Genomic DNA, 72089 nt, shown 5'->3' on the forward strand with positions numbered 1-72089 from the left:
TGATCTTAAAGGAAATAGTTTCAATTTTTCACCATTGAGAACGATGTTGGCTGTGGGTTTGTCATATATGGCCTTTATTATGTTGAGGTAAGTTCCCTCTATGCCTACTTTCTGGAGGGTTTTTTATCATAAATGGGTGCTGAATTTTGTCAAAAGCTTTTTCTGCATCTATTGAGATGATCATATGGTTTTTCTCCTTCAATTTGTTAATATGGTGTATCACACTGATTGATTTGCGTATATTGAAGAATCCTTGCATTCCTGAGATAAACCCCACTTGATCATGGTGTATGATCCTTTTAATGTGTTGTTGGATTCTGTTTGCTAGTATTTTGTTGAGGATTGTTGCATCTATGTTCATCAGTGATATTGGTCTGTAGTTTTCTATCTTTGTGATATCTTTGTCTGGTTTTGGTATCAGGGTGATGTTGGCCTCGTAGAATGAGTTTGGGAGTGTTCCTCCCTCTGCTATATTTTGAAAGAGTTTGAGAAGGATAGGTGTTCCCTCTTCTCTAAATGTTTGATAGAATTAGTCTGTGAAGCCATCTGGTCCTGGGCTTTTGTTTGTTGGAAGATATTTAATCACAGTTTCAATTTCAGTGCTTGTGATTGGTCTGTTTATAGTTTCTATTTCTTCCTGGTTCAGTCTTAGAAGGTTGTACTTTTCTAAGAATTTGTCCATTTCTTCTAGATTGTCCATTTTATTGGCATATAGTTACTTGTAGTAGTCTCTCATGATCCTTTGTATTTCTGCAGTGTTGGTTTTTACTTCTCCTTTTTCATTTCTAATTCTGTTGATTTGAGTCTTCTCCCTTTTTTTCCTATAGAGTCTGGCTAATGGTTTATCAATGTTGTTTAACTTCTCAGAGAACCAGCTTTTAGTTTTATTGATCTCTGCTATTGTTTCCTTCATTTCTTTTTCATTTATTTCTGATCTGATCTTTATGATTTCTTTCCTTCTGCTAACTTTTGGGGGTTTTTTTCTGTTTTTTTATTATTCTTTCTCTAATTGCTTTAGGTGTAAAGTTAAGTTGTTTACTTGAGATTTTTCTGGTTTCTTAAGGTAGGATTGAATTGCAATAAACTTCCCTCTTAGAACTGCTTTTTTTGCATTCCAAAGGTTTAGGGTCATCGTGTTTTCATTGTCATTTGTTTCAAGGTATTTTTTGATTTCCTCTTTGATTTCTTCAGTGATCTCTTGGTTGTATAGTAGCATATTGTTTAACCATGTGTTTGTATTTTTTGCAGTTTTTTCCCCTGTAATTGATATCTAGTCTCATGGTGTTGTGGTTGGAAAAGGTGCTTGATACAATTTCAGTTATCTTAAATTTACCAAGGTTTGATTTGTGACCCAAGATGTGATCTATCCTGGAGAATGTTCTGTGTGCACTTGAGAAGAAAGTGTATTCTGTTGTTTTTGCATGGAATGTCCTATAAATATCAATTAAGTCCATCTGGTCTAATGAGTCATTTAAAGCTTGTGTTTCTTTATTTATTTTCTGTTTGGATGATCTGTCCGTTGCTGTAAGTGGGGAGTTAAAGTCACCTACTATTATTCTTTTTTTTTCTGAATTTTTGAATTTTATTTTATTTATTTTTTATTCAGCAGGTTCTTATTAGTTTTCCATTTTATACATCTTACTGTATATATGTCAATCCAAATCTCCCAATTCATCACATCACCACACACTCCCGCCACTTTCCCAATGGTGTTAAAAAAAATGTAAATTGTGAAATAAAATAATTTAAGAATTCAGAGGCAACCATTAATGAGAAAACTATTCATAATGTTTATAATAAATGACATATTTATTTTAATTTTTAAAAATTTTATTTATTATTTATATGGCAAGTTCTTATTAGTTATCTATTTTATACATATTAGTGTATATATGTCAGTCCCAATCCTCCAATTCATACCCTATGCCCCACCTCACCACTTTCCCACCTTGGTCTCTATACGTTTGTTCTCTACATCGGTGTCTCTATTTCTGTCTTGCGAACCGGTTCATCTGTACCATTTTTCTAGATTCTACATATATGCATTAATATACTATATTTGTTTTTCCCTTTCTGACTTACTTCACTCTGTATGACAGTCTCTAAGTCCATCCACAGCTCTACAAATGACCCAATTTCGTTCCTTTTCATGGCTGAATAATATCCGTTGTATATATGTACCACATCCTCTTTATCCATTCCCCTGATACCAAAACCAGACAAAGATGTTACAAAAAAGAAAACTAAAGGCCAACATCACTGATGAACATGGATGCAAAAATCCTCAACAAAATACTAACAAATAGAATCCAACAGACATTAAAAGGATCATACACCATGATCAAGTAGGGTTTATGCCAGGAATGCAAGGATTCTACAATATACGCAAATCAATCAATGTGATAAACCATATTAACAAACTGAAGGAGAAAAACCATATGATTATCTCAATAGATGCAGAAAAACCTTTCAACAAAATTCAACACCCGTTTATGATAAAAACCCTCCAGAAAGTAGGCATAGAGGGAACTTACCTCAACATAATAAAGGCCATATATGACAAACCCACAGCCAACATCATTCTCAATGGTGAAAAACTGAAACCATTTCCCCTAAGATCAGGAACAAGACAAGGGTGCACACTCTCACCACCATTATTCAACATAGTTTTGGAAGTTTTAGCCACAGCAATCAGAGAAGAAAAAGAAATAAAAGGAATCCAAATTGGAAAAGAAGAAGTAAAGCTGTCACTGTTTGCACATGACATGACACTATACATAGAGAATCCTAACGACGCTAGCAGAAAACTACTAGAGATCATCAATGAATTTGGTAAAGTAGCAGGATACAAAATGAATTCACAGAAATCTCTTGCATTCTTATACACTAATGATGAAAAATCTGAAAAAGAAATTAAGGAAACACTCCCATTTACCATTGCAACAAAAAGAATAAAATACCTGGGAATAAACCTACCTGAGGAGACAAAAGACCTGTAGGCAGAAAACTACAAGACGCTGATGAAAGAAATTAAAGATGATGCAAACAGATGGAGAGATATACCATGTGCTTGGATTGGAAGAATCAACATTGTGAAAATGACTATACAACCCAAAGCAATGTACAGATTCAATGCAATCCCTATCAAACTACCAATGGCATTTTTCACAGAACTAGAATAAAAAATTTCATAATTTGTATGGAAACAAAAAAGACCCTGAATAGCCAAAGCAATCTTAAGAAAGAATAACGGAGCTGGAGGAATCGGGCTCCCTGACTTCAGACTATACTACAAAGCTACAGTAATCAAGACAGTTTGGTACTGGCACCAAAACAGAAATATAAATCAATGGAACAGGATAGAGAGCCCAGAGATAAACCCACGCACATATGGTCACCTTATTTTTAATAAAGGAGGCAAGAATATACAATGGAGAAAAGACAGCCTCTTCAATAAGTGGTGCTGGGAAAACTGGACAGCTACATGTAAAAGAATGAAATTAGAACACTCCCTAACACCATACACAAAAATAAATTCAAAATGGATTAAAGACCTAAATGTAAGGCCAGACAGTATGAAACTCTTAGAGGAAAACATAGGTAGCACACTCTATGACATAAATCACACAAGATCTTTTTTGACTCACCTCCTAGAGAAATAGAAGTAAAAACAAAAATAAACAAATGGGACCTAATGATACTTAAAAGCTTTTGCACAGCAAAGGAAAACATAAACAAGATGAAAAGGCAACCCTCAGAATGGGAGAAAAAATTTGCAAATGAAGCAACTGACAAAGGATTAATCTCCAGAATTTACAAGCAGCTCATGCAGCTCAATATAAAAAAAACAAAAACCCAATCCAAAAATGGGCAGAAGACCTACATACACATTTCTCCAAAGAAGATATACAGATTGCCAACAAACACATGAAAGGATGCTCAACATCACTAATCATTAGAGAAATGCAAATCAAAACTACAATGAGGTATCACCTCACACTGGTGAAAATGGCCATCATCAAAAAATCTACAAACAATAAATGCTGGAGAGGGTGTGGAGAAAAGGGAACCCTCTTGCACTGTTGGTGGGAATGTAAATTGATACAGCCACTATAGAGAACAGTATGGAGGTTCCTTAAGAAACTAAAAATAGAACTACCATATGACCCGGCAATCCCACTACTGGGCATATACCCTGAGAAAACCATAATTCAAAAAGAGTCAATTACCACAATGTTCATTGCAGCTCTATTTACAATAGCCAGGACATGGAAGCAACCTAAGTGTCCATCGACAGATGAATGGATAAAGAAGATGTGGCACATATATACAATGGAATATTACTCAGCCATAAAAAGAAACAAAATTGAATTATTTGTAGTCAGTTTGATGGACCTAGAGTCTGTCATACAGAGTGAATTAAGTCAGAAAGAGAAAAACAAATACCGTATGCTAACACATATATATGGAATCCAAAAAACAAACAAAAAAATGCTCATTAAGAACCTAGGGGCAAGACGGGAGTAAAGACACAGACCTACTAGAGAATGAACTTGAGGATACGGGGAGGGGAAGGGTAAGATGGGACAAAGTGAGAGAGTGGCATGGACATATATACACTACCAAATGTAAAATAGATAGCTATTGGGAAGCAGCCGCATAGCACAGGGAGATCAGCTCGGTGCTTTGTGACCACCTAGAGGGGTGGAATAGGGAGGGTGGGAGGGAGGGAGATGCAAGAGGGAAGAGATATGGGGATATATGTATATGTATAAAGGATTCACTTTGTTGTAAAGCAGAAACTAACACACCATTGTAAAGCAGTTATATTCCAATAAAGATGTTAAAAAAAAAAAAAAGAATCTAGGGGCAGGAAAGGAATAAAGACGCAGACATAGAGAATGGACTCGAGGACATGGGGAGAGGGGAGGGTAAGCTGGGACAAATTGAGAGAGCTGCATGGACATATATACCCTACCAAATTTAAAATACATAGCTAGTGGGAAGCAGCCGCAATGCACAGGGAGATCAGCTTGGTGCTTTGTGACCATCTAGACGGGTGAGATAGGGAGGGTGGGAGGGAGACGCAAGAGGGAGGAGATATGGGGATATATGTATACATAAAGCTGATTCACTTTGTTATACAGCAGAAACTATCACACCATTGTAAAGCAATAATACTCCAATAAAGTTGTTTAAAAAAAAAAGACTGTTACAAGAGACAAAGAAGGACACTACATAATGATCAAGGTATCAGTCCAAGAAGAAGATATAACAATTGTAAATATATATGCACCCAACATAGGAGCAAGTCAATATATAAGGCAAATGCCACAGTAATCAGAGAAGAAAAAGAAATAAAAGGAATTCACATTGGAAAGAAAGATTTAAAACTGTCAGTGTTTGCAGATGACATGAAACTATACATAGAACATCCTAAAGATGCTACCAGAAAACTACTAGAGGTCATCAATGAATTCAGTAAATTTGCAGGATACCAAATTAATACAGAGAAATCTCTTGCATTCGTATACACTAACAATGAAATATCAGAAAGAGAAATGAAGGAAACAATCCCATTTACCATTGCATCAAAAAGAATAAAATACCTAGGAATAAACCTACTTAAGGAGGCAAAATACCTGTACTCTGAAAACTGTAAGACGCTGATGAAAGAAATTGAAGATGACATAAACAGATGGAAAGATATATGAATGTTCTTGTATTGGAAGAATCAATATTGTCAAAATGACTATACTACCCAAGGCAATCTACAGACTCAGTGCAATCCCTATCAAATTACCAATAGCATTTTTCACAGAACTAGAACAAAAAAATCTTAAAATGTGTATGGATACACGAAAGACCACCAAAAGCCAAAGCAATCTTGAGAAAGAAAAATGGAGCTGGAAGAATCAGGCTCCCTGACTTCAGACTACACTACAGATGTACAATAATCAAAACAGTATGGTATTGGCACAAAAACAGAAATAGAGATCAAGGGAACAGGATAGAAAGCCCAGAAGTTAACCTACGCACCTATAGTCAATTAATCTATGACAAAGGAAGCAAGAATATACAATGAAGAAAAGATAGTCTCTTCAATAAGTGATGCTTGGAAAACTGGACAGCTCCATGTAAAAAAATGAAATTAGAACATTCTCTAACACCTTACAAAAATAAACTCAAAATGGATTAAAGACCTAAATGTAAGATCAGATACAATAAAACTCCTAGAAGAAAACATAGAACACTCTTTGACATAAATCATAGCAATATTTTTTGGATCCACCTCCTAGAGTAATGAAAATAAAAACAAACAGAAACAAATGGGATCTAATTAAACTGAAAAGCTTTTGCACAGCAAAGGAAACCATAAAAAAAAAACTGAAAAGACAACTCACAGAATGGAAGAAAATATTTGCAAATGAAGCGACCAACAAGAGATTAATCTCCAAAATATACAAACAGCTCATGTGGCTCAATATCAAAAAAGCAAACAACCCAATCAAAAAGTGAGCAAAAGATCTAAATAGACATTTCTCCAACGAAGACATACAGATGGCCAAAAACACATGAAAAGATGTACAACATCACTAATTATTAGAGAAATGCAAACTACAATGAGATTTACAATAGCCAGGACATGGAAGCAACATAAATGTCCATCAGCAGAGGGATGGATAAAGAAGATGTAGTACATATATACGGTGGAGTATTACTCAGCTGTAAGAAAGAATGAAATAATGCCATTTGCAGCAACATGGATGTACCTGGAGATTATCATACTAAGTAAGTCAGAAAGAGAAAGACAAATATAATATGATATCTCTTATATGCAGAATCTTTTAAAAAATGATACAAATGAACTTATTTACAAAACAGAAACAGTTTCACAGACTTAGAAAACAAACTTATGGTTACCAAAGGGGAAAGGTGGGGGGAGGGATAAATTGGGAATTTGGGATTGACATTTACACACTGCTATATTTAAAATAGACAACCAACAAGGACCTACTGTATACCACAGGGAACTTTGCCTAGTATTCTGTAATAACCTAAATGGGAAAAGAATTTGAAAAGGGATAGATACATGTATATGTATAACTGAATCACTTTACTGTACACCTGAAACTAACACAACATTGTTAATCCACTATACTCCAATATAAAGTAAAAATTAAATATATATGTAGAAAAATAATAAAGTCAGATTAATTGCCAAAAAAAAATTAATTAGTCATAAAAAGGAATGAAAGAATGGCATATGTTACAACATAGATGAAACCTGAAAACATTATGTTAAGTGAAAAAAAAACAGAAAGAAGCCAGATATAAAGGCCCACATATTTTATAACGTGATTTCTATGAAATACATAAATTAGGCAAATCCGTAGAGACAGATGTAGATTAGTGGTTGCTAAGAGTTAGGGGTAAAGTGGGGAATGGAGTGTGACTCCTCGTGGGTACAGGTTTCTTTTGTGGTGACGAAAATGTTCTGTAATGAGAGCGTAGTCATGGATGCACAACTGTGAACAAATAAAATCCATGTAAGTGTATATTTTAAAGAGAATTATGTGTTATATGAATTATACCACAATAAGGCTTCAAAAGAATTTTCAATGGAAGATTTAGTGTTAACAAAGGTGACATTTTTCCTATATTGTTCTTCAATTCTTCCATAGCACATTGTGCATTTGCCATATATATGTTTTATAATATCAGATTGTAGTTATTTACATACCTCTCCCTTACTCACCACAGTCTTACACTTAAAGACCTTGTCTAACACAATGCTGTATTCCTAGAACAGAAAAGGTCCTCACAAATATTATCTGAATGAATCTATAAGCCTGTAAAAAATAAACTTCTCTATGCACTTACCACTGACTTAGCCCTCTGCCCTCCATCACTACCCACCCTGCCCCCATTTTGAGTAATTTATTTTCAATGTGAAATCATGGTTTGATTTGACTTTAAGCAGAATAATGTCATTTACCAAAAGAAAAATATTGCATAATATTTCACTTGCTTTAAATTAACTCAGGACTATTTTCATTAACTCTTTTAATCAAAATTCAGTACTAAACAAGCAAAGCACTTACTTTCAGTACTTTTCACAGAAAAACAAAAAACGTTTCACTTTCGAGTCTGACAAATGACATGTTCTGAAAGGGACTGCAAACCATGTAGCAGGTTTATTTTATTTTATTTACAGATGTGTAGCTCAAAGTCCAATGTCACTTTGGGACACTGCTGACAAAAAGAATTTTCAGAAAGTAGACCTTTAAACAGTTTTGTCAATTGCTGGAAGCATCTCAGGAAAATATTTCTCTGTGACTTTAAAGAAGACAGTTACCGACCTGATCCCCAAACAAGTTGGAGAAATAGCTTCCATGGCCTTGCTGTGAAGGTGAGACAGGGCCCATTGAGCTTACACTGAGATCAGGATCAATACACACTTAGTGTGTGACGTAGTGAGAGGAAACTTCTCCCTTTGAACTTCTCTAAACAGTCATTTTGCCTCCCCTTGGGGATCACTGCTCAGCTCAATGGCCTTTCAGGACCTCCTGGATCAAGTTGGAGGCCTGGGGAGATTCCAGATCCTTCAGATGGTTTTCCTTTGTATCTCCAGCCTCATAGTGTACCCTCATATTCTATTGGAGAACTTCACTGCAGCTGTTCCTGGTCATCGCTGCTGGGTTCACATCCTTGACAATGACACTGACTCTGCTAACGGCACTGGGACCCTCAGCCAAGACACCCTCCTGAGAATCTCCATCCCACTGGACTCAAACCTGAGGCCAGAGAAGTGTCGTCGCTTCCTCCTCCCCCAGTGGCAGCTCCTTCACCTGAATGGGACCTTCCCCAACATGAGTGATCTGGACACAGAACCCTGTGTGGATGGCTGGGTGTATGACCAAAGCTCCTTCTCCTCCACTGTGGTGACTGAGGTAAGATGCCCCATTTACATCTTATGAGTGCATGGTCTGGGTGTTTAAGGGTAACAGAGTAATGAACAAACTTCTAGACTTTTTAGTCACTATTAGGTGCTCATTCTTCATTCTTTCAGCAAATATTAACTACTTCTTTACTGAATGCCAGACACCTATATATTTAATGAGTCTAATGAACTCAAAAATAGATGTGACCTTGCTATTATATGGCTTTTATTTTTAAAAGACCAAAGGTTAAGCAAGTAATTTATGCGATGTGTTTAAAAGGTCAGTAATGCTCACCCTGGTTTGAAAATTAGAAATATCAGGGATATTGATCAAAATCTCCAAGCACTGTACCCCAGAGCAACCATATGAGAAGATCTGTAATGAAATTCTGGCATCAGTAAATTTTTAAAGCTCCTCAAATGATTGCACTCTGTGGCCAAGTTTAAGGATCACTTATTATGGAATTAAAAAAGGCATCAATATAACCAACAGGTTTAGAGGAGGCTTCCTAAAGGAAGTTATGTTTAAGCTGATACCTGAATGATAAAAGTCAACTAAAGTAAAAAAGGAAGCTGGAGAGGAAAAAGGGGCTGAAATAAAGAAACGTGTAAATCATTTAAACTGTTTCAATCAGGTTTCCACTGAGGGGTTATAAGTTGTGGAGCTCTCCTTTGTTGGTTTCCTTCTCTTCCAGTGGGACCTGGTATGTGAATCTCAGTCACTAAAATCAATGGCCAAATTCTTATTCATGGCTGGAATGCTGGTGGGAAGCATCATATATGGCCATTTATCAGACAGGTGAGTGTCTCTGGATCACAGTTCTCTTTACTCAGGTATTTTCATGAACTCATGAATCATTCTTCCATTAAGAAACACTTATGGCAAATTACACTGCCCTGGGGCTTCCTTGCTCCCCAGGGATCTAGAAACACAAACAAATGGAGAATTACAGTCCATGTGGTGAGGGCTATTTTATCAGCTGTGAGCACTGTGTATGGGATACAGAAACAACATCTCCATCAGACATGGGAGCATTTTAGGATGAGGTTTAGAACAGAGGTGCCACAACATGTGGTTTATAAAGATGAGAAAGAGGTACCTATGGGAACAGAGAGGAAGATGTTTCACATCATGAGATTCAACCTGTTCAATGATACAATATGGAAAACAGTGTTGCATGCCTTAGCCAGGGGGCCGTGTTCAGTCTCTCTTAGCTGAATGCTTGTGGATTTTCAGAGCAAGGTCATCATGTCCCTGTTTCTCGAGTGTGATGGGTAGACATTCCTAAGAAACCTGTGTTATACATAGCAAAGTGTCTTGGTGGTGTATTCCAATGACCTTGATTTTTATTTTTGCTGAAACATTACTTTAAAGGTAAATTTTTCAACCATGTAAGGTAATTAATCTAATGACAATTTCTGTCACCATTTGTGGTATTAGAAATTGGAATACCCTGTGCCTGACCATACCACTTCTGAATTAGACAGCCAACCGTTGCCACCACTCAAGCCTGTCTCCTCTAAAGGGTATGGGGAATTAAGGTGCCCCTTACTACTACTAGCATAATGCCATCTGTTATCTCAGGTGAAAACTGTGAATTCTGAATTTATGACCTTATAAAAGGTACCTTATAAAAGTGTTCAGAGTCAGAATGTTCATTTCTAACAGTTCTGTAACACAGAACTACTTATCTTGCAGAAATAAAAATAAAACAATATATCTATGCTGATTGATTTTTGAAAAAGGTTCCAAGACCATTCCATGGGTAAAATACGGCCCATTTAACAAATGGTGCTGTGACAATTAGATATCCACATGCAAAAGAATGTGAAAAAACCTAAAACCATAATAAATATTAACACAAAATGGATTAGCAACTTAAATATAAGCTCTAAAACTATAAAACTCAAGAAAAAACAGGTGTAAATCTACATGACTGGGTTTGGCAAGGTACTCTTAGATATAACACCAAAAGCCTGAGTAACAAAAGAAAATATATATAGATAGGACTTCATCAAAATTAAAAACTTTTGCACATCAAAGGACATTATCAAGAAAGTGAAAAGATAACCTATCTGATGGGAGAAAATATTTGTAAACCATATATAAAGAATAAAGATAGGCAAATAGACCAAGGGAATAGGGTTTAATATCTAGACTATACAAAGAACTCCTACAACTCAACAACAAAAAGACAAAAAACTCAATTTTTAAATGGGCAAAGGACTTGAATATACATTTCTTTTATGAAGTTATACAAATAGTGCATAAGTACATAAAAAGATGCTCAACATGATGTCATTTAAAAATGCAAGTCAAAAACCACAATAAAATGCCACTTCACACCTACTAGGATGGCTATAATTAAAAAAAAAAAAAAGGAAAATAACATGTATTCACAAGGATATAGAGAAAATAGAATCTTGTACATTACTGATGGGGAGGTAAAATGGTGCCACCACTATGACAAATACTTTGGGAGTTCTTCAAAAAGCTAAATTTAGGGAAACCACATAACCCAGCATTCCATTGCTAGGTATAAAACAGAAAGAATTGAAAACAGGAACTCAAACAGATAGCTTATACAACAATGTCATTGCAGCATTATTCACAATAGCCAAAAAATGAAAACAACCCAAGTATCCATCACCAGATGAATGGATAAAATGTGATATGTACATACAATGGAAATTGTTCAGCCATAAAGGAAATAAAGTTCTGAATCATACTAAAACCATGAAAACATGTAAAGTAAAATAAGACAGAAAAAACAGGACAAATATTTATGATTCCGCTTATATAAAATATGTGGAATAGGAAAATTCATAGAGAATAATGTAGAATATAGATACCAGAAGATGGGGAGAAAGAGGAATGGAGAGTTATTGCTTAATGGGTACAAAGTTTCTGTTGAGGATTTTGAAAAATTTTGGCAGTAGCTAGTGACGATGGTTGCACAACATTGTAAATGTAATTAATACCAGTGAGTGATCTATACAATCAAAAGTGGCTAAAATAGCAAATCATATTTTATATATTATACTGCAATTAAAAAGAAACTTAGTCAAGAGCATGAGAAGACAAACCACAGACTTGGAAAAAATACTTGCAAAAGACACCTGAGAAAGAATTGTTATCCAAAATATACAAAGAACGCTTAACAAAAGGAAAATGAACATTCCAATTTAAAAATGGTCAGAAAACTTGAAAGACACCCCACCAAAGAAGTTATACAGATGGTAAATAAGCATATGAAAAGATGCTCCACAATATATGTCATTAGGGAAATGCAAACTAAAACAATGATATACTACTGCACACCTATTAGAATGGGAAAAAAACAAAACACTGACAACACCAAATGCTGACAAAGATGAGGAGAAACAGGAACTCTCTCTCATTCATTGCTGATGGGAATGCAAAATGTTACAGCCACTTTTGAAGACATTTTGTCAGTTTCTTACAAAATTAAGCACACTCTTGGCAAATAATCTAACAATCATGTTCCTTGGAACTTTCTCAAAGGAGTTGAAAAGTTATGTCCACACAAAAACCTACCTGTGGATGTTCATAGCAACTTTATTCATAATTGCCAAAACTTGGAAGCAACCAACATGTCCTTTAGTAGATGAACGCATAAATAAATTGTGATACATCAAACCATAGAATCTTATTCAATGCTAAAAGTAAATGAGCTATCAAGCCATGAAAAGACATGGAGGAACCTTAGATATGTATCACAAAGTGAAAAAAGCTAATCTGAAAAGGCTACATATTGTGTGATTCCAACTACATAACATTCTGGAAAAGTCAAAACTATGGAAACAGTAAAAGGATAAGTAGTTGGTAAGGGGGGAAATAAATGAATAGGCAGAGTACAGAGGTATTTTAGGGCAGTGAAACTACCCTTTATGATACTGTAATGGTGGGCACATGTCATTATACATTTGTCAAAACCCTTAAAATGTACAACACCAAGAGTGTATCCTAATGTAAACTATGAACATTGGGGGATAATGATGTATAATTGTAGGTTCATCAATCGTATCAAATGGATCTTTGATATTTAAAATCCTTGTTGGTTAGTTCCAAAATTTGTCTCATCTCAGAAGATTTGAAAGATTTCCATTCTCTTGGGAATGAGTTCCATTTTCTTGGTTCTTTCATATCAAGATATTTTGAATTATATCTTGAATATTATAAATATTAAGTTGTGAAGATTCTATTTTCCATTATTATTCATCAGTAATACTGATTCCTTCATTTTAGCAAGTAATTTTCATGCCTGAAATTAAACTAAAAACTATTTCTTATGCAGCAGCTCTGACCTCAGTTTAGATCTTTGTCCTTAGTTGAACTTATTCTGCAGGTGTATGTTTCAGGGGCCATCTGGGGGATGTATGGTAGACACAATTTTGGGATCCCCTCTTTACCACTTTCCCTTGCTGGAACCCCCACTTTTTTCATTGTTCCCAGTTTCCCACCATCTGTGCCCTGATTCTCCAGACTGCAGGATGGCAGGTTTTTTTCATGCACCTCTTCCACTTTACTGTGAGGACTGCACCTTATTCCAGGCTAACAGCCATGGAAACAGGATCTTCTTTATATTGCTCTCCATCTGCTCTTATCTGAGAGAGTATACACTCCCCATTACAGTCTATCTGCTTTTGTTCACTCTCACCTATGTTCCAGTAGTTTCTTTTTGTGTATGTACCTGCATTATATTTCTTTTCTGAGGGAATGGAGGGCAAATAATAGGGTTTAAGGCCTTTATTCCTGGAACCAGAAATGTATGCATCAGAGGCTTTTAAGAGGAGTATTATAATACAATATTTTAAACCTCATTCTTGAATCTCCATTGATAATTAACTGAGAGAGCCAGAATCATGTTAGGGAAGACATTTTAAAAGTCTGTCAAAATAGGTCTTAGGAAAGATGGTGGGAATTTGAATTAGGAAGATGACCACAGAAATGGTAACAAATAGCTGGATTTGGGTCATAATTTGAGGATAATGCAGTAGAACTTCCTGATGCTTTCAGATTTTTAAGAAGGAGGTTATGGTGTGGCAGAGGGTCGAGGAAGATATCTATGTGTCCAGGCTGAGGAAATGGATGAATGCTGATACAATTTAGTGAGATAAAGGAGAATAGGGAATGAGGCACATACAGAGGAGAAAGTCAAGACTGCTGTTTTGGGGGAGGTGGCCAAGATGATTGGAGTAGGAAGACCCTGAGCTCACTTCCTCCCTTGGGCACACAAAAATTACAACTATTTACATAGCAACTATTGATAAGAAAGACCAGAATCTAGCAGGAAAAAAATCTTTTACAACTAAAGATATAAAGAAGGAACCAACCACAACAAGACAGGTAGGAAGGGCAGAGATGCAGTATAGTCAATACCCATACCCCCAGGTGGGTGACCCACAAACAGGGAGGATAATTACAATTGCTGAGGTTCTCCCCAAGAAGCAAGGGGCTCAAGCTTTACATTGATCTCCCCAGCCTTGGGGTCCTGCATCAGGAAGATAAGTCCCCAGAAGGTTTGGCTCTGAAGGCCAGCAGAGCTTAATTTCAGGGGAGCCAGAGGGCTGTGGGAAATAGAGACTCCACTATTAAAGGCTCACACAAAATCTCACATGCTCTGCGATGCAGCACAGAAAGAGAAATTTAAAAGGAGCGTGGGTCAGACCCACTTGCTGATCTTGGGGAGCCTCCCAGAGATGCAGGTAGTAACTGGAACTCATCCTGGGGACATAGACACTGGCATCAGACATTTGGGGAGCTCATTCTACAATGTGGACACTGATGCTGGCTAATGCCATTTTGGAATCCTCCCTCTCCAAGGACCTGGCCCTGCTCACCAGCTTGTCAACACCAGTACTGAGATGCCTCAGGCCAAGCAACTAGCCATGTAGGGACACAGCCCCACCCACCAGCAAGAGAGCAGCCTTAAGATCCCCTGAGGCCACAGCCACCCCAGCACACATCCCTTTCCACCAGAGGACCCAGGACCCAGCCACACACACCAGTGTGCCATCACTAGCCACAGGATGCCCAGGGCCCTGCAACCAGAGAATCTGGAACCCAGCTTCACCCACCAGATGGCCAGCACTAGCCCTGGGCCAGCCACACACATAACAGTGGACAGGCATCAACTCCAGGACCCACTGGGCCCCAGCCCTGCCCACCAGCAGGCAAACTCCAGCCCCAGGTCCATGGCAGCTCCACTGCTCACCATGTCAGGACCAAGCCCATTCACCAGCAGGCTAACACCAGCTCCAAGGCACCTTGGACCCCTCAGCCAGCTGCCCCAGGATCCAGCCCCACTCACCAACAGGCCAGAAACAGCTTTAGAATAACCCAGACCTCACAGCCAGGTATGTCAGGAACTGACCCAAACAACCAGCAGGTCAACACTAGATCTGGAACACTGGCCACAAAAGCAGCCACCCCAGAACACACCCACCAGTGGGCCAGCACTAGCCCTGGGACAATGCAGCACTCTACATCAGCCTCCTTATAACTGAGCCCAGCCAACCAGCAGCCAGCAGCCTCTGCACAAGGCAGGGCCTGGCAACCAACTGGACTAGGGACCAGCAACTTCTATGAGACTGCCCACAGTAAGCATCCACAAAAACAGAAGGACCCATGCAGCCCACATAGGGGGCACCTCTAGAGCATATAGCTCTGGTGACCAAAGGGAATTGCACTGGTGGCATGCATAGGACAACTCCTACAAAAGGCCACTTCTTCAGGTCAGGAAACATAACCAACCTACCAAATACATAGAAATAAAAACAGCAAATTATAAATAGAGCTAACACATATATATGGAATCTAAAAAAAAAAAAAAAGTTCTGAAGAACCTAGGGACAGGACAGGAATAAAGATGCAGACAAAGAGAATGGACTTGAGGACATGGGGAGGGAGAAGGGTAAGCTGGGATGAAGTGAGAGTGGTATGGACATATATACACTACCAAATGTGAAATAGATAGTGGGAAGCAGCTGCATAGCACAGGGAGGTCAGCTTGGTGCTTTGTGTCTAACTAGAGGGGTGGGATAGGGAGGTTGGGAGGGAGACACAAGAGGGAGAAGATATGGGGATATATGTATATGTATAGCTGATTCACTTTGTTATACAGCAGAAACTAACACACAATTGTAAAGCAATTATACTCCAATAAAGATGTTAAAAAAAAAACAAAAAAAAACCCCCAGCAAATTAGGCAAAATGAGGAAACAGAGGAAAGACATTCCAAATGAAGGAACAAGATAGACCCCAGAAGAACTAAGTCAAGTGGAGATAGCCAATCTACCCAATAAAGAATTCAAAGTAATGATCATAATGATGATCAAAGAAATCGAGAGAAGATTGGATGAACAGAATGAAAAGTTAGAAGCTTTTAACAAAGAGTTCGAAAATATAAAGAAGAACCAAACAAAGATGAAGAATCCAATAACTGAAATGAAAAATACACTAGAAGGAATCAGCAGAGTAAGTGATAAAGAGGAAAAGATCAGCAAACTGGAAGACAGGGTAGTGGAAATCACTAAAGCTGAACAAAAGAAAAAGCAAAAGAAAAAACAATAAAAAGAAATAAGTACGGTTTAAGAGACCTCTGGGACAACATCGAATGGGCTAACATTCACATTATAGGGATCTCAAAAGGAGAAGAGAGAGAAAGGGGCAGAGAACATATGTGAAGACATAATACTGAAACCTTTCCTAACCTGGGAAAGAAAACAGACAGCCTGGTCCAGGAAGTACAAAGAGTACAAAACAGAATTAATCCAAGAGGACCACACCAAGACACGTTGTAATTAAAATGGCAAAAATTAAAGATAAAGAGAGAATATTAAAAGCAGCAAAGGAAAAGCAACAAGTTATGTACAAAGGAACTCCCATAAGTCTACCAGTTATCTTTTCAGCAGAAACTCAGCAGGCCAGAGGGAGTGGCACAAAATATTTAAGCTGATGAAAGGAAAAAACTTTTGACCAAGAATACTCTATCCAGCTAGGCTTTCATTCAGATTTAATGGAGAAACCAAAAGTTTCACAGACAAGCAAAAGCTAAAAGAGTTCAGCACCACCAAACCAGATTTACAAGAAATGTTAAAGGGAAGTCTTTAAGTGAAAAAGAAAAGACCACAATAAGAAAAAAGAAAATTGTAATAAAAAGGGAAGATGGTGGAGTAGAAGGACATGCACTCACTCCCTCTTGAGAGCACCGGAATCACAACTAACTGCTGAACAATCATCGGCAGGAAGACACTGGAACTCACCAAAAAAATACCCTACATCCAAGACAAAGGAGAAGCCGCAATGAGATGGTAGGAGGGGTGCAGTCACAATAAAATCAAATCCCATAACCTTGGGGTGGGTGACTCACAAACTAGAGAACAATTATACCACAGAAGTCCACCCACTGGAGTGAAGGTTCTGAGCCCCACGTAAGGCTTCCCAACCTGGGGGTTTGGCAATGGGAGGAGGAATTCCCAGAGAATCAGACTTTGAAGGCTAGCAGGATTTGATTGCAGGACTTTGACAGAACTGGGGGAAACAGAGACTCCACTCTTGGAGGGCACACACAAAGTAGTGTGCACATGAGGACCCAGGGGGAAGGAGCAGTGACCCCATAGGAGACTGAACCAGAGCTACCTGCTAGTGCTGGAGGGTCTCCTGCAGAGGCCAGGGGTGGCTGTGGCTCACCATGGGAACAAGGACACTGGCAGCAGAAATTCTGGGAAGTACTCCTTGGCATGAGCCTTCCTGGACTCTGCCATTAACCACACCAAAAAGCCTGTAGCCTCCAGTGCTGGGTTGCCTCAGGCCAAACAACCAACAGGGAGGGAACTCAAGCCCACCCATCAGCAGACAAGCAGATTAAAGTTTTACTGAGCTCTGCCCACCAGAGCAACACCCAGCTCTACCCACCACCAGTTCCTCCCATCAGGAAGTTTCCACAAGCATCTTAGATGGCCTCATCCACCAGAGGGCGGACAGCAGAAACAAGAAAAACTACAATCCTGCAGCCTGTGGAATGAAAACCACAATCACAGAAAGATAGACAAAATGAAAAGGTAGAGGGTTATGTACCAGATGAAGGAACAAGTTAAAACCCCAGAAAAACAACTAAATGAAGTGGAGATAGGCAACCTTCCAGAAAAAGAATTCAGAATAATGATAGTGAAGATGATCTAGGACCTCGGGAAAAGAATGGACGCAAGGATCAAGAAGATGCAAGAAATGTTTAACAAAGACCTAGAAGAATTAAAAAACAAACAGAGATGAACAATACAATAACTGAAATGAAAAATACACTAGAAGGAATCAATAGCAGAATAACTGAGGCAGAAGAACGGATAAGTGACCTGGAAGACAGAATGGTGGAAATCACTGCCATGGAACAGAATAAAGAAAAAAGAATGAAAAGAAATAAGATAGCCTAAGAGACCTCTGGGACAACACTAAACGCACCAACATTCTCATCATAGGGGTCCCAGAAGGAGAAGAGAGAGAGAAAGGACATGAGAAAATATTTGAAGAGATTATAGTCGAAAAATTCCCTAACATGGGAAAGGAAATAGCCACCCAAGTCCAGGAAGCACAGAGAGTCCCATGCAGGATAAACCCAAGGAGAAACATGCCAAGACACATGGTAATCAAATTGACAAAAATTAAAGACAAAGAAAAATTATTAAAAGCAACAAGGGAAAAATGGCAAATAACATACAAGGGAACTCCCATAAGGTTAACAGCTGATTTCTCAGCAGAAACTCTACAAGCCAGAAGGGAGTGGCACGATATATTTAAAGTGATGAAAGGGAAGAACCTACAATCAAGATTATTCTACCCAGCAAGGATCTCATTCAGATTTGAGGGAGAAATCAAAAGCTTTACAGACAAGCAAAAGCTAAGAGAATTTGGCAACACCCAACCAGCTCTAAAACAAATGCTAAAGGAACTTCTCTAAGTGGGAAACACAAGAGAAGAAAAGGACCTACAAAAACAAACCCAAAACAATTAAGAAAATGGTAATAGGAACATACATATCCATAATTACCTTAAATGTGAATGGATTTAATGCTCCAACCAAAAGACATAGGCTCTCTGAATGGATACAAAAGCAAGACCCATATATATGCTGTCTACAAGAGAACCACTTCAGACCTAGGGACACATACAGACTGAAAGTGAAGGGATGGAAAAAGATATTCCATGCAAATGGAAATCAAAAGAAAGCTGGAGAAGCAATACTCATATCAAATAAAATAGACTTTAAAATAAAGAATGTTACAAGAGACAAGGAAGGACATTACATAATGATTAAGGTATCAATCCAAGAAGAAGATATAACAATTATAAATATATAGGCACCCAACATACGAGCACCTCAATACATAAGGCAAATGCTAACAGCTATAAAAGAGGAAAATTACACGAATGGACAAATCATCCATACAGAAAATTAATAAGGAAACACAAGCTTTAAATGACACAGTAGACCAGATAGATTTCATTGATATTTATAGGACATTCCATCTGAAAAGAGCAGATTACACTTTCTTCTCAACTGCACACAGAACGTTCTCCAGGATAGATCACATCTTGCGTCACAAATCAATCCTTGGTAAATTTAAGAAAACTGAAATCATATCAAGCATCTTTGCCGACCACAATGCTATGAGATAAGAAATAAATTACGGGGAAAAAAAACTTAAAAAACACAAACACATGGAGACTAAACAATACGTTACTAAGTAACCAAGAGATCACTGAAGAAATCAGAGGAAATCAAAAACTACCTAAAGACAAATGACAATGAAAACATGACGATCCAAAACCTATGGGATACAGCAAAAGCAGTTTTAAGAGGGAAGTTTATAGGTATACAAGCCTACCTCAAGAAACAAGAAAAATCTCAAATAAACAATCTAACCTTACACCTAAAGGATCTAGAGAAAGAAGAACAAACAAAACCCAAAGTTAGTAGAAGGAAAGAAATCATAAAGATCAGAGCAGAAATAAATAAAATAGAAGCAAAGAAAACAATAACAAAAATCTTCTTCTTTGAGAAGATAAACAAAACTGATAAAGCTTTAGCCAGACTCATCTAGAAAAAGAACTCAAATCAATAAAATTAGAAATGAAAAAGGAGAAGTTACAACAGACACCACAGAAATATAAAACATCATAAGAGACTCCTACAAGCAACTCTATGCCAATAAAATGGACAACCTGGAAGAAATGGACAAATTCTTAGAAAGGTATGACCTTCCAAGATTGCACCAGGAAGAAATAGAAAATAAATACAAACAGACCAATCACAAGTAATGAAATCGAAACTGTGATTAAAAATCTTCCAACAAACAGAAGTCCAGGACCAGATGGCTTCACAGGTGAATTCTATCAAACATTTAAAGAAGAGTTAAACCCATCCTCTTCAAACTCTATCAAAAAATTGCAGAGGAAGGAACACTCCCAAACTCATTCTATGGGGCCAACACCACCCTCATAAAAAACCAGGAAAAGATACTATAAAAAAAGAAAATTACAGACCAATATCACTAACGAATATAGATGCAAAAATCCTCAACAAAACACTAGCAAACAGAATCCAACAACACATGAAAAGAATCATACACCATGATCAAGTGGGATTTAACCCAGGGATACAAGGACTCTTCAATATACACAAATCAATCAATGTGAAACACCGTATTAGCAAATTGATGAATAAAAACCATATGCTCATCTCAATAGATGCAGAAAAAGCTTTTGACAACATTCAACACCGGTTTATGATAAAAACTCTCCAGAAAGTGGGCATAGAGGGAACCTACCTCAACATAATAAAGGCCATATACGACAAACCCACAGCAAACATCATTCTTGATGGTGAAAAACTGAAAGCATTTCCTCTAAGATTAGGAACCAGACAAGGATGTCCACTCTGCCACTATTATCCAACATAGTTTTGGAAGTCCTAGCCACAGCAATCCAAGAAAAAGAAACAAAAGGAATACAAATTGGAAAAGAAGAAGTAAAACTGTCAGTGTTTGCAGATGACATGATACTATACATAGAGAATCTTAAAGATGCCACCAGAAAACTACTAGAGCTAATCAATGAATTTGGTAAAGTTGCAGAATACAAAATTAATGCACAGAAATCTCTTGCATTCCTATACACTATCAATGAAAGATCAGAAAGAGAAATTAAGGAAATAATTCCATTCACCATTGCAACAAAAAGAATAAAATACCTAGGAATAAACCTGCCTAAGGAGTTGAAAGACTTGTATGCAGAAAACTATAAGACACTGATGAAAGAAATTAAAGATGACACAAGCAGATGGAGAGATATACCATGTTCTTGGATTGGAAGAATCAATATTGTGAAAATGACTATACTACCCAAAGCAATCTACAGATTCAATGCAATCCCTATCAAATCACCAGTGGCATTTTTTACAGAACTAGAGCAAAAAAATCTTAAAATTTGTATGGAAACACAAAAGACCCTGAATAGCCAAAGCAATCTTGAGGGAAAAACACAGAGCTGGAGGAATCAGATGCCCTGACTTCAGACTATACTTCAAAGCTACAGTAATCAAGACAATATGGTACTGGCACAAAAACAGAAATACAGATCAATGGAACAAGATGGAAAGCCCAGAGATAAATCCATGCAGCTATGGTCAACTAATCTATGACAAAGGAGGCAAGGATATACAATGGAGAATAGACAGTCTCTTAAATAAGTGGTGCTGGGAAAACTGGACAGCTACATGTAAAAGTATGAAATTAGAACACTCCTTAACACCATACACAAAAATAAACTCAAAATGGATTAAAGACCTAAATGTGAGGCTAGACACTATAAAACTCTTAGAGGAAACCATAGGAAGAACACTCTTTGACATAAATCACAGCAAGATCTTTTTTGACCCACCTCCTAGAGTAATGGAAATAAAAACAAAAATAAACAAATAAGACCTAATGAAACTTAAAAGCTTTTGCACAGCAAAGCAAACTTTAAACAAGACAAAAAGGCAACCCTCAGAATGGGAGAAAATATTTGCAAATGAATCAATGGACAAAGGATTAATCTCCAAAATATATAAACAGCTCGTGAAGCTCAACATTAAAAAAACAAACAACCTAATCCAAAAATGGGCAGAAGACCTAAATAGAAATTTCTCCAAAGAAGACATACAGATGGCCAAGAGGCACATGAAAAGCTGCTCAGCATCACTAATTATTAGAGAAATGCAAATCAAAACTACAATGAGGTATCACCTCACACTGGTTGGAATGGGCATCATCAGAAAATGTACAGACAACAAATGCTGGAGAGAGTATGGAGAAAAGGGAACCCTCTTGCACTGTTGGCAGGAATGTAAATTGATACAGCCACTATGGAGGTTCCTTAAAAAACTAAAAATGGAACTACCATATGACCCAGCAATCCCACTACTGGGCATATACCCAGAGGAAACCATAATTCAAAAAGACACATGTATCTCAATGTTCATTGCAGCACTATTTACAATAGCCAGGTCATGGAAGCAACCAAAGTGTCCATTGACAGGCAAACAGATAAAGAAGATGTGGTACATATATACAATGGAATATTACTCAGACATAAAAAGGAACAGAATTGGGTCATTTGTAGAGACCTCGATGGACCTAGAGACTGTCATACAGAGTGAAGTAATTCAGAAAGAGAAAAACAAATATCATATATTAACGCATATATGTGGAATCTAGAGCAATGGTACAGATGAACTGGGTTGCAAGGCAGAAATAGAGACACAGCTGTAGAGAACAAATGTATGGACGCCAAGGGGGAAAAGTTGGGGGGAGGGGTTTGGATGAATTGGGAGATTGGGATTGACATATATACACTAATATGTATAAAATAGATAACTAATAAGAACCTGCTGTATAAAAAAATATAAAATAAAATTCAAAAAAAAAGAAACAAGAAAATTGTGAAAGGAAAAATCTCATTGGTTAAGACATATATACAGTAAAGGTAGTAAATGAACCAGGTATAAAGCTAAAGGTTAAAAGAAAATTAGTTAAATCATCTCTATGTGCAATAAGTATTTAAAGGATTCCAAAAAGATGTAAAATATGACGTCAAAAACAATAATTGTTGGGGGAGCGGAGTAATAATGCAGGGTTGTTAAAATGCATTTAACTTAAGAGATCAGCAGCTTAAAATAATCACACATATAGAGAGACTGATATATATGTACCTCATGGTAACCAGAAGCCAAAAACCTATAATAGATGCACTCCCCACATCCCCCAAAAAAGAGAAATGAATTCAAAGATAACAATAAAGATAGTAAGATCTATCACAAGTAAAATCAAATCACAAGGGAAGAGAACAAAAGAGAAGAAAGGAACAAAAAAGAACTATAAAAACAATTAACAAAATGACAATTAGTACATACCTAACAATAATTATTAAAAATGTAAATAGACTAGATGGTCCAATTGAAAGACATAGTGTTGCTGAATGGATACACACACCTAAACAGACCCTTATATATGCTGCCTACAAGAGACTTACTTCATATCTAGAGACACATACAGGCTGAAAATGAGGGAATGGAGAAACTTATTCCATACAAATGGAAATCAAAAGAAAGCCAGAGTAGCAATACTTATATTAGACAAAAGAGACTTTAAAACAAAGACTGTAACAAGAGGCAAAGAAGACCATTGCATAATGATCAAGGGCTCAATTCAGGAAGAAGATATAAAAATTATATATATATATATACACACAAATATATATGTATATATGTGTGTGTGTGTATACATATATAAAACATAGGAGCACCTAAACACATAAAGGAAATATTTACAGACATAAAGGGAGAAATCAACATGGCACAATAATACTAGGGGACTTCAACCCCTCAATTACACCAATGGAGACATCTTCCAGACAGAAAATCAATAAGGGCTTTAAATGACACATTAAATCAGATGGAGTTAATAGATATACATAGAATATCCCATCAAAAAGCAGCAGAATACACATTCTTTTCAAGTACTTATGGAACATTCCCCAGGATAAGTCATATGATAGGGCACAAAACAAGTCTCAGTAAATTTAAGAAAATTGAAATCATATCAAGCATCTTTTCTAACAACAGTGCTATGAGACTAGAAATCCAATACAAGAAAAAAACTGCAAAAACCACAAGAATGTGGAGGTTAAACAAATGCTACTAAATAACCAATGGTTCACTGAATAAATCAAAGAAGAAATTAAAAAATACCTAGAGACAAATGAAAAGGAAAACACAACAATCTGAAATCTATGGGATACAACAAAAGCAGTACTAAGAGGGAGTTTTAAACAAGCTTACCTCAGAAAACAAGAAAAATCTCAAATAAACAACCTAAACTTACACCTAAAGGAACGAGATAAAGAAGGACAAACAAAACCCAAAGTTAGTAGAAAGAAAAAAAATCATAAATATCAGAGCAGAAATCAATAATACATTAAAAGTATCACAAACCATGATCAAGTGGGACTTATCCCAGGGATGCAAGAATGGTTCAATATCTGTAAAATCAATCAATGTGATACACCACATTAACAAACTGAAGAATAAAAATCATATGATCATCTCAATAGATGCAGAAAAACCTTGACAAATTGATCATCCATTTATGATAAAAAAAAAACAACTCTCAACAAAGAGGGAACATACCTCAACACAATAAAGGCCATATGTGACAAGCCCATAGCTAAGTAGCATCATGCTCAATGGTGAAAAATCGAAAGCATTTCTAGTAATATCAGGATGAAGACAAGGATGCCCACTCTCACCAATTTTATTCACTTTTATTTACATAGATTTGGAAGTCCTAGTCACAACAACCAGATGAAAAAAGAAATAAAAGTAATCCAAATTGGAAAGGAAGAAGTAAAACTGTCACTGTTTGTAAATGACAAGATACTATTCACAGAAAATCTTAAAGATGCTACCAAAAAACTACTAGGACTCATCAATGAACTTGGCAAAAGTTGCAGAATATAAAATTAATACAGTAAGTTGCAAACTTTCAAAGATGTGAATGTGCCCAGAGAAAGGACGAAGAGAGAGAAGAGGAAGAAAAAGTAACTGAAGAACCAGAGAGATTCATGACGCAGGAAATGGCAAGGGGATTTTCTTTCTTTGAGGAGGCACTGTTAGTTTTTGAGACACAGGACCAAAATGTAGAACGGTACATGAAGTTTACAGCAGCCATTCAGAATGCAATCCAGTGCTACTGTGTCATCTATGATGAGAAAAAAAAAAAAAATCTCCTACCAAGACATCAATGGATTGTTTTTTCAAGAGGGTAGATAGAATTGAATCTATCAAGGAACCAGAAGCTGTGCCATCACCCATGAGTGCAATTGCAGCTTGCGCTCAGTCTCCTATTGCTGACGATCTTTCAGCTCTACCATCTCCCACCTCTCCTCCCTCCTCCAGTCAGTAACTCTTCTTGCCTGCTCACTTGATGCCAGCTCCTGTATGCCAGCTGTTTTACTGTACTACTGTACTTTTCAAGGTACTGTACTATAAGATTAAAAATGTTTTCTTTATTTTTGTGTTTTTTTTAATGTATTATTTGTTTGAAAAGTATTATAAACCTATTACAATACAGTACTGTACTGTACAGCTGATTGTGTTAGTTGGGTACCTAGGCTAACTTTGTTGGACTTACGAACAAATAGGACTTACGAATGTGCTCTCAGAATGGAACTCGTTCATATGTAGGGAACTTACCGTATACAGAAATCTGTTGCATTTCTATACACTAACCAAGAAACTATCAGAAAGAAAAATTAAGAAAACAATCCCATTTACAATTGCAACAAAAAGAATAAAATTCCTAGGGATAAGTCCAACTGAGGGAGTAAAAGACCTGTACTTGGAAAATTATAAGGCACTGATTAAAGAAACTGAAGACAACAAAACAAATGGAAAGATCAACCATCCTCAAGGATTGGAAGAATAAATATTGTTAAAATGACCATACTGCCCAAGGCAATCTCCAAATTCAATGCACTCCCTATCAAAATACCAATGGTATTTCTCATAGAACTAGTACAAATAATTCTAAAATTTGTATGGAAACATGAAAGACCCCAAACAGCCAAAACAATCCTGAGAAAAAAGAACTAAGCTGGAGTATCATGCTCTCTGGTTTCAAACTATACTACAAAGCTACAGTAATCAAAACAGTATGATACTGGCTCAAAAACAGACACATAGATCAATAGAACACAATAGAAAACCCAGAAATAAACCCACATTTATATGGGCAATTAGTCTCATCAAAAGAGGCAAGAATATACAATGGAAAAAGACAGTCTCTTCAATAAATGGTGTTGAGAAAACTGGACAGTTACACGCAAAAGAATCAGACTAGACCACTCTCTCACACCAAGCACAAAAATAAATTTAAAATGAATTAAAGACTTATATGTAAGGCCTGAAACCATAAAACTTCTAGAAGAAAACATAAGCAGCACACTCTTTGACATGGGTCTTAGTAATTTTGGGGGGGGGGTGTACGTCTCCTCAGGCAAGGGAAACAAAAGTAAAAATAAACAAATGGGACTACATCAAACTAAAAAGATTTTACACAGGGAAGGAATCTATCAACAAAATGAAAGGTTATTACTTAATGGGAGAAGATACATACAATAAGGGGATAATATCCAAAATATACTGGAATTCATAGAACTCAACATCAAAAAAGCAAACAACCTAATTAAAAAGCGGGCAGAGGATCTGAATAAACATTTTTCCAAGGAAGACATACAGATGGCCAACAGACACATGAAAAGATGCTCAGCATCAGTAACCATCAGAGAAATGCAAATCAAAACCACAATGAGAAACCACCTCACATCTGTCAGAATGGCTACTATCAAAAAGACAATAAATTAGTGAGGATGTGTAGACAAGGGAACGCTTAGGTACTGTTAGTGGGAATGTAAATTGGTGCAGCCACTATGGAAAACAGTATGGAGATTCCTCAAAACTTAAAAATAGAACTACCATATGACCCACAAATTCCACTCCTAGGTATTTATCTGAAGAAAACAAAAGCAATAATTCAAAAAAATATATGCATCCCTAAGTTCATTGCAGCATTATTTACAATAGCCAAGATATAGAAGCAACCTAAGTGCCCATCAATAGATTAATGGATAAAGAAGATATGTTTTATATACATATATATGAAACATATAAAACATGTGAAAGAATGAAATCTTGCCATTTTCAACAACATGGATGGACCTAGTGGGTATTATGCTAAGTGAAATAATTCAGACAGAGAAAGACAAATACTGATTTCACTTATATGTGGAATCTAAAAAAGAAAACAGTGAACAAACATAACAAAACAGAAACAGTTATAGATACAGAGAACAAACAAACAGGTAGTTACCAGAGGGGACAGGTGTGTGGGGAAAGAAATAGGTGAGGGAGATTAAGAGGTATAAACTTCCAGATGCAAAATAAATGAGTCAAGAGTATGAAATGTACAGTGTGGGGAATATAGTCAATAACAATGTAATATCTTTGTATGGTGACAGACTAGACTTATCGTGGTGATCATTTTGAAATGTATAGAAATATGGAATTACTATGTTGTGTAACAGGAACTAACACTGTGTTGTAGGTCAATTATACTCCAAAAACAAACTCATAGAAAAAGAGATCAGTTTTGTGGTTACCAGAGTCGGACATGAGGGGAGGGGGAACTGGATGAAGGCAGTCAAAAGGTAGAAACTTCCAGTTATAAGATAATAAGTACTAGTGATGTAATGTATAACACGATAAATATAATTAACACTGCTGTGTGTTACATATGAAAGCTGTTAGGACAGTAGATCCTAAGAGTTCTCATCACAAGGAAATTTTTTTTCTATTTCTTTAATTTTGTATCTATATGAGATGACGAATGTTCACTAAACACTGTGATAACCATTTCATGATGTATGTAAGGCAAATCATTATGCTATACACCTTAAACTTGTCCAGTGCTGTATGTCAATTATATCTCAATAAAACTGGGGGGAAAAAAAACAGAAAACATTTTAAAATAAAATAAAAATTAAAAAAATCCCCTAAATTTCAAAGTGTGTCTTCTTTTTGTTCATTTCTACAACAGGTTGTTACTATTACTATATCTAACCTGTTTCCATTTCTCAGGTTTGGGAGGAGGTTAATGCTCAGATGGTGTTTGCTCCAGCTCGCCATTACTGACACCTGTGCAGCCTTTGCTCCCACCTTCCTCATTTACTGCTCCCTACGCTTCTTGGCTGGGTTTTCTACCATGAGCATCCTGACAAATATTTCTGTGCTTAGTAAGTCAAAACTTTGGGTCTTTGACATTTTCCAAGCCTTAACTTTGACTTTGAAGTTCTAACTTTGTTTGAAGTCAAAATCCTGTTTGTGTTTTCTTTCAGTTGTAGAATGGACAGTGCCCCGATTCCAAGTCATGGGAATGACCATGTCAATCTGTGCTGCTTGCATGGGACAGATCGCCCTAGGAGGACTAGCTTTTGCCATTCGAGACTGGCACACCCTTCAGCTGGTGTTTTCTGTACCATTATTTGTCTTCTTTCTTTCCTCAAGGTATAAGCTTTCTTACTTCCTTTGTCTTAGAGGATCCTGGATGCAAGGTACCTGAAGTTAGGATGCAAGAATTCTGGTTGGTCTTAGTCAACACTTGAGCACATGCTCTACTAATCTGTGCCCTATGTACACTTAAAGAAGCAGAATGGGTAGGGTTGCCAGATAATATCAAGGGCATTCAGTTAAACTTGAATTTTAGATAAAACAACAAACTTTTCGTATAGTATGCCAAATATTGTATGGAGCATAGTTACACTAAAAATTATTCATCGCTTATATGAAATTTCTATTTACCTAAGAATTCTGTATTTTTATTTACTAACCAGATAAAATAGTGTCTCATTAAAGTAAAATTTCAAATAAACAGCAAATACTTTTTAGTGTATGTCCAAAATATTGCACGGGACATAGTCATACTCAAGAATTACCCATATTCACTGTTTATCTGAATTCAAATTTAACTAAACACAGAGAGTTTTTTGTTGTTTGTTTGTGTTTTTTTTTAGTTTTTATTTATTTATTTATTTATTTTTGGCTGCCTTGGGTCTTCGTTGCTGCGCGCGGGCTCTCTCCAGTTGTGGCAAGTGGGGCTACCCCTCGCTGTGGTGCGCGGGCCTCTCATTGGGGTGGCCCCTGTTGTTGCAGAGCATGGGCTCCAGGGCGCACGGGCTTCAGTAGTTGTGGCACGCAGGCTCAGTAGCTGTGGCTCGTGAGCTCTAGAGCGCAGGCTCAGTAGCTGTGGCGCACGGGCTTAGTTGCTCCGCAGCATGTGGGATCCTCCCGGACCAGGGCTCGAACCCGTGTCCCCTGCATTGGCAGGCGGATTCCCAACCACTGCGCCACCAGGGAAGCCCAAACACAGTGTTTTATTTGCTAAAACTGATAATATCCCCCTAAATAATGGGGGGAGGGCACTATGACTCCAACTCTATATTCCCAGCAGTGAAGGTGTACTGCATGGAGAGGTCATCTTCACTGCTTCCTAGTTATGGTACAAAAGAACATAAGTTTATATTTCCTGGTATAACGAAACAAGAGATAGGTATTAGATGGGAGGGGAGAGGCATTTCAGGAAAAAGCCTATGTGAAAAAAAATGGGCAAATGAAAGTTGACGGCACCTCTGTCCTCTTCTTTGATCAGGTGGCTGGCAGAGTCTGCTCGGTGGCTGATTATCACCAACAAACCCGAGGAGGGCTTAAAGGAACTTAGAAAAGCTGCTCACAAGAATGGAAGGAAGAATGCTGGAGACGCCCTAACCATGGAGGTGAACAGGAGAGGGAGTTGGTTATGGAATATAGGAAAGACATGACCTGACATATACACTAGTCGGTGTCCATAAAGTGAATAAAGGGTGGGAACACTGGTGTGGTTTGGGGTCTTCTTACCTCATTGTCCTGGTCTTCAATAGCTGTCAACATTAGGATGCTGATGCCGAAAGGACTGGTTGCAGATATTTTACTCAACAGAGGCAGATAACACATGTATGTGGAATCTAGAAAAATGGTACAGTATTTATGATTGTAAAGGTTGTTATTGTTCTCACTTTGTGTTAGAGAAAGTAACAAAAACTAATTCATTTTTTTCCAATTAACATTTCAATGGTTTTTTTTTTTTTTCAGGATAGTAAGGCAAGTTGAAGGGCAGCTTAGTGACCATGCAGAATAGAGCATAAGGAGGCTTATTTGTCAAGTCAATCGTATATGCTTCCATTCATGGTATATTTACTGAAAGGGCATTCTGTTCTATGTAGGAAATATGGTAATGACCACAATAGTCCAAATCTCTGTTTTGTGGAGTTTACATTCTACTTATTACAAGTTCCAAGAGCATGACTGAGTGGAAATGCTTCAAAGAGGTCTTTCTCTTTTTTAATTTTCCACCCCAGGTATGGAAGGCAGACGCTGCTCTATGTCATAAAGTAGACCATTCATCATGTCATGAACATATAAATTATGTATTGAAAAAATGTAGTAGGCATGGTGCTTGGTCATGCATAGCAGTATGAGTCAGAATTCCATTTTTCACAGAGCTTTAATATTAATAAGAGAAATTTTAACATATGTTTTAAAGTAACTTTTATTGTGGTCAAAATGCATAGAATGAAATCTAAAAATTTTAACTGTACAATACAGTATTGTTAACTATAAGTACAATGAGCTCTAGGACTTTTTCATCTTGCATGACTAAAACTCTATACCCATTAAACAACAATTTCTCACTTCCCTTGTCCCCAGTCCCTGGTGACCACCATTCTACTTATTGTTCTATTATTTTAATATTTTAGATACCACATATAAGTGGAACCATGCAGTATTTGTCCTTCTATGAGAACTATTTATCCTTTTGTGACTGACTTACTTCACTTAGCAAAATTTTCAAGATTCATCTATGATATAGCATATGGCAGGATTGCCTCATCTTTATGGTTGAATAATATCCTATGGTATGAATATGCTACATTTTCTTTATCCATTCATCCATTGATGTGCATTTAGGTTGTTTCCATATGTGAATAGTGTGGCAATGAATATGAGTATGCAAATATCTCTTCAAGATCCTGTGTACAATTCTTTTGGCTATATAACCATAATTGATATTGCCAGATCATATGGTATTTCTGTTGTTAACTTTTTTGTTTGCAACGATAAGAGAATTCTAATAGAGACAAGGAGAAATCATCTGCCCTCATTTAACAGGAAAAAGAGAGTGCTAGGAGCTAGACAGCCAAAGAGAAGCAATAAAACATTTCTGCAAATAAGTTCAATTGCACGTGTGATAGATTTTTTAAAAAACACTTTATTGAGGTATGATTAACATACAAAGAGCTGTACATATTTAATGTACATAACTTGATGTGTTTGCAGATGAGTATACATCTAAATATCATCACCACAGTTTATGCAATAAACATATCCACTACCTCCTAAAACTTTCTCTGCCCTTTATTCATTATTTTTTGTGATAACACTCAACATAAGATCTACCCTCACAGCAAATTTTAAGTATACGGTACAGTATTATAACCCTAGACACTAGACTGTAAAGTAGATCCCTAGGATTGACTTATCTTGCACAACTGAAACTTTGTACTCTATGACAAATATTTCCCCAATTCTCACATCCCCCAGCACCTGGCAAACACCATTCTACTCTCTGCTTCTTCGAGTTTGACTCTTTTAGATTCCTCGTATAAGTGGTATCATGTAGTATTTGTTCTTTTGCACATGGATTATTTTACTTAGCATATGACCTCTAGGTTCATTATGCTGTGGAAAAGGGTGGAATTTCCTTCTTTTTATTGCTGAGTAATATGCCATTTTACATATATATGTGTATACACACACACACATATATATATTTTCTATTCATCCATGGATGGACATTTAGGTTGTTTCCATATCTTAGCTATTGTGAATAATGATCCAGTGAACATGTGAGTGCAGATATCTCTTCAAGATCTTGATTTCAATTCCTTTGGATATATACCCAGAAGAGGGATTACAGGATAATATACTAGTTCTATTTTTAATTTTTTGAGGAAACTCCATACTGTCTTCATAGTGGCTACACCATTTCACATTCCTAGCAGCAGTGTACAAGGGTACCCTTTTCTCCACATCTTTACCAACACTAAATACTTTTTTTTATAATTGCCATCCTAACTGGTGTGAAGTGATAACTCATAATTTTGATTTGCCTTTCGCTAACAACTAGTGGTGTTAAGCACTTTTTCATGTACCTCTTGGCCACTTGTATGTTGTCTTTGCAGAAATGTGTATTCAGTTCGTATGCCAATTTTTTTTTTAATTAATTTATTTATTTATTTATTTTTGGCTGTGTTGGGTCTTCGTTTCTGTGCGAGGGCTTTTCTCTAGTTGTGGCAAGCGGGGGCCACTCCTCATCGCGGTGCGCAGGCCTCTCACTATTGCGGCCTCTCTTGTTGCGGAGCACAGGCTCCAGACGCGCAGGCTCAGTAGTTGTGGCTCACGGGCCTAGTTGCTCCGCGGCATGTGAGATCTTCCCAGACCAGGGCTCGAACCCGTGTCCCCTGCATTAGCAGGCAGATTCTCAACCACTGCGCCACCAGGGAAGCCCCCGTATGCCAATTTTTTAATTAAGTTATTTGGCTTTTTTACTATTGAGTTGTACGAGTTTCCTATGTATTTTGGATATTAACCCTCTATAAGACATGTGACTTGCAAATATTTTCTCCCATTCTGTAGATGCTTTTTCATTTTGTCAGTTATTTCCTAGCTGTGTAGAAGCTTTTCAGTTTGATGTATTTAGTACGATTTGTCTATTTCTGCCCATGGCCTGTGCTTGTGGTGTCACATCCAAAAAATTATTGCTAAGACCAATATCAACAAACTTTTCTCCTATGTTTTCTTTAGGAATTTTACAGTTTAGATCTTACATTTTAGTCTTTAATCCATTTGTGTTGATTTTGTGTATAGTGTAAGTTTCCAGTTTCATTCCTTTGCATGTGGATATCCAGTTTTCCCAACACCATTTATTGACAATATCCTGTCCCCATTGTGAATTCTTGTCACAACTGTCAGAAATCAATTGTCTGTATATGCATAAGTTTATTGCTGGGCTCTCTATTCTGTTCCATTGGTCTATATGTCTGTTTTTGTGCCAGTATCACACCCTTGGTTACTGTGGCTTCATAATATATTTTGAAATCAGAATATGTGATGCTTCCAGCTTTGTTTCTGTTCAAAAATGCTTTGACTCTGTGCTTTGTGACCACCTAGAGGTGTGGGATAGGGAGGGCGGGAGGGAGGGAGATGCAAGAGGGAAGAGATATGGGAATATATGTATATGTATAACTGATTCACTTTGTTATAAAGCAGAAACTAACAAAAAAAAATGCTTTGACTGTGGGGATCTTCTGTGTTTCCATATGAATTTTAGGATTGTTTTTTCTATTTCTGTAAAGAATGCCATTGGGATTTTGACAGGGATTTATTGAATCTGCATATTGCTTTGTGTTGTATGGACATCTTAACAGTATTAATTTACTTGTTTAATCCATGAACATGATGTCTCTCAATTTTCTAGTATCTGCCTTAATTTCTTTCTTCAGGGATTATAGTTTTCAGTATACAAGTCTTTCACCTCCTTGGTTAAGTTTATCCCTAAATACTTTATTATTTTGATGCTATTGCAAACAGGATTGTTTTCTTAATTTTATCTTTAGACAGTTTATGGCTGGTGTATAGAAATATAACTGATTTTATATGTTAATTTTGTATCCTGCAACTTTACTGAATTCATTTATTAGTTCTAACAATTTTTTGGATATGTATTAGAGTTTTCTACAAATTAGATCATGTTGCCTTCAAACAGATAATTTTACTTCTTCCTTTCTGATTTGAATGCCTTTTATTATTATTTTTTCTTACCTAATTGCTCTGGCCAGGACTTCCAGTCCTACATTGAAGTGTGATCCTTGTCTTGTTCCAGATCTTAAGGGAAAAACTTTCAGTTTTTCACCATAGAGTATGATGTTAGCTGTGGGCTTTGCATACATGGCCTTTAATGTAAGTTCCTTCAATACTTAATTTGTTGAGAATTTTTACCATGGAAGTGCATTAAATTTTGTCAAATGTGTTTTTTGCATTTATTGAGGTAATCACACGATCTTTAGCCTTCATTCTGTTAATTTGGTGTATCACATTGATTTGCTTATATTGAACCATCCTTGCATCCCAGGAATAAAGCCCACTGGGTAATGGTGCATGATCCTTTTAATATGCTGTTGAATTTGGTTTGCTACTATCTTGATGATTTTTTCAACTATGTTCTTCAAGAATATTGGCCTGCATTTTTCTTTTCTTTTCTTATGGTATCTTTGTCTCACTTTTGTATCAGGATCATATTGGTCTGACAAAATGAGTTTAGAACTGTCCCTGTCTTCTATTTTTTGGAAGAGTTTGAGAGGATTGGTATTAATTAATTAATATCTAATTAATTAATCTTTAAATGTTTGGTAGAATTCACCTGTAAAGCCCTATGGTGTTAGGCTTTTATTTCTGGAATTTTAAAACTTACTGCCACATACTCTTTATTAGTTATTGGCCTATTGAGGCTTTCTGTTTCTTCTTGATTCAATCTTTGTGGGTTATATGTCATATCTTTGTGTTGCAGTGATCCTTTTATCATTATAAATTACCTTCTTTGTCTCTTGTGACAGTTTTTGATTAAAGTCTATTTTATCTATACAAGTTGACTATCCCTGTTCTGTTTTGGTTTTCATTTGCATGGAATGTCTTTTTTTATCCATTCACTTTATGTCTATTGTGTTTTTAAATCTAAAGTGACTGTCTTACAGATAGCATAAAATTGGATCTTTTTTTTTTTAATTCATTCAGCCACCCTATATCTTTTGATGGATGAGTTTAATCCATTTACATTTAAAGTAATTATTGATAGGTAAGTACTTACAATTGATAAATTGTTTTCTCTCTGTTTTATAGTTCTTTTTTCCTCTCTTCTATTGCTATCTTCCCTTGTGATTTGATTTTTTGTAGTGATATACAATACTTTGATTCTTTTCTGTTTTTATTTTATATATCTACTGTAGGTTTTCTCTTTGTTGTTTCCATGAGACTTGCATAAAACTTCTTATAGTTATAACAGTCTATTTTAAGCTGATAACAACTTAAATTCTATTATGAGCAAAAACTATACTTTTACTTTCCCTAAACACATGTTTGATGTTATTAATGCGAGAATTCACTTCTCTCAAATCATATATCTATTAATAATTTTTGTGGTTCTAGTTATTCTTAACAGTTTTGTCTTTTAACTTTTATACTAGTGTTAAAGAAATTTACATGCCACCATTACGGTATTAGATTATTCTGTATTTGTCTTATATTTACTTTAACCATAGAGATTTTTACTTTCACATGCTTTCGTGTTGCTGTTTAGTATCCTTTTCATTTCAACTTCCTTTAGCCCTTCCTGTAAGGCACGTCTATTGGTGACAAATTCCCTCAGTTTTTCTCTGGGAAAGTCTTTAACTTCCTCATTTTTAAAGGACATTTTTGCTGGGTACTCCATTCTTGGTTGGCAGGTTTTTCTCTCAGTACTTTGAATATATTATTCCATTCTTTCCTTTCCTACAAAATTTCTGCTGAGAAATCCACTGATGGTCTTATGGGAGTTTTGTTGAGTGTGGTGAGTCACTTTTCTCTTGCTGCTTTCAAAATTTTCTCTTTATATTTCACTTTTGAGTATTTAGTTATAATATGTTTCCATGTAGACCTCTTTAGGGTCTACCTATTTGGAGTCCTTTGAGCTTTGTGAATCTGAATATCCACCACTCTCCCCAGATAAGGGAAATTTTCATCCATTATTTCTTTAAATGAGATTTCTGGTCCTTTCTCTCTCTCTTCTCCTTATGGGATTCCTATAATGTGTATATTGATTTTTTTATATTGTTCCATAAGTTCCTTAGGCTGTCTTCACTCTTTTTCATTCTGTTTTCTTTCTGTTCCTCTGACTATATAATTTCAAATGGCCTGTCTTTGAGTTCATAGGTCCTTTATTTTGTTTGATCAAATATGCTGTTGAAGCTCTTAATTGAATTTTTTTAGTTCATTTATTATATGCTTCAGCTCCAGAATTTCTGTTTGGTTTTTTTTTTTTATGGTTTCTGTCTCTTTGTTGAACTCCTTATATTCTTTATGTGTTGTTTTCCTAATTTCATTTTGTTGTCTTTCTGGGTTCTCTTGCAGCTCACTAGCTTCTTTATGATTATTGTTAAATCTTTGTTGGCAGTTTGTAGATCTACACTTCTTAAGAATTGGTTACTAGTGCTTTATTTTGTTCTTTTGGTGATGTCATGTTTTCCTGATTCTTTGTGATCCTTGCAGCCTTGTATTGGTGTTTGTGCATATGAAGAAGCAGTTACTTCTTCCAGTCTTTACAGTCTGGCTTTGGCAGGGAAGCTCTTCACCAGTCACTGGAAATTCTGGGCAGGCCAGTTGGCAGAGACTACAGGTGGGTCAGTTAGCAGGGTTCATTAGTGGTCCTACTGCCTCAGTCCACATATGGCTGTGCCTTCAGCCAGGGTCTGCAGGTGGGAGGGTCCACTGCTAGCGTCCATGGAGAGGCAGAACTTGTTCTGGGGTCTGTGGCCAGGCCTGGTGCCATTGTCTGTGGACAGGCTAGATGCCAGGGTCCACAGGTGCTGTTGTTGGTAGGCAAGTCTCATTTCAGGGTCCCTGGATGGGCCTGCTGCTGGTCATGGGCCAAGGGCAGGTCTGGTGATGGGATCCACAGGCAGGCATGTTGCTGGGGTCCTGAGAAAGGTGGCGTGGTGCCTGGGGTTATTACACAGAGGCAGTGGCACTGAGAGGCCCTGAGATGATAAAGAACCATTGGCATAGTCCTTTTTTTAAAGAAATTTTGAAATTTAGGTGGAGCTCTATGGCACTCTGAGACTGTGTCAATATATACCTGACTTATAGGAAATTATTTTGGGCCAACTAACATCTTGGAAGTATCTTTAGTTCCAAGCCCGCACCTAGTATTTTGTCTACCAGGTTGGCCCAATCCAAAGAATTAAAGCTTAAATCTTACAGGAAAGTTATTTGCCAGGTAAATAATAAAATAAGTGTTACGAGCTGGAAGAAAGAAAGGAACAATGCATTATCAGGGTAAATGGCAACTGACAATCACCTCAGTGCCAAGAAGAAAGACAACATTGTACAAGAGGAACAAATGAAATTTGGTTTAGGAACTGGATTCTATGCATGAATGAGTACCCAAAATTGCCTTAATTTCATTTTTTAAATTTTGTGAAGATTATTCAGAAATTTGTGGTCTTAGTCATGTTTAACCTCCATCTGACAGATTGCCAAACACATTCACTCCAGACAATCCTTCTAACTTAAAGCTGTTCCCCTTTATATCAATAACAATCCATTGATTAATCCAGTTTTGGATGTCTTGGAGTCCAGTAAATGATAAACATTTCCTCTGCCTAAATCACACCCAACTGAGTGATAGTTAATGTGCTCAGAAAGATGACAATAAAAAATTATGTTTTTCACTACAGTGAAAACTGAAATAGAGGAAATGTCTAAAGTTCCAGCAACAATAAGTTTGCTAACACTTCAACCCACAACTGAACTTATTCACAAGTGCCAGGTTTTTCCACAGATGCAGAGCCTGCATTGCTAAATATAAGGTGTGACCCAGGCAGCAAATCTGAATGAATTTTCATTCTAAAGGCATTCTGGGTCACTGAAGCATATCCATTGCATTCTCCTAATTTACCAGTCAAATACCTCAGTCCTTCAGGGGCAGTGAGGGTAGGTATAAAGTGGTCTGTAGTATTACTCTTTCGAAGTCTTTCTTCTTGGAAACATGAAGATTATGAAGAAAGTGTCCCTACCCCAAGCCACCAGTGTTTCTCAGGCAACTTCTTTTTGGTCAGTTCTTATTTCAATCATCCTTTGGCAGATTCATTTTTCCATCTTTTCCTTCTTTATCTTTTAATAAATTGTCCTCCTCCCCTGCTCATTTCATTCTACTGGTTCTGGTATTTCAATGCAGTTGTGGTCTTATCTACTTTCCTTCCTGCTCTAAACTCTGTACATTCCAAATTCTGATACTCTCCTCTCACCTCTGCTCTGTCCAATTTCCTCCTCCCATTCCTGTGTGACATGTACAGTCTTTTTCAGTCGTCTTTTCTATTGTCCTAATTGTTTCAGACCCAGTAGAAACACAAGAACTCATGCTCCACACTAGCCCAGCCTGAATTACACTTCAGGCTGTATAAGAAATACACTTTCTTAAAGGATCCCAAGGTGCACTGTCCAATCAAGCCATAAAAAAGTATTAAATTGAAACTCGATTCTCACAAACTCAATGATGGCACACTTATGTGATGGTAAGTGACATGGCAACTATGAGAGAGCAACACAAATTTCTCCCCTGAATCCTCCACAGGTTTCTCTTACATCCATAAAACTTCAGAGTTTTCCCAACTATTCTACATTAAGAGACGTTTCTTTCTAAATATCATAAATTGTAATTTTGAAGAAATAAATGTCCATTTTCTCCATTTCTGATCTCATTGACAAACATCTTCTCAAAACTCTCCAAATCAATGTTTTATACCTATATTGGTTCTTGAATTTCAGATCTTTCAGCTTCTAAATGCATTCCACCTTCAGCCAGTTTCTTCCACCCTCCCTGTCTTCCCTCTTTCTTTTTGTCTTCCTCTTTCCCTTCCAAATTTATTTCAGGACTACTTGATGACAGATCCTGTGACAGTCGCGGAGGGGAAAAGTCTACTGTTTCTATCTTCAGAAAGATCACACTCAACAAATAAAATGGGCTTGATAAAGTCTCTTTGAATTAAAGCAAGGGTGGAATGTGAATGTCAAGGAGGGACATATAATCTGAACTGCAGGTATGTGGGCAATGAATGCATCTTGGAAGTAGTTATATCTGAAATGGGTCTTACAGGTTAAGGTAGAACTATCCAGGTTTAAACCAGGCAGAGAGATGATTAAATTTGCAGTTGAGAGCAGTCCAAATGACTTGCAGAGGGGTCAAGCCAGTGGTGTGTTGGTAAATGTTTAACACTTAACATTACAAGAGGAAAAAAAAGCCATAGATCTCAGATTTGTGGTAATTATCAATTTCCGTGGTGTGACTATTACCACCACAGTGAGTTTCATGCCACCAACAAGATGGCAACTGCTTTACAAACTATCTAAAAATTTAACAAAGGGCTTTTGTGAATTTTTACACAGTGATTCCAGAACGCTACTGGGCAAGGGTTCAGACGAGGGCTGTTTCATGCTTTTTACCCCAGGATAGTGTTATGAGTGGTACAAAGCATTTTTTTTTTATATATAAATTTATTTTATTTATTTTTGGCTGTGTTGTGTCTTCGTTGCTGCGCGCAGGCTTTCTCTAGTTGCGATGAACAGGGGGGCTACTCTTCATTGCGGTGTGCAGGCTTCTCATTGCGGGGGCTTCTCATTGCGGGGTTGTAGAGCACAGGCTCTAGGCGCGCAGGCTTCAGTAGCTGTGGCTCACGGGCTCTAGAGCACAGGCTCAGTAGTTGTGGCACACGGGCTTAGCTACTCCGAGGCATGTGGGATCTTCCCAGACCAGGGCTCGAACACGTGTCCCCTGCATTGGCAGGCGGATTCTTAACCTCTGCGCCACCAGGGAAGCCCGGTACAAAGCATTTTTTAAGCAAGAAAATGAAGTGAAGATCAGAGAGAAAAGTGCCTTTTAAAAAGTGAAGATACAGCAGGCTCCCATTTGAATATGGGCCTCTTTTCCCCTGAATAAGGATTTTACCAGGTAGGAGGAGCTCCTTGAGTTCCTGTAAGTGATCTGGCATCGCCCCCCAAATACATCTGCTAACACTATTCACATCTCTGCTTGCTCACCAAAAATGAACGGCCAGTGTAAAATAACCACACCATATCCCAAACTTTAACTTTGATATTGAATGTAATTTAAGGCTAGTCTTGCAGGCATTGCATCCCTCATCTGGCCCAAGTTTAAAGTATTATTTGAGCACATTCTGACATTATCATCCATGACAATGGCCTGTGGTCATGGGATTCTGGTGTTAGATGCAATCCTGACTCCTCTCTTCTAAAAGTGTAAGTCCAATATTTCTCTATTTAGGCTTGTTCTTTAAATGAAAGGACATTCTTGCATGTGTAGGTCCTCAGTTAGGGTGGCCTTTCACTTCTCTGAATTCCTCATGGAATTATTCCAATGGACTTCATGGTACGTTTTCATTTGTAGAGGTGGGATAAGAATTAAGACTATATTGTTTGAATAACTAATAAGTAAGTATCTGAGGTATGCTGGATATAATTCCTTATGCATATTTTTAGCCTCATGTATGGACCAGGAAATCCTTGTGAGGGAAATGCTATTATTTTTCTCCACCTACTGTCCTCCTACTCTGATTCTTCTACTTATTCTTCTTTTTAATGACAAGTAAATTGAGTTTTAGAAATATTTAATTACCTTCCTCAAGGTATATACTTAGCACATCGCAGGGCTATTAAGTAACTCCAGATTATAACCAACTCTGGGTTTAAATCATTCTATACCAAGATCTCTCCTAATTTCATCCTCAGTTTTAATTCTAGGCATCTCATTCATGGAGGCATAACATGCCAGGATTTCCCCCAAAGTGACTGAGAAAAGAACCAAAATAAAGATTCTCAGGAAATGTTCTTTTTCCTGAGATAAACAGTTTCTCTGCAAAGGACAGCCAGCTGATAACCAAGCTTAGTTCTCAGGTCTTTCATGCCCATCTGGCACAAATGGAGCTTTGGAACATAATCCAAGCAACTCTGCATTTGATTCCCTTTCTAATCTGAGTATCTAAGGTACACTCCCTTTCTGATGCCCTGTAGCCCTCTCGAATCTTATGTTTGAATATTTTTGTTGCTACATCATTTCCTTCAGTCCCCTTTAACTCTGTAATTCTCTATTCATACCACTTTTACTCCTGTCATTACATCCTCAGTGGCTATATTTTCCAGTAGACAGAAAGGGACATCATCTATCTTGTCATCTGTTGAGGGCCTCACAGTGCCTCCCGTTGTGTGACAACTGAACAGTCTGTCGTTGTTGTTGTTGAAGGTTGTGAGATCCATCCTGCAGGAAGAGCTGGAGGCTGCACAGACCAAACCTTCTGTGTTTGACTTGTTCCGCACACCCAGCCTGCGTAAGAGCATCTGTCTCCTGTCCTTTGTGAGGTGGGCTTCTCAGAGTGCATGAGGGACATTAAAGTAGTGGAGACATGAATCTATCCCATATCAAAGGATACAACATGTTGTGGGAACAGATTTGAGATAAAATACAGAGGAAGCCATAATGATAATTGCTGTGTTTAGAGTAGTCAAAGGGTTATGAAAATACTGACCCAGAGCTATTTATACAACGGAGAGTTTTGTTTATCATATCACCCTACCAATCTCATCACTGGAAACTGAGACTGAGAACTTCAGTCATGGTACAGACATTGGCTTTAACTTTCTTCATTTGTTTTTTTCCATTTTAATGGAGGTAAAATTACAAGCAGTAAAGTGCACAAAAATATACAGCTCAATGAATATTTCCATATATAAATATGCAACCATCATCCAGATAAAGATATAGAAAAAAACTCTAAAACACTAGAAGCCTCCATCATGCATCCTCCACAAAAAACACTCCAAACCCTCCCCCAAAACTTAACAATAATTAGGAGCTCCAATTTTAGAATTTTAAAATCATCACCTTGCGATGAATTATTCCATAAAATATACCATGTTTTTATACTTTAAAACCAACCACTGGCTGCCTGGTTAATATTTATTATCATCATTTGTAAGACAAAGGCTCTAAACCTTATGATGTGTCTTTCATTTTTGTTCACCACAGATTTGCAAACTTCATGTCCTTTTTTGGCCTGATTCTCCACCTCCAGTACATGGGGAGCAATGTTTTCCTGTTCCAGGTTCTTTTTGGTGCAGTCAACCTCCCAGCCAATTATGTTGCATTTTTGGCACTGAATCACCTGGGCCGTAAAGTAAGCCAGACGCTCTTCATGTTTCTCCTTGGAGTTTCCATTCTGGCCATCACATTTGCGCCTCAAGGTGAGAAAAGAGCACAGGTTGAAATAAGAAAATGTCTTACCTCAGAGATTTGAAAACAGAATCTGAAGCCAGAAGGAAGTGAAGACTAGGATTCTAAGGATTTTCCAAAACCAATCTGAGGATTTAGGATAGATTCTGTCATTAAGTGGCTGAGAAATAGTCAAAGGTCAGGAAAAGTCAGTTCAGACATATGGTTGTCTTCACCATAACTGAGATGTATTTGGTAATTGGTGCCATTTATTCCTGACAGTTTCTCTGGGAGAGCAATTGATCACTTTCTCTTTGGCCAATCACACTTGTAACTGTAAATGGCAGTATTATGTCATTATGTATAATTGTATCTCATGTGAGGACACAACTGTCACTTTCTCTGTCTGGTCTCTTTCTTATTACTACAGTTTCAGTGAAAATTTACTCCCTGATTCTATGTATCCACTCTTGTGTCTGGAATTAGGTCGCCATAACTGTAACCCTGGTCCCAGGGTGTCATCTTGACTCTAAGGTATTTTTAATCCTTTGTCTTCAAGCATAGAAGGTACAGAGAGTAGCAAAAAGGCATTAAGCTGTTAACAGCCTCTCTTAAAATCAATTTTACTAAATTAAATGACCATATGTAATGAATAGGGGAACCCAGGTGGTCACCATGTTTCAGCTAACTCCCAGTGCAGTGATGCACTTTACAGGATCCCATCTTGAATATCAGCATCAACGCAAATTTGCTGCCTTACAACAGAGCCCACTCCCATGTTGTAACGCTTTCATGATTTTTTTAATGGAATAGAAAACTGACTTTCTGAAACTTCCTTTCAGAGGTTTCCAAAGTCTAACTATATTTTCCCTAAAACAGATCCTTATTCTTGAATCTTCAAATATTATTCTAGATCAAGCAATTCTCCAGCTTATCCATTAATATGAGCCCCATTCTTTTATTACTCTCTACTGCATTACTAGCCCCATGTCAATATTGTGTAAACACCCAGGTTTTGAACTCCTGGAGGATATTGATGAGTCTTACATCCATCAGTAATTGCTCATATGATAGTCCTATGTTATACATGAAAGGCAGAGGAGACACTGGACAGAGTAAATGAAAGCAAACTCTTGCTGGGCTTTTGTTCCCCTCTCCATCTTTGGCAAATTTCTGAAATCTCTGATATGTAGGAAGAGTTGATGCAATAACTCAGGTTTTTAATTTCTTATTTAAGCTGTAATATACAGATGTCACATTTCTCAGCTATTAGGCTGTGCACATTCTCTGCCCCTGTGTGCTTTCTCTACCAAGTATTTAACACATGCAAATGTCTCCAACTGTCTTTTTCTTTTTTTAAAATATTTATTTATTTACTTAATTATTTATTTGGCTGCACCGGGTCTTCGTTGCAACACGCGGGACCTTCATTGCCGTGTGCGGGATCCTCAGTTGCGGCACGTGGGATCTAGTTCCCTGACCAGGGATTGAACCCAGGCCCCCTGCATTGGGATCGTGGAGTCTTAGCCACTGGACCACCAGGGATGTCCCCCAACTGTGTCTTTTTCACTTATAGTTTGGTGGATGGTGATTTCTTCAGCTCAGATTTCCTGAGTCTCACTTTTCTTCTTCTCCAGAAATACAGACCTTGCGTGTGGCTTTGTCAACTTTGGGAATAGCAGTTTCTTCTATGGCTCTCATGTGTTCTTTTGTCCATGGAAATGAACTAGTCCCCACCATTATCAGGTACACAATCTCATGGAAGCTCTATCAGGGTCAAAACAGACCTTTCCCAGCTAATCAAGACTTATAGTGGGAAGAAAACTAATCTGATTCATTATCAAAAGCATTGATTATAATAGTATTAATAATAACAAAAATTATAGCCAAAATTTTTGTTAAAATCTCACTTTTGTCAGGCATGAGTTAAGCCCTTTAATGTATCATCTCCCATAATCTGCTGAACCATTAAAGGGTAGGTGCTGTTGGTAACAGTATTTTTTAAATAATGAAAACATGTCTTAATGCACTTGTGCACTTGAAAAATTTGTGAGCAAATAAGAGCATATTTTAAATGTAAGAGTACGTCATCAGCCTTCATGTATCTAAATATTGCTGAGGTGTCTCCCATAATCAAAGCAAAATAATAAATCACAAGTTACTTGTATGGATTTATACCAGATTATTTTTGTATTGTTGTTTGCATTCCAAGGGTAACAGCCTCAGGATTCATGGGAATTGCTTCTAATATTGGGGCAGCCCTGGCTCCCCTCTTGATGATCCTAACAGTATATTCTCCCCACCTACCCTGGATCATCTATGGAGTCTGCTCCATCCTCGCTGGCCTTGTTGTTCCACTCCTTCCTGAAACCAGGAATAAGCCTCTGCCTGACTCCATCCAGGATGTGGAAAAGGAGTGAGTAAACCGCTGGCTCTCCCTTAGGGTTGCTGTGTGATATAGGTTCGTGCTGAGGAGGGCAAGGCACCATGCGGGGTCATTGTCCCCAGGAGAAGGCTTACGCCTAGACTACTCCAGGTGGTCAGTGCCTTTGGTTTAGCTACAGCCTCATCCCTCCTCACAGTGACCTCAGACTCCCCCAAGCCTCCCTAGATCACACAGACCAACACCAGTAGGCACCAGTAGGTTTAGTGATGAAGAAGCCAAAATTAATGCCCTAGTGTGACATACATACCCTTGAAAGTGTTTCACAAACATGCACAGATCCAGACACCAGATTCTCATCCCTCAAATCCTGGCAGCCCTCAGCCCAGTGAGGGCAGTAACCTCTCTGAGATTGCTGGTGTCTGTAGGTCTGTGACCTGCCCTGGTCACTGAAGATCTGAGGGAGATCAGGGAGAGGACAAGAGCCCCTTCCACAGATGACAATATATCTCAGGGGAAGGAGTCCTATTGTGCTGCCTGTAAGATTCAGACCATCTGGTTTTCACTGGGAATGAAAGTGTTAAGAAAAGAGAGGAAAAGGGTGGTAGTTATTGGCATTTTTAAGTGATCAAGAATTTGAAAGGGTTTAAAAACTTTTATATACTTCCCTTTCCTCTTCCAAAGACCCCGTTAGCCAATACCATGGTGTCCAAGGGTGAGCGCTGAAACTATCAAAGCTGCCTCTCCAGATCCTGCCCTGGGAGCTTGGCTTTTTTCTTCACAAAATTCACTCAAATTTTCAGGGCAGGTGTCATGGTTTTTATCAAAACTCGTGGACCAAGAATCAGCTTGCTCTAAAGAATGCAGGACATAGATGTTTTTCCATGTTTTTAAAATTTTGTTTGTTTGTTGTTTTCATTGTATTTGCTCTAGGAGAAAAGGCTCAAGAAAAGCAAAGCAGGAAGATACCTCCATGAAAGTGACACAGTTTTAAAGGATTCCAGGAACTAACTGCTAATCAAAGAGCAAGATAAACAAAAAAAATTGGGATCATTCCCAGATATTGGCAAAATTTGGAAAACAAATAAAAAGATATAAAGGAAAAATGGACGCCATTTACAATTGCAGTTCTAAATAACTATATATAAAATGCCTATGACTAATCATAATAAGAAGTTTGAGGAAAGTCATAATACTTTTAAAGGAATCATAATAAAATATGTGTATAACTGTAGAACCCTAGCATGTTTCTGGAAAGAAAGATAGAATAGTATTTAAAACATTGATTCTGCTCTAATTAATGACTGAGTAATTGATGTAATAATTACTTTGGGGACAATTTGAAAAAGTTCCAAATACATCTACAAATTATAGACAAGATCCAGAAAAATGAAGTTTATGGAGGGAAGGTGGTGCAAGTATTTGGGGCAGCATACGCTGAAATGAAATGCAGATGCATTTACAAATCAAAAGAAGTCCAGAATGAGATGGTGGTGTATAGAACACTTAAAATTTGATAATTTGGGCATCATAAATCACTGGTAGAAAAAAATGATTATGTAATAAATATCATTACCTAACTTTAGAAATAAATGACTAATAATTTGATTTTATTCTCTAAACCAAAAAAATATATATTCCATATGGTTAAAATGACAAATGGAACAATTAAGCCATGTTATTCAATAGAAAACGTGGGTACAAAATCTTGGGATTAAGAAAATGTTCTGATAAGTAAAGCAAATGCCAATGATTTAACTATAGGTAGATTTGACTAAATACTCATTTAAAACCTCTATTGGACAAAACTCTAAAAAACTTATGGGAGAAATCTGGAAAAAATATTCACCAAAATGATAAAAGCTGTTAACTTTTAGTGGTGTACCTTTATGAGATTTAACTTTCTTCTTTGTAAGTTTCTGTACTCTAAGTTTTAAAAGGATAATGCAACATTTTAAAATATTATAAGATACTATCAAAAATAAACTGCAAAAGACAAATTAACAATTTTCAAAATGATTATATATTAATATGTAGGATTCTAATAAATATTCATGAAAAGAATACATAATTCAATATTAGATGGTCAAAAGGCAAGAGCATATAATTTTCAAAAGAAAAAAATCCTATGACTAATAAATTTATGAAAAACTGTACAAAACCACTGGAATTTAAAGACATACAAACTAAGTAAAATACCAACTTTTATTTTCCAAAGAATGTAAATGGAAACTTGTTAATTGATGGTGGAGTTATAAAATAACATATGCCATACAACTGCGTAAAACAGAATGGTGTCATTATAAAGAGCTTTAAAAATCTTTCATTGATTCAGCAACCATTTATTCAGCATGTAATAGTCACCAAGCAGTATGATAGGAACCTTGGATACAAAGAGGAAATGAAAAAAAAGTTATAAAAACAGATGTAGCAGATATTAGTCTATGTGTACTGGCGTGGCATCACATTTTTATTTTCTATGGGCAAAGAAAATTTATTTTAAAGTCCTCATTCCCTCCAGGCTGGTAGAAAATTGCAAATCAGTTACTTTGGGAAATTATTTCCACAAGTCTTCCACACCAGAGCTATCTAGATTCCAGGAGTATATACGGTTACAAGGAGGAGCTGCACTGGTTATCAGTTACCTGTTCAAAGAGGTTACTACTGGACCAGTGGACACTCAGGTGCAGCAATTCTGCCATTCACACCACAATGAAATGTTGGAATCTGAGGCTTCTCATCTGACAGCTCAGCTCCTTTTACAGCCACAATGGAAGGGGTCTTCTGTTTCCATAGAGTGCTGCCAGGGCTCAGGACTGGGTTCCTGCTCCCGCAGAACCTACAAGCACTCCTCCATCCTCAGACTTCCTAGACACTCAACTTCTTTCTCTTATTAGCTCCTCCACACATACCTTCTAGTTACCCCATGGGCTTTAGTTTTTGAAACACAATCAAGTCAGTCTTACAGTCTTCTTTGTTTTAAATTTCAGTTCTTTTTAAAATAAATTTATTTATTTTTTATTTTTATTCATTTATTTTTGGCTGCTTTGGTTCTTCATTGCTGTGCGCGGGCTTTCTCTAGTTGCAGCGAGTGGGGGCTCCTCTTCGTTTGGTGCACACGCTTCTTATTGCGGTGTCTTCTCTTGTTGCAGAGCTCAGGCTCTAGGCGCGTGGGCTTCAGTAGTTGTGGCACACGGGCTCAGTAGTTGTGGCTCAGGGGGTTAGTTGCTCCATGGTATGTGGGATCTTCCCGGACCAGGGCTCGAACCTGTGTCCCCTGCATTGGCAGGCGGATTCTTAACCACTGCACCACCAGGGAAGCCCCAGTCTTACGTCTTCTTTTGCCTTTTCCCTGCCAAATGACTTCCAAGAGATCAAGAAGCACAGAAATTACCACTTGCAAAAAGTGGGAAAGAGAGAAAGGAAATGCCAAGGAATTATCAATAATGAATGTCATTGATTTATCCGGTCTTCTTCCTAATGAAATGTTTGATATCCCATCATGAGAAAGACTAGACAGCATCTATTGTACATCACCCCAAAGGCTAGCTGCCAGTCCATAAAATCTGATGTTTCATGGCAGATAAAGTCCCACAGGTCCTCATGGGTCTTTGACGTTACACCAGCAGTTGTGGCCCAGCAGATGCTCTGTGATACAGAGAGTAGAGTGAGGTATATTTTGGTGGAGAAGTATAGTAAGCACAAGTATAGAAAATTGTGATGAGAGGCTTGGGGAATTTTCCTTTCAGTCTGACACAGAGTTGCAGGGTCATTCTTCAAAAACGTCCAATCTGCCATTGTTTTGCAACAGGATTATCAGTGAACATGGTCCATTGTTTCCAATCTGTCACTGTTTTGCAACAGGATTATCAGTGAACATATTTCATTTACTCTGTATTTTGTAGTATTTCTTAAAAGGATTTTTATAAAAGGAAAAACCGAATTCAGATAACTAATGACATTTAAAATCAAGTGAGGAAATGCTATATGGCAAATCTTGTCTCCTAATTGTAATATTAGAGCTTCTTCCTGGACATAGACAAAGACTACCCACTAACAGAGGCCTTGACAACCATAGCCTTTTGAACCATGAGGCTGTATATAATTTTTGACAATCGTTATATAAAACCTGATTCTATTAATTATTCAGAAATAGTATCATGGAATCTAGTCAACGGTTCCTAAAGAAGGATAGCACATAAAGCAAGTGCAGCTATTAGTAGGACAGCAGGTGATTTATGGAATGACATGGCATGGAAATCTCTGCTGAAAGAGGCTTCCATTGGTACCCTCTCTAAGTTATTACCCTTTATTATTCTCAAAGTTATTATGACATCACTGAGTGGAATATAGTCTTGTAGTGAACCTGAGAAAAGGAAATGTGTGAAAACTAGAGACCTGCAATTGCACTCATGCAATTTAGTAAAGCTGGGGTTTGTTTATTTTTGTTTTTTACCATCCTATCATCCTTCTTTTCAGAAAACTCAAAAATACATTAGTTGATCCCTGTTTCCCAGAATCTATTTTCTCCAGAGTCCATGAACTGCTGTTGATCACAAGACAGAGACTAAGTGCCTTAGTCACCATAAGCCATTGTCTGTATAGCATGTTCTATAGGAGCTGAAAACTCTTATACAAGGATATCTCAACTAAAGAGCTGCTTTTTGTCATTTATCAATGTGTTTCACTTCCTAGATATAGCAGATATTGTTCCATTTTAGATAACCTATGGCAATGATAAATAAAGTATACCATCTATCTTGTAGCAAGATAGATGGGCTACAGCAACAGTATGACTCAATGCACACATCTATTCCTTGGACTGGTCCTTGGTCAAAGTGATGTACATCCTTCAATGTTACACTCCTGAGGGACTGCTCATACACAATAACTCATCCTTGTGGCATTAACTTGGCTCATTCTGTGACTCGATACCAGACATTTCTGAAGGGCTCTTCCATCTCTACCTCCTCCCATAGATTGCCTGGGCACTCTGTTGCAACAATACTGGTTCAACATTTAGCTGTAACCAGTCATGCCTTCCTCACAAACTTATAGATTGTAGTTCTAATAAACCTCCTGCATGAAAATTAATGGCTAAGAGGTTTTTTTATCCCAAAACACCAGATGCAAAACAAAGACTAATCTGTTGAATTACCTTCACTGAAGTATCCCAAGAGTGTTGGGGGTCCCCAAGAACACGTTTGAGTTTCATGATTTACTGGAAGGAGTAACAGAATTCTGAAAAGCTGTTATAGTATGCTTATGGTTTATTACAGTGGAAAGAAAAATTAAAATCAGAAAAGGAAAAATGCCTTAGGTGGAATCCAGAAGAAATCAAGCACAAGCTTCCTGTTGTCCTTTCCTGTTTGGAGTTACATACACTGGTTAATTCTACTAGCAACACGTATGTGGTATATGACAAGATGTATGAAGAAATTCCAGCTACAGAAACTCACCCAAGCCTAGGTGTCCAGGGTTTTTATTGGGTGTCTGTCTTGTAAGATGGACAGCCCCAAGTGACTGCCCTTAACTCCTCAGTTCTAGTCCCCCAAGAGGTCAGACTGATATAAAATGACCCATGGCCCCACTTTAACAAAAGCACTCACTCACCATAAATCAGATTCATAGCTAAACTATCTGTCATAGCCCAAGTCCCAAATATACAAATAAACCCTTATCAAATCAAATATTCAAAAGGCTTATAGGTTGTCTCCCAGGAGAGAGAAAAAGGCCAGTCCTTTCCTCAGATAGAGCAGGTTTTGAACATTCTAAGCCATTGAGTTAAAATCTTTACTGCACACCAAGAGACTATGAATACTGTTTCTTCATTTTGGGCTAAAATTGTATTAGGTCAGGAAATGTTATGATTTTCATTCTGATTTCATTATGATGATAGAAATAGATTTAGTAGATAGAATTGACCGAATTTGACATTGTTTGAATTTTGAGTGAATGACAATAAAGAGTTAAGGGAAAACTAAGCATTTTATTTGGATGACTGTATGGATGAGGGTAAAATTTACAGAGATATCAGGAGAAGCAAGCAATAATAAGTAAAAGAATATCTGAAGTAGGCAATATCTAAAATAGATTTTTTAGCTATTCCTAATATCTCTTTTGCTGGTTATATTTCCTCCATGCTCCATTTTCGAACCACAACTCCAAGAGCTCATCCTTAGTCTGTCAAGATCACATCAGAAGATCAGGGCCTTAACTAATTCAGAGAGTACAGATAAAACAAACCATTTTTATTTATCTACATAGACAGTGAAGTGAAGAGTAGCCAAGGATACAAGTTCTTCATAGTCTTTGTCCCACAAACCACAAAGGAGGTCACAAAAAGGGGCCAGAAGACTACAATCTGAGTTGTGGGACACCCCACTGATGAAGAGCTGATGCTAGTCTGCAGCTAAAGTATATATTTTATACTCAGCAGCTCCATTCTGAGGGAGGCAGGGCAGGAAGGCTCATACCTCACTAGAACCCAAATGGCAACTAGAAACTGTCTCTTAACAGGCATTAGCAATGTCATCACTGCTTAACACGTGCCCTCGGTCTGCACAATGGACTCCATGACGACTCCACGACTTCATGATATCACAACTGCAGTTGCAGAGGAGATAATGCCTCCCTAAATTTCAGGGGTCCACAGTGGAGCACCAAGCTTCATTGGACTTTTTTGATTGATCACACAAAGCTATTTAATAATGTGATATTTTTATTAAGCTCTTCTTCCTCCATTATCTCCATGATTACTGTAGTAACCTGCTTCCCTCTACAATGCTATCCTCTACTATCACAAAGGAACTACGTGACAGTGCTGGGGAAGATAGATGGTTCCTGGTGTACACTTATCTTACTAATCTGCTTCGAATTACAACATTTCCCCATTGGGAACATCCCTTACAATAACCAGAGTACTACACATATATAACATATCTATTCCCACAATACATTCAGCAGTATCAATCACCACTACTTGATGTGTATCAGCCCTAAAGTTCCCACCCACAAAATTATAACAGTCCATTGTCCAATCTGAAAGTTATTTCCATATACAGTTAAAGTAATTTCCCAATGTAACATGAGTACCTCCTGGCAGCACAGTGAATTATTCCTCAGTATCCAAAAATATGAAGAGATTCCTTTGTTGCCATAAGTTCCCCAATACACCTTCATCAGTGCATAATGTATCTGGTGCTCCTTAGGAACTGATGAATTTTAGACTTTGCCCCAGTTCTGTTTTTCCTTGAACGGATAAAGTATGCCTATAGGGATTATGTCAAAGTCATTGAATCAATACCAGTCCACACAGCATAGGCGGGAGGGAGCCAGATTGTGCACTATAAATGAGAGAGCTCACTGATCTTCAATCTGGATCTTAAAATTTTGTTGTCATTTGCTGGCCTGTTATCAGTAGGTAATATCCATCATGAGAACATTATCAGTCACTTCTGTGGGTACCCCCTAAAGTAATCATCAGATACATAAGAGTCCTACAGTATGGATCTTCAATTGGCCTGTTTAACTGCCCAGTAGCCTAAAGAGCATATACCATAGTTTGTGTTCACACTTTAATTCTGTGGTTTTTATTGCCCAGGAGCGGAATCATTTTCCAGAAACACAAGAGAATATGTTATTGTCCAAGGAGCAGGAGAAAACATAATTGTCCCTAGTAGCTTGATGATGCAAATTGAACAAATTGGTCTGTCTGAATCTGGGTGAATGTCTCATTATCTTATTTTCAATTACAAACCCAGGCCTGAATTACAATACCCATAATGGAAGTTTATAGCCTTCCATATTCTCATCCATAGCAGCTTATCAGATGACATAAACTCATCTGTAGCAACACCTTGATCCTTGTGAGGTCTTATCAAATGATTTTATACTCACGTCTCTACTTGATGTGTAAAAATGTTTTTTCTGATAATAGCCTGGATTTGGTCTTTCCTGAGAATCCAATGCTAATTTTTAGCTCACTTGCTATCTAGAAATAAAACTAAAAACCATCATGTCCTCATTCTTCTTACTTTAGTAGTTCTTAATTTATCTCTCTCCCTTCATTTTTTTCTAAAATCAGCAAGAAAAATCAAGTGACATCTTTGACATTTTGCTTGATAATTTTCTTAGGTATATCACCCAGTTTATTAAGCCCATTTTCCACTTTCCGCATATTAGTAAGGACAGTGTTGTTAAGCTTTCTGCAACTATATAATATGGATCCTCACTTCTCCAGGTTCCAATAGGATTTTTCTCACTTTTCCTTAGGAACTCACTGGTAACCAATTCAAAGTAAAAATTCTATTAATTCTGGGAGTGACATTAGCAAGATGGCAGAATAAGAAGCCCTAGACCTTCCTTCCCCACAGATTTAACAACAAGAAGATGACAAAAAACTTCTGTGAGAAATCCAGAAGCCAGTTAAAAATTCATGCATCCCAGATGAGCATGAAGCCAACAGCATCAACCAGTAGGGAATTCCTGACACTCTCCACTCTCTCTGGTTAGAGCCCCTCCCCACACCTCACACTGAGGTGCATCGGATTGGAAAACACCAACTCCTATCTTCTTTCTGGGGAGGAAATTAGAAGATTGTATGTCCAACTGATTTATTGGGGGGGCCACTTCTGGGGAGACCATCACCTATACAAATAAGAATGGATGCCAGGTTGGGGGGACATCCTCTGAAAAAAAGACATAAACCCTGCACCAGAATGTGCAATACCACAAACAGACACTAGGTGGAGACCCCGGACAGTGATTTACTACAGTGTCTGCTAGGTCTCAATACTACAAACAATAGGGAGAGGTCCTGAGTAAAAATCAGCCAACTTCTTCAAATTGGAGATTACACGCAAAAGCCAGAGAGGACACATATCAAGAAAAGGCTTGAGAGGTCTCCAGAATCTCTAGCCAGGCTTTGTGAAGAAAGTCCTCCCTGTATGAGACCAGAGTACAAAGTTTGGAAGAGTTAGCTGGTTCTTCAGATACTAAAAACCTCAATAACAAAAATAACAAGACATAAAAAGAAACAGGTAATCATGACACATTTAAATGAACCAATTAAACCTCCAGAAACTGAACCTAAAGGAAACAGAAATACATGAATTGCCAAAGAATGCAAAATTACCATGATAAAGATGCTCAATGAATTAAAGACAGCAAAGGCAACTAAACAAAATCAGGGGGGAAATGCATGAACAAAATGAGACTATCAACAGAGATGTAAACTATAAATGAAAACCAAACAGAAATTCTGGAACTGAAGAATACAAGAACTAAATTGAAAAATTTATGGGAAGGACTAAGCAACAGACTTGACCAGGCGGAAGACAGAATCAATGAACATGAAGACAGAACTTTTGAAATTACCAAGGCAGAGGATCAAAAAGAAGAACAAATAAAGAAAAATGAAGAGAGCCAAAAGGACTTATGGGACACATTCAAGCAGAACAGCATGCACATTATGGGAGTCTTGAAAGGAGAAGAAAGGGAGAAAGGAGAAGAGAAACTATTTGAAGAAATAATAGCCAAAAAATTCCCAAGTCTGAGAAATAGACATACAAGTTGAAGAAGCACAAAGAACTCCAACTGGGATAAATCTGAAGAGACCTTTCCTGAGATACATTATTATAATCATACTGTCAAAAGCCACAGATAAAGAGAGAATCTTGAAAGCAACAAGAGAAAAGCAACTTGTTATACACAAGAGAGTGCCTATTAGACTATCAGCATATTTTCTACAGAAATCTTGTGGTCTAGAATGGAGTGGAATGATAAATTCAAAGAAAGGAAAAAAAACAAACTGCCAACCAAGAATACTATATCCAGCAAAACGATCCCTTAAAAAAAAGAAGGTAAGACTTTCCCAAACAAAAGATGAAGAAGTTCATCACCACGAGATCAGACCTACATGAAATGTTAAAAGGAGTCCTACAAGTTGAAGCAAAGAGACAATAAACAGCAACACAAAACCATGTAAAAGTATAAAATCCCTGATAAAGGTAAATATAGAGACAAATATAGAATCTTGTGGTTTGTGTTGTAGATGAGTGTGTCTTTCCAGTTGTTTGTATCTACTTCAGTTTCTTTCATTGATGTCTTATGTTTTCCAAATACAAGTCTTTCACGTTCTTGGTTAAATTTTCTTTTGATGCAATTTTTAAGGGGATTGTTTTCTTAATTTCTCTTTCTAATATTTTTTAATGTATAGAAATGCAACAGATTTCTGTATATTAGTTTTATATCCTGCAACTTTACAAAATTAGTTAGTTGTTACAGTTTATTGGTGGCCTCTTTGGGATTTTTATATATAGTATTATGTCATCCGAAAACAGTGACAGTTTTACTTCTTCCTTTCCAATTTGGATCCCTTGAATATTTTTCTGTCAATTTCCGTGGCCAGGACTTCCAGTACTATGTTTAATAAAAGTGGCAAGAGTGAACATCGTTGTCTCTTTCCCAATCTTAGAGAAAATGCTTTCAGTATTTCACTATTGAGTATGATGATGGCTATATGTTTATCATATATAACCCTTTATTATGTTCCCTTTCTACCCACTTTGTCAACTGCTTTTACCATAAATGGATGTTGAATTTTGTCAAAAGATTTTTCTGCATCTATTGACCTGATCATATGATTTTTATTCTTCAGTTTGTTAATGTGGTATATCACATGGATTGATTTATGACTATTGAATCATCCTTGCATCCTTGGGATAAATCCCACTTCATCATGTTGTATCTTTCTTTTAAAGTATTTTTGAATTCAGTTTTCTAATATTTGTGGAGGATTTTTGCATCTATTTTCACCAGTGGTATTAGTCTGTATTTTTGGTGTGTGTGAGTGTCTTTGTCTCGTTTTGGTAACAGGGTGATGCTGGCTTTTTTGAATAAATTTGGAAGTGTTCCTTTCTCTTCAATTTTTTGGAAATTTTGAAAGGGTAAGTATTAAGTCTTCTTTAAATGTTTGATAGAATTCCTCTGTGAAGCTGTCTGATCCTGGACATTTGTTTTGGTGGAGTTTGTTACTGATTCAATTTTATTACTGCTGATTGGTCTGTTCTTGTTTTCTATTTCTTCCTGAATCCAGTCTTCCAGTTTTCTGACTGAATCCAGTCTTGGGAGATTGTACATTTCTAGGAATTTATCCATTTCTTTAGGTTGTCCATTTTATTGACACATAATTGGTCACAGTAATCTCTTATGATTCTTTGTTTCTGTGGTGTCAGTTATAATTTCTCCACTTTCATTTTTTTTAACATCTTTATTAGAGTATAATTGCTTTACAATGGTGTGTTAGTTTCATTTATGATTTTATTTGAGCTCTCTTCTTCTCTTGATGAGTCCAGCTAAAGGTTTGGCCATTTTTTCTCTTTTCAAAAATCAGTTCTTAGGGCTTCCCTGGTGGCACAGTGGTTGAGAATCTGCCTGCCAATGCAGGGGACACGGGTTTGAGCCCTGGTCTGGGAAGATCCCACATGCTGTGGAGCAACTAGGTCCGTGAGCCACAACTACTGAGCCTGCGTGCCTGGAGCTTGTGCTCCGCAACAAGAGAGGCCACGACAGTGAGAGGCCCGCGCACCGTGATGAAGAGTGGCCCCTGCTCGCCACAACTAGAGAAAACCCTCACACAGAAACGAAGACCCAACACAGCCAAAAATTAATTAATTAATTAATTAATTAAAAAAAATCAGTTCTTAGTTTTATTGATCGTTTCCATTGTTTGGGGTTTTTAGTCTCTGTTTCATTTTTTGATGCTCTGATCTTTATTCTTTCTTTCCTTCTACTAACTTTGTGTTTTATTTGTTCTTATTTTTCCAGTTCCTTTAGGCTAGATTATTTCTTTGAGATTTTTCTTGTTTCCTTAGGTAGGCTTGTATTGCTATAAACTTCCCTCTTAGAATTGCCTTTGTTGCAGCCCATAGATTCTTTATCATTATGTTTCTATTTTCATTTGTCTCCAGGTACTTTTTTATTTCCTCTTTAATTTCTTCAGGGACCCATTGATTGTTTAGTCGCCATGTGTTTAACCCCCACATGTTTGTGTATTGTACAGTTTTCTCTTTTAGTTGATTTTTATTCACATACTATTGTGCTCTGAAAAGATGCTTGATATGATTTCAAACTTCTTAAATTTACTGAGATTTCTCTTGTGGCCTAGCATGGGATATGCTGAATAATATTCCATGTGCACTTAAAAAGAATGTGTACTCTGCTGCTTTTGGATGAAACGTTCTCTATATATCAATTCCCTCTGCTCTAAGGTATCATTTAAAGCCAGTGTTTCCTCTTTGATTTTCTGTCTGGATAATCTGTCCATTGATGTAAGTATGACGTTAAAGTCCCCTAATATTATTGTATTACTGTCAACTTTCTTATGTTTGTTAATATTTGTTTCATGAATTTAGGTGCACCTATGTTGGATGTATATATGTTTACAATTGTTATTCTTTCTTGTTAGAATGATACCTTATCAATATGTAATGTCCTTTTTAGTCCTTTATTTCAGTATTTGTTTTTAAGTCTATTTTTCTGATATAAGTAATGCTACTCCAGCTTACTTTTCATTTCCGTTTGCATGGAATACCTTTTCCATCTTCCCCCTTTTGGTCTCTGTGTGTCTTTAGATCTGAAGTGAGTCTGTTGTAGGAAGTATATGTATAGGTCTTGTGGGGGTTTTTTTTTTTTCATAAATTCAGCCACTTTTAGTCCATTTATTTTTTTTTATCATTTATTTTATTTATTTATTTTTGGCTGCATTGGGTCTTCATTTCTGCATGTGGGCTTTCTCTAGTTGCAGCAAGTGGGGGCTACTCTTCATTGCAGTGTGCATGGGCTCTAGGTGCTCGGGCTTCAGTAGTTGTGACATGCGGGCTCAGTAGTTGTGGTTCACAGGCTCTAGAGTGCTTTGTGGCACACGGGCTTAGTTGCTCCATGGCATGTGGGATTTTCCCGGACCAGGGCTTGAATTCATGTCCCCTGCATTGGCAGGTGGATTCTTAACCACTGCACCACCAGGGAAGTCCCTCCATTTACGTTTAAAGTAATTATTGACAGGTATGTATTTATTGCCATTTTGTTAATTGTTCTCTGGTTGTTTTGTAGTTCTTTTTTGTTCCTTTCTCTTCTTCGCTCTCTTCCCTTGTGATTTGATGATTATCTCTAGTGTTATGTTTGGATTCCTTTCTCTTTTTTGCATGTATATCTATTATTTTTCTGTGTATCTAGGTTTTTGTTTTGTGATCACCATAAGATTCATATATATATATATGTGTGTGTGTATATATGATTATTTTAAGATGATGGTTACCTACATTTTTACTCCCCCCCACCCCACATTTAATGTTTTTTACATCATATGTTGCATCATTTTTTATTGTGTATCCCTTAACTACTTATTATAGTTATAGATGATTTTACCACTGTTGACAAAAAAATAATCTAAGAAAGAAATGAAAGTTTTTATCCATACCAAATTAATGATTGTAGCCAAGGAACAAGCTCTCAGAAAGTTCCAAGAACTGTTCCACCCATCTGAGGTCAAAGAACAGTTATATAGGTTTTTGAGACAGTGAGCTGTACATTAAGTGACGTAGTTTGCATAATCCCAATCTGTAAGTACAAAGTGGTGGGTCATCATGACCCCTTACAAGATCAAGAAGAAATGTTATCTTTTAAGGAGTTGTCTTGTTAATGTCAGGAGAATGTTACTCATTATGGTTGAGCAAGTGTTTCTGCCAATGAGGAGCTTTGGTGGATGCAAAATGCAGACACGTGATGCACAGTAGAGGGGAAAGAGGAGGCCAAAGAGCAGAGAAAATTCTTTTGTTTTAAATTTTCTTTGACTTGCCTTAGAATACAAATTTTTATTTCATCATTACTTTTGTCCTTTAACCATCTTACAAGTTTTATGGTTGATCTATGTCTTTTACTCTGTTTGCCTTTACCAGTGAGATTTTTACTTTCATAATTTTCACATTACTATTTGTGGACTTTTGTTTTCGGCTTAGAGAAGTTCCTTTAACATTTCTTGTAAAGCCAGTTTAGTGACACTGTACTCTTTTAGCTTTTGTTTTTCTGTGAAACTCTTTCTTTCTCCTTCAAATCTGAATGATAACCTTGCCTGGTAGGGTATTCTAGGCTATTGATTTTTTTTTTTTTTCCTTTCATCACTTTGACTATATCATGTCACTCTCTTCTGGCCTGAAAAGTTTCCGCTGAATAGTCAGCTTATGGTTTTATGGGATGTACAAAACTAGTTGCTTTTACTCTTGCTGCCTTTAGGGTTGTCTCCTTATCTTTTTTTCATTATGGTATAGTTGAATTACAATATTATATTAGCTTCAGGTGTACAAAATAGAGATTTAATATTGTTACAGATTATATTCCATTTAAAGTTATTACAAAATAATGACTATATTTCCCTATACTGTATAATATATTTATTTATTTATTTTATACATAGTAGTTTGTACCTCTTAATCTTCTACTTCTATCTCGTCCCTTCCACCTTCCTTCTCCAAACTGGTAACCACTAGTTTCTACTCTGTATCTGTGAGTATGTTTCTGTATTGTCACATATATTCGTTTTATTTTTAAAATTTGACATATAAGTAATAACAGTATTTGCCTTTGTTTGACTTATTTCACTAAGTATAATACACTCTAGGTCCAACCATGTTGTTGCAAATGGCAAAATTTCATTCTTTTTTATGACTAATACTCCATTGTGTATGTGTGTGTGTGTGTGTGTGTGTGTGTGTGTGTGTATAAAGATATATCCATTTATCTGTTGAAGGGCACTAAGGTTGCTTCCATATCTTAGCTATTTTAAATAATGTTGCTATGAACATTGGAGTGCATGTATATTTTCAAGTTACTGTTTTCATTTTCTTCACATATATAGCCAGCAGTGGAATTGCTGGGGCATATGGTAGTTCTACTTTTAGTTTTTAGAAGAACCTCCATACTGTTTTCCATAGTGGCTGCACCAATTTACAATCCCACCCGCAATGTACTAGTGTTCCCTTTTCTCTACATCCTTGACAACATTTGTTATTTGTAGACTTTGATAATAACCATTTTGGCAGGTGTGAAGGGATATCTCATTGTGGTTTTGATTTGCATTTTTCTGATGATTAGCGATGCTGAGCATTTTTTCATGTGCCTGTTGGACATCTGTACTTTTTTTGGAAAAACGTCTATTCGGATCTTCTGCCCATTTTTAATTGGTTTCTTTGCGGGGGGGGGGGGTTATACTGTGTTGTGTTCACTATTTATTAATTTTGGATATTAATTGCTTATTAGTCATATCATTTGCAAGTATTTTCTCCCACTCAGTAGGTTGTCTTTTTATTTTGTCTATAAGTATCTTTGCTGTGCAAAAGTTTTTGAGTTTAATTAGGTCCCATTTGTATATTTTCCCTTTTATTTCTTTTGCCTTAGGAGGCAGATCCAAAAAACCATTGTTATGATTTATGTCAGAGAGTGTTCTGACTATCTTCTCTTCTAGGAGTCTGATGGTGTCAGGTCTTCCATTTACGTCTTTAAACCATTTTGAGTGTATTTTTGTATATGGTGTGAGGAAATGTTCTAATCTCACTGTTTTACATGTAGCTGGCAAGTGTTACCAGCACCATTTATTGAATGGTTAATATTTACATCTTTTCTCCATTGGATATTCTTGCCTCCTTTGTGGTAGATTAATTGACCCTGTGTGTGTGGGTTCATTTTGGGGCTTTCTATTCTGTTCCGTTGATCAATATGTCTGTTCTTTTTTTTTTTAATTTATTATTTTTGGCTGTGTTGGGTCTTCGTTTCTGTGCAAGGGCTTTCTCTAGTTGCGGCAAGTGGGGGCCACTCTTCATCACGGTACGCGGGCCTCTCACTGTCGCGGCCTCTCTTGTTGCGGAGCACAGCCTCCAGACGCACAGGCTCAGTAGTTGTGGCTCACGGGTCTAGTTGCTCCGCGGCATGTTGGATCTTCCCAGACCAGGGCTCAAACCCGTGTCCCCTGCATTGACAGGCAGATTCTCAACCACTGTGCCACTAGGGAAGCCCTATTTTTAGTTTTTTAAGGAAACTCCATACTGTTCTCCATAGTGGTTGTATCAATTTACATTCCCACCAACAGTGCAAGAGGGTTTCCTTTTTTTGACACCCTCTCCAGCATTTACTGTTTGTAGATTTTTTGATGATGCCCATTCTGACTGGTGTGAGGTGATACCTCATTGTCATTTTGATTTGCATTTCTCTAATGATTAGTGATGTTGAGCATCCTTTCATGTGTTTGTTGGCAATCTGTATTTTTTCTTTGGAGAAATGTCTGTTTAGGTCTTCTGCCCATTTCTGGATTTGGTTGTTTGGTTTTTTTGATATTGAGCTGCATGAGCTGCTTGTACATTTTGGAGATTAATCCTTTGTCAGTTGCTTTGTTTGCAAATATTTTCTCCCATTCTGAGGGTGGTCTTTTCATCTTGTTTATGGTTTCCTTTGCTGTGCAAAAGCTTTTAAGTTTCATTAGGTCCCATTTGTTTATTTTTGGTTTTATTTCCATTTCTCTAGGAGGTGGGTCCAAAAGAATCTTGTTGTGATTTATGTAATAGAGTGTTCTGTCTATGTTTTCCTCTAAGAGTTTTATAGTGTCTGGCCTTATGTTAAGGTCTTTAATCCATTTTGAGTTTATTTTTGTGTATGGTGTTAGGGAGTGTTCTAATTTCATTCTTTTACATGTAGCTGTCCAGTTTTCCCAGCCCCAATTATTGAACAGGCTATCTTTTCTCCATTGTATATTCCTGCCTCCTTTATCAAAGATAAGGTGACCATATGTGTGTGGGTTTATCTCTGGGCTTTCTATCCTATTCCATTGATCTATATTTCTGTTTTTGTGCCAGTACCATACTGTCCTGTTTACTGTAGCTTTGTATTATAGTCAGAAGACAGGGAGCCTGATTCCTCCAGCTCCGTTTTTCTTTCTCAAGATTGCTTTGGCTATTCAGGGTCTTTTGTGTTTCCATACAAATTGTGAAATTTTTTGTTCTAGTTCTGTGAAAAATCTCATTGGTAGTTTGATAGGGATTCCACTGAATCTGTAGATTGCTTTGGGTAGTATAGTCATTTTCACAATGCTGAGTCTTCCAATCCAAGCACATGGTATATCTCTCCATCTGTTTGTATCATCTTTAATTTCTTTCATGAGTGTCTTGTAGTTTTCTGCATACATGTCTTCTCCTTAAGTAGGTTTATTCCTAGGTATTTTATTCTTTTTGTTGAAATGGTAAATGGGAGTGTTTCCTTAATTTCTCTTTCAGAATTTTCACCATTAGTGTATAGGAATGCAAGAGATTTCTGTGCATTAATTTTGTATCCTGCTACTTTACCAAATTCATTGATTAGCTCTAGTAGTTGTCTGGTAGCATCTTCAGGATTCTCTTTGTACAGTATCATGTCATTGGCAAACAATGACAGTTTTACTTCTTCTTTTCCGACTTGGATTCCTTTTATTTCTTTTTCATCTCTGATTGCTATGGCTAAAACTACCTAAACTATGTTGAATAATAGTGGTGAGAGTGGGCAACCTTGTCTTGTTCCTGATCTTAGTGGAAATGGTTTCAGTTTTTGACCATTGAGAACGATGTTGGCTGTGGGTTGGTCATATATGGCCTTTGTTATGTTGAGGTAAGTTCCCTCTATACCTACTTTCTGGAGAGTTTTTATCATAATTTGGTGTCAAATTTTGTCAAAAGCTTTTTCTGCATCTATTGAGATTATCATATGGTTTTTCTCATTCAATTTGTTAATATGGTGCATCACATTGCTTGATTTGAGTATATTGAAGAATCCTTGCATTCCTGGGATAAACCCCACTTGATCATGGTGTATGATCCTTTTAGTGTGCTGTTGGATTCTGTTTGCTAGTATTTTGTTGAGGATTTTTGCATCTATGTTCATCAGTGATATTGGCCTGTAGCTTTCTTTTTTTTTTTTTTGTAACATCTTTGACTGGTTTTGGTATCAGGGTGATGTTGGCCTCGCAAAGTGAGTTTCGGAGTGTTCTTCCCTCTGCTATATTTTGGAAGAGTTTGAGAAGGACAGATTTTAGCTCTTCTCTAAATGTTTGATAGAATTCGACTGTGACACCATCTGGTCCTGGGCTTTTGTTTGTTGGAAGATATTTAATCAGTTTCAATTTCAGTGCTTGTAATTGGTCTGTTTATATTTTCTATTTCTTCCTGGTTCAGTCTCAGAAGGTTGTGCTTTTCTAAGAATTTGTCCATTTCTTCCAGGTTGTCCATTTTATTGGCATATAGTTGCCTGTAGTAATCCCTCATGATTCTTTGTATTCCTACAGTGTCAGTTGTTACTTCTCCTTTTTCATTTCTAATTCTGTTGATTTGGGTCTTCTCCTTTTTTTCTTGATGACTCTGTCTAATGGTTTATCAATTTTGTTTATCTTCTCAAGGAACCAGCTTTCAGTTTTATTGATCTTTGCTATTGTTTTCTTCACTTCTTTTTCATTTATTTGTGATCTTTATGATTTCTTTCCTTCTGTTAACTTTGGGGGGTTTTGTTCTTTTTTTTCTAATTGCTTTAGGTGTAAGGTTGGATTGTTTATTTGAGATTTTTCTTGTTTCTTGAGGTAGGACTGTATTGCTATAAACTTCCCTCTTCGAACTGCTTTTGCTGCATCCCATAGGTTTTGAGCCATCATGTTTTCATTGTTATTTGTTTCTAAGGATTTTTTGATTTCCTCTTTGATTTCTTCAGTGATCTCCTGGTTATTTAGTAGTGTATTGTTTAGCCTCCATGTGTTTGTACTTTTTACAGGTTTTTTTCCTGTAATTGATATCTAGTCTTATAGCACTGTGGTCGCAAAAGATACTTGATATGATCTCAATTTTCTTAAATTTACCAAGGCTTGATTTGTGACCCAAGATATGATCTATCCTTGAGGATGTCCCAAGAGCACTTGAAAAGAAAGTTTATTCTGTTGTTTTTGGATAGAATGTCCTATAAATATCAATTAAGTTCATCTTGTTTAATGTGTCATTTCAAGCTTGTGTTTCCTTATTTATTTTCATTTTGGATGATCTGTCCATTGGTGAAAGTGGGGTGTTAAAATCCACTACTATGATTGTGTTACTATCGATTTTCCCTTTTATGGCTGTTAGTATTTGCCTTATGTATTGAGGTGCTCCTATGTTGGGTGCATAAATATTTACAATTGTTATATCTTCTTCTTGGATTGATCCCTTGATCATTAGGTAGTGTCCTTCTTTGTCTCTTGTGATAGTCTTCATTTTAAAGTCTATTTTGCCTGATATAAGTATTGCTACTCCAGCTTTCTTTTGATTTCCACTTGCATGGAATATCTTTTTCCATCCCATCACTTTCAGTATGTGTCCCTAGGTCTGAAGTGGGTCTCTTGTAGACAGCATATATACGGGTCTTGTTTTTGTATCCATTCAGCCAGCCTATGTCTTTTGGTTGGAGCATTTAATCCATTTACATTTAAGGTAATTATCAATATGTATGTTCCTATTACCATTTTCTTAATTGTTTTCTGTTTATTTTTCTTTTCCTTCTCTTTTGTTTCCTGCCTAGAGAAGTTCCTTTAGCATTTGTTGTAAAGCTGGTTTGGTGGTGCTAAATTCTCTTAACTTTTGCATGTATGTAAAGGTTTCAATTTCTCTGTCGAATCTGAATGAGATCCTTGCTGGGTACAGTAATCTTGGTTGTAGTTTTCTCCCTTTCATCACTTGACTATGTCCTGCCACTCCCTTATGGCTTGCAGAGTTTCTACTGAAATATCCGCTGTTACCCTTATGGGGAGTCCCTTGTATGTTTTTTGTTGCTTTTCCCTTGCTGCTTTTAATATTTGTTCTTTGTATTTAATTTTTGATAGTTTGATTAATATGTGTCTTGGCGTGTTTCTCCTTGGATTTATCCTTTATGGGACTCTCTGCACTTCCTGGACTTGATTGACTATTTCTTTTCCCGTATGAGGGAAGTTTTCAACTATAATCTCTTCAAATATTTTCTCAGTCCCTTTCTTTTTCTCTTCTTCTTCCAGGACCTCTATATTTCGAATGTTGGTGCTTTAATGTTGTCCCAGAGGTCTCTAAAACTGTCCTCAATCTTTTCATTCTTTCTTCTTTACTCTGCTCTGCAGTAGTTATTTCCACTATTTTATCTTCCAGGTCACTTATCTGTTCTTCTGCCTCAGTTATTCTGCTATTGATTCCTTCAGAGAATTTTTAATTTCATTTATTGTGTTGTTCAGCATTGTTTGTTTGCTCTTTAGTTCTCCTAGGTCCTTTTAAACGTTCCTTGTATTTTCTCTATTCTATTTCCATGATTTTGGATCAGCTTTACTATCATTATTCTGAATTCTTTTTCAGGTAGACTGCCTATTTCCTATTCATTTGTTTGGTCTGGTGGGTTTTTACCTTGCTCCTTCATCTGCTGTGTATTTCTCTGTCTCTCATTTTGCTTAACTTACTGTGTTTGGAGTCTCCTTTTCACAGGCTGCCGGTTCCTAGGTCCCATTGTTTTTGGTGTTTGTCCCCAGTGGGTATGGTTGGTTCAGTTGGTTGTGGAGGCTTCTTGGTGGAGGGGAATAGTGCCTGTGTTCTGGTGGATGAGGCTGGATCTTGTCTTTCTGGTGGGCAGGACCACATCCAGTGGTGTGTTTTGGGGTGTCTGTGAACTTAGTATGATTTTAGGCAGCCTCTCTGCTAATGGGTGGGGTTGTGTTCCTGTCTTTCTAGTTGTTTGGCATGGGGTGTCCAGCACTGGAGCTTGCTGGTCATTGAGTGGAGCTGGGTCTTAGCATTGAGATGGAGATTTCTGGGAGAGCTCTCACTGATTGATATTACATGGGACCAGGAGGTCTCTGGTGGTCCAACGCCCTGAACTTGGCTCTCCCACCTCAGAGGCTCTGGCTTGACAACAGGCCGGAGCACCAAGACCCTGTCAACCACAAGGCTCAGAAGAAAAGGGAGAAAAAAAGAAAGAAAAAAATTTTTTAATTATTAAAATTTAAAAAAAATTTAGTATTAAAAATAAAAAAACCCAGAAGAGAGCAACTAAAGCAATAAACAAATCCACCAATGATAACAAGCACTAAAAACTATACTAAGATGAACATAAAAATCAGAAACAAGTCAGTCACAGACAGCAAACCCCAAGTCTACAGTTGCTCCCAAAGGCCACCACCTCAATTTTGGGTTGATTCATTGTCCATTCAAGTATTCCACAGATACAGGGTACCTCAAATTGATTGTGGGGATTTAATCCACTGCTTCTGAGGCTGCACAGAGAAATTTCCTTTTCTCTTCTTTGTTCGCACAGCTCCTGGGCTTCAGCTTTGGTTTTGGCCCCACCTCTGCATGTAGGTCACCCTCAGGCATCTGTTCCAGGCCCAGACAGGAGGGGGTTAAAGCAGCAGCTGATTAGGTGACCCTTGCTCATTCAGGCTGGGAGGAGGGAGGAGTACAGTAGTTATAATTGGAATGTGGGGCGAGCCTGCAGCAGCAGAAGTCAGCGTGATGTTGGAACAGCTTGAGGTGCACCATGTGTTCTACCGGGTAAGTTGTCCCTGGATCATGGGACCCTGGCAGTGGCGGGCTGCACAGGCTTCTGGGGTGGGGGCATGTGAATAGCGACCTGTGCTTGCACACAGGATTTTTAGTGGCAGCAGCAGCGTTAGTGTTTCATGCCTGTCTCTGTGGTCCAAGCTGATAGCCACAGCTCGTGCCCATCTCTGGAGCTCGCTTAGGTGGTGCTCTGCCTTCTGTGGGCACATGGGGAAGGAATCCCCTATCCTCGTGCACACTGAAACAATGGTCTCTTGCCTCTTCAGCAGGTCCAGACATTTTCCCAGACTCCTTCCTGGCTAGCTGTGCTGCACTAGCCCTCTCAGGCTATCTTCACACAGCCAACCCCAGTCCTCTCCCTGGGATCTGACCTCCAAAGCCCAAGCCTCAGCTCCCAGCCCCCACCCGCCCCAGCGGGTGAGCAGACAATCCTCTCAGGCTGGTGAGTGCTGGTCAGCAGTGATCCTCTGTGTGGGAATCTCTCCACTTTCCCCTCTGCACCCCTGTTGCTGTGTTCTCCTCCGTGGCTCCAAAGCTGTCCTTCCACCCACCGCCCGTCTCCACCAGTGAAGGGGCTTCCTAGTGTGTGGAAACCTTTCCTCCTTCACAGCTCCCTCCCAGAGATGCAGGTCCCATCCCTATTCTTTTGTGTCTGTTTTTTCTGTTTTCTTTTGCCCTACCCAGGTACGTGGGGATTTTCTTGCCTTTGGGGAGGTCTGAGGTCTTCTGCCAGTGTCCAATAGGTGTTCTGTAGGAGTTGTTCCACATGTAGTTGTATTTCTGATGTATTTGTGGGGAGGAAGGTGATCTCATCTTACTCCTCCGTCATCTTAAAGGTTCTCCTGCAAGAAAACCATAATATTTTTAAAGGACTTTGAATATTTGTATAATTGTAGATAACGAGCATGTTTCTGAATAGGAAGTTTGAATGGTACTAAAAATAATGTTTTCCCCTAATTAATTAGTAGAATAATTGATGTAGTAGTTACAAAGAAAAACCACAAACTTTTGGAAGAATTTGAAAAAACGGTCACAAATTTATCTAGAATTTAATAATAAACAAGATGATTCCAAAAAGAGAGGCTCATGGAGTGAGCAGGGGCTGGTTAGTCTATACAGTAGCATATGCTGGATTTTACTATAAATGCAGTAGTCAAAACAGTTATAGAAGATGCATTTAAATATCAAAGGAAGTCCAGAAACAAACCACAGATGTAACACTTAATATATAATTTTGGCTTTATAAATCTTGGGCAAAATAATTATGCAACAAATAGCATAACTATTTAAAGATAAATGACTAATAATGTAACTTCATACCCTAAGCCAAAAAATATTCTACTTTAATAAAAATTTAAATGGAATCAATAAACCATAATTTTCAATAGAAAATTTGGCTACAAAATCTTGGAATAAAAAAAATTCTGGGGGAGGAGCTTCAAGATGGCGGAAGAGTAAGACGTGGAGATCACCTTCCTCCCAACAAATACATCAGAAATACATCTACATGTGGAACAGCTCCTACAGAACACCTACTGAACGCTGGCAGAAGACCTCAGACCTCCCAAAAGGCAAGAAACTCCCCATGTACCTGGGTAGGGCAAAAGAAAAAAGAAAAAACAGAGACAAAAGAATAGGGATGGGACCTGCACCGGTGGGAGGGAGCTGTGAAGGAGGAAACGTTTCCACACACCAGGAAGCCCCTTCACTGGCGGAGACTGCGGGTGGCGGAGGGGGGAAGCTTTGGAGCCACAGAGGAGAGCGCAGCAACAGGGGTGTAGAGCGCAAAGCGGAGAGATTCCCGCACAGAGGATCGGTGGCGACCAGCACTCACCAGCCCGAGAGGCTTGTCTGCTCACCCGCCGGGTCGGGTGGGGGCTGGGAGCTGAGGCTCGGGCTTCGGAGGTCAATCCCAGGGAGACGACTGGGGTTAGCTGTGTGAACACAGCCTGAAGGGGCTAGGGTGCCACAACTAGCTGTGAGGGAGTCCGGGAAAAAGTCTGGAGCTGCCAAAGAGGCAAGAGACTTTTTCTTGCCTCTTTGATTCCTGGTGCGCAAGGAGAGGGGATTAAGAGTGCTGCTTAAAGGAGCTCCAGAGAAGGGCATGAGATGCTAAGGCTGCTGGCTGCAGCCACCAAGAAGCCTGTGTGCAAGCCCAGGTCACTATCCACACCTCCCCTCCCAGGACCCTGTGCAGCCCACCATTGCCAGGGTCCAGTGATCCAGGGACAACTTCCCTGAGAGAACACACCGCGCCTCAGGCTGGTGCAACGTCACGCTGGCCTCTGCCACCGCAGGCTCACCCCACACTCCATACCTCTCCCTCCCCCCAGCCTGAGTGAGCCAGAGCCCCCAAAGAAGCTGCTCCTTTAACCCCGTCCTGTCTGAGCGAAGAACAGATGGCCTCAGGCGACCTACACGCAGAAGCAAGTCCAAATCCAAAGCTGAACCCCGGGAGCTGTGCGAACAAAGAAGAGAAAGGGAAATTTCTCCCAGCAGCCTCAGAAGCAGCAGGTTAAATCTCCACAATCAATTTGATGTACCCTGCCTCTGTGGAATACCTGAATAGACAACGAATCATCCCAAATTGAGGAGGTGGACTTTGGGGGCAATGATATATATATATTTTTCCCTTTTTCTCTTTTTGTGAGTGTGTATGTGTATGCTTCTGTGTGTGATTTTGTATGTATAGCTGTGCTTTTACCATTTGTCCTAGGGTTCTGTCTGTCCGTTTTCTGTTTTTTTGTTTTTTTGTATATTTTTTAGCACTTGTTAACATTGGTGGATTTGTTTTTCGGTTTGGTTGCTCTCTTCTTTCTTTCTTTCTTTTTTTTTTACTTTTTAAAAAAATTTTTAATAACTATTTTCTATTATTTATTTTAATAACTTTATTTTATTTTATTTTATTTTATCTTCTTCTTTCTTCCTCCTTTTTTTTTTTTCTCCCTTTTATCCTGAGCCATGTGGATGAAAGGCTCTTGGTGCTCCAGCCAGGTGTCAGGGCTGTGCCTCTGAGGTGGGAGAGGCAAGTTCAGGACACTGGTCCACAGGAGACCTCCCAGCTCCACGTATTATCAAATGGCGAAAATCTCTCAGAGATCTCCATCTCAACGTCAAGACCCAGCTCCACTCAGCAACCAGCAAGCTACAGTGCTGGACACCCTATGTCAAACAACTAGCAAGACAGGAACACAACCCCATCCATTAGCAGAGAAGCTGCCTAAAATCATACTAGTTCACAGACACCCCAAAACACACCACCAGACGTGGACCTGCCCACCAGAAAGACAAGATCTAGCATCATTCACCAGAACACAGGCAACAGTCCCCTCCACCAAGAAGCCTACACAACCCACTGATCCAACCTTAGCCACTGGGGACAGACACCAAAAACAATGGGAACTACGAACCTGCAGCCTGCAAAAAGGAGACCCCAAACACAGCAAGTTAAGCAAAATGAGAAGACAGAGAAACACACAGCAGATGAAGGAGAAAGGCAAAAACCCACCAGACCTAACAAATGACGAGGAAATAAGCAGCCTACCTGAAAAAGAATTCAGAATAATGATAGTAAAGATGATCCAAAATCTTGAAATAGAATGGAGAAAAGACAAGAATTGTTTAACAAGGACCTAGAAGAATTAAACAGCAAACAAACAGTGATGAACAACACAATAAATGAAATTAAAAATTCTCTAGAAGGGATCAATAGCAGAATAACTGAGGCAGAAGAACGGATAAGTGACCTGGAAGATAAAATAGTGGAAATAACAACTGCAGAGCAGAATAAAGAAAAGAGAATGAAAAGAATTGAGGACAGTCTCAGAGACCTCTGGGACAACATTAAACATACCAACATTCGAATTATAGGGGTCCCAGAAGAAGAAGAGAAAAAGATAGGGACTGAGAAAATATTTGAAGAGATTATAGTTGAAAATTTCCCTAATATGGGAAAGAAAATAGTTAATCAAGTCCAGGAAGCACAGAAAGTCCCATACAGGAAAAATCCAAGGAGAAACACGCCAAGACACATATTAATCAAACTATCAAAAATTAAATACAAAGAAAAAATATTAAAAGCAGCAAGGGAAAAACAACAGATAACACACAAGGGAATCCCCATAAGGTTAATAGCTGATCTTTCAGCAGAAACTCTGCAAGCCAGAAGGGAGTGGTAGGACATATTTAAAGTGATGAAGGAGAAAAACCTACAACCAAGATTACTCTACCCAGCAAGGATCTCATTCAGATTTGACGGAGAAATTAAAACCTTTAGAGACAAGCAAAAGCTAAGAGAATTCAGCACCACCAAGCCAGCTTTACAAAAAATGCTAAAGGAACTTCTCTAGGCAGGAAACAAAAGAGAAGGAAAAGACGTACAATAACAAACCCAAAACAATTAAGAAAATGGTAATAGGAACATACATATTGATAATTACCTTAAATGTAAAAGGATTAAATGCTCCGACCAAAAGACATAGACTGGCTGAATGGATACAAAAACAAGACCCGTATATATGCTGTCTACAAGAGACCCACTTCAGACCTAGTGACACATACAGACTGAAAGTGAGGGGATGGAAAAAGATATTCCATGCAAATGGAAATCAAAAGAAAGCTGGGGTAGCAATTCTCATATCAGACAAAATAGACTTTAAAACAAAGACTATTACAAGAGACAAAGAAGGACACTACATAATGATCAAGGGATTAATCCAAGAAGAAGATATAACAATAGTAAATATTTATGCACCCAACATAGGAGCACCTCAATACATAAGGCAAATACTAACAGCCATAAAAGGGGAAATCGATAGTAACACAATAATAGTAGGGGACTTAACACCCCATTTTCACCAATGGACAGATCATCCAAAATGAAAATAAATAAGGAAACACAAGCTTTAAATGATACATTAAACGAGATGGACTAAGTTGATATTTATAGGACATTCTATCCAAAAACAACAGAATACACATTCTTGTCAAGTGCTCATGGAACATTCTCCAGGATAGATCATATCTTGGGTCACATATCAAGGCTTGGTAAATTTAAGAAAATTGAAATCATATCAAGTATCTTTTCCGACCACAATGCTATGAGACTAGATATCAATTACAGGGGAAAAGTCTGTAAAAAATACAAACACATGGAGGCTAAACAATACACTACTTAATAACCAAGAGATCACTGAAGAAATCAAAGAGGAAATCAAAAGATACCTAGAAACAAATGACAATGAAAACACGACAACGCAAAACCTATGGGATGCAGCAAAAGCAGTTCTAAGAGGCAAGTTTATAGCAATACAGTCCTACCTCAAGAAACAAGAAAAATCTCAAATAAATAACCTAACCTTACACCTAAAGCAATTAGAGAAAGAAGAACAAAAACCCCCCAAATTTAGCAGAAGGAAAGAAATCATAAAGATCAGATCAGAAATAAATGAAAAAGAAATGAAGGATATGATAGCAAAGATCAATAAAACTAAAATCTGGTTCTTTGAGAAGATAAACAAAATTGATAAACCATTAGACAGATTCATCAAGAAAAAAAGGGAGAAGACTCAAATCAATAGAATTAGAAATGAAAAAGGAGAAGTAACAACGGACACTGCAGAAATACAAACAATCATGAGAGATAACTACAAGCAACTCTATGCCAATAAAATGGACAACCTGGAAGAAATGGACAAATTCTTAGAAATGCACAACCTTCCGAGACTGAACCAGGAAGAAATAGAAAATATGAACAGACCAATCACAAGCACTGAAATTGAGACTGTGATTAAATATCTTCCAACAAACAAAAGCCCAGCACCAGATGGCTTCATAGGCGAATTCCATCAAACATTTA

The 72089-nt window shown here is 37.6% G+C and overlaps 1 protein-coding gene across 2 annotated transcripts; it reads left to right on the forward strand.

Moving 5' to 3' along the window:
* The first annotated feature begins 8552 nt into the window (after window positions 1–8552).
* Window positions 8553–45621, forward strand: LOC133099713 (organic anion transporter 7). Of its 2 annotated transcripts, none has more exons than XM_061203531.1 (10): window positions 8553–8954; window positions 9640–9743; window positions 28201–28355; window positions 28458–28626; window positions 29768–29891; window positions 41279–41394; window positions 42062–42276; window positions 43882–43990; window positions 44457–44660; window positions 45561–45621. In XM_061203531.1, exons 1-10 carry the CDS (start codon window positions 8553–8555, stop codon window positions 45619–45621), a joined length of 1659 nt encoding a protein of 552 aa, XP_061059514.1. The 2 variants fall into 2 exon arrangements, with proteins under 2 accessions (XP_061059514.1, XP_061059515.1); XM_061203532.1 differs by having other exon boundaries at window positions 45564–45621.
* Window positions 45622–72089: the final 26468 nt, after the last annotated feature.

The sequence above is a fragment of the Eubalaena glacialis genome, chromosome 10 (assembly GCF_028564815.1).
Source record: "Eubalaena glacialis isolate mEubGla1 chromosome 10, mEubGla1.1.hap2.+ XY, whole genome shotgun sequence".
Taxonomy (NCBI): Eukaryota; Metazoa; Chordata; class Mammalia; order Artiodactyla; family Balaenidae; genus Eubalaena; species Eubalaena glacialis.

Excerpts from the sequence above, each read along its gene's own strand:
- LOC133099713 (XM_061203531.1), top strand. The coding sequence starts at position 8,553 with ATGGCCTTTCAGGACCTCCTGGATCAAGTTGGAGGCCTGGGGAGATTC. Across the intron at positions 42,277-43,881 it reads CATCACATTTGCGCCTCAAG|AAATACAGACCTTGCGTGTG; the intron begins GTGAGAAAAGAG and ends CTTCTTCTCCAG. Across the intron at positions 44,661-45,560 it reads ATCCAGGATGTGGAAAAGGA|GAGAAAAGGCTCAAGAAAAG; the intron begins GTGAGTAAACCG and ends TATTTGCTCTAG.